Source organism: Leucoraja erinacea, chromosome 4 (assembly GCF_028641065.1).
Source record: "Leucoraja erinacea ecotype New England chromosome 4, Leri_hhj_1, whole genome shotgun sequence".
Classification (NCBI taxonomy): Eukaryota; Metazoa; Chordata; class Chondrichthyes; order Rajiformes; family Rajidae; genus Leucoraja; species Leucoraja erinaceus.
In genome coordinates this window covers 46,808,474-46,880,562 of record NC_073380.1, presented here as the reverse complement: position 1 = coordinate 46,880,562, position 72,089 = coordinate 46,808,474, and the positions used below count along the sequence as shown (strand labels likewise).

Below are 72,089 nucleotides of genomic sequence, written 5' to 3'. Positions count from 1 at the left end.
AGGCTCACTGACTTAAATACCATATAAATTGAGAAAATCTGGCATATATACTTAACGCAAACTATATCAATCAAATTGGTGCTAACATGGGCCTCTAATAGTCATGGAGTTGCAAAATGGATTACTATAATTCCGCCTGGGTTGCTTGCGTCCGGATGGCATGAACGTTGAATTCTCCCAATTTTGCTAGCCCTTGCTGTCTCCTCCCCTTCCATAACCCTCGAGCTGTCTCCTCCCATCCCCCCGGCCTTGGGCTCCTCCTCCTCCCTTTTTCCTTCCTTCTCCCCCCCACCCCCCATCAGTCTGAAGAAGGGTTTTGCCGGAAATGTCGCCTATTTCCTTCGCTCCATAGATGCTGCTGCACACGCTGAGTTTCTCCAACATTTTTGTGTACCTTCGATCTTCCAGCATCTGCAGTTCCTTCTTGAATACTATAATCCTGTGTTTTTTGGTGAACAGAACATTCCAAAGGGCTGCTTAACTATTATGTTTTAGGCTATGCCTTCTTCCTCAATGGTACAAATTAAGTTTGTGAGGCAGGAATGTACTTTGTATTTTAACAATATGTTATGCTAGGTAATCTTACAGAAATTCAGAAATGATAGTAGCAGAATTATGCCATTCAGTCCCATACTTCTACACTGCCATTCAATCAAGGTTGATCTATCTTTCCTGCCTTCTCCTCATTACTCCTGACACCATTATTAATCAAGAATCTCCACCTTAAATATATCTATGGACGTGGCCTCCACAGCCATCTGTAGCAATGGATTCCAAAAAATTCACCATCCTTAGACTAAAGAAATTGCTCCTCATCTCCTTTCTAAAGATATATCCTTTGATTCTGATGCTTTGGCTCTGGTCCGAGACGCTCCCACTCATGGAAACATCATCTCCTCATCCATTTATTCAGGCTTTTCACTATTGGGTAAGTTTCAATGATATCTCCCCTCAAACTATTCATAAAATATGGTGCAATCCAGTTCGCTAAAATTCCAATAATCCAATAAACTGAACTGGATTAGTCTATAAGCATTATGTTGATTGCCATATCGTATCCATTTGGGGCTTTTCCGACCATTTTGCTCAACGCAAATAATGTGATCGAACTAGAGGCTCAATAATTTATTATAGGAATCATAAAGTCATTCAGTGTGGAAATAGACCCTTCGGCCCAATTAGCCCACACTGCCAAAATGTCCCAGCTACATTAATCCTATCTGCCAACATTTGACAATAGACAATAGACAATAGGTGCAGGAGTATGCCATTCGACCCTTCGAGCCAGCACCGCCATTCAATGTGATCATGGCTGGTCATCCACAATCAGTATCCTGTTCCTGCTTTTCCCCCTGGACCTGATGGTCAGCATCCCAGGGTCCTCAGGGAGGTGTCTCTAGAAATATTGGACGCATTGATGATCATTTTCCAATGTTCAATAGATTCAGGATCTGTTTCAGTGGATTGGAGGATAGCTAATGTTATCCTACTTTTCAAGAAAGGAGCGAGAGAGAAAACGGGGAATTACAGACCAGTTAGCCCTGACTTCGGTGGGGAGAAAGATGATGGAGTCAATTATTAAAGAGGTAATAATGGGACATTTGGATAGCAGTAAAAGGATTAGTCCAAGTCAACATGGATTTATGAAAGGGAAATCATGCTTGACTAATCTTCTGGGATTTTTTGAGGATGTGACAAGTAAAATGGATGAAGGGGTGCCAGTGGATGTAGTGTATCTAGACTTTCAGAAAGCCTTTGAGAAGGTCCAGCACGGGAGACCGGTGACTAAAATTAGAGCACATGGTATTTGGGATAGAGTGTTGACATGGATAAAAAATTGTTTGGCAGACCAGAAGCAAAGAGTAGAAGTGAACGGGTCCTTTTCAGAATGGCAGGCAGAGGCGAGTGGAGTGCCGCAAGGCTCGGTGTTGGGGGCCCTAACTGTTTACCATATATATTAATGATTTGGAAGAGGGAATTAGGAGCAACACTAGCAAGTTTACGGATGACACAAAGCTGGGTGGCAGTATGAACTGCGAAGAGGATGTTAGGAGGTTACAGGGTGCCCTGGACAGGTTAAGTGAGTGGGCAGATGCGTGGCAGATGCAGTATAATATAGATAAATGTGAGGTTATCCACTTTGGTGGCAAAAACAAGAGGGCAGATTATTATGTCAATGGGGTTAGGTTAGGTAAGGGGGAGGTACAGCGAGACCTGGGTGTCCTTGTACACCGGTCACTGAAAGTTGGCGTGCAGGTACAGCAGGCAGTGAAGAAAGCTAATGGAATGTTGGCCTTCATAACAAGAGGATTTCAGTATAGGAGTAAAGAGGTTCTTCTGCAGTTGTATAGGGCTCTGGTGAGACCACATCTGGAGTATTGTGTACAGTGTTGGTTTCCTAATTTGAGGAAGGACATTCTTGTGATTGAGGCAGTGCAGCGTAGGTTCACGAGATTGATCCCTGGGATGGCGGGACTGTCATATGAGGAAAGATTCAAAAAACTAGGCTTGTATTCACTGGAGTTTAGAAGGATGAGGTGTTCTTATAGAAACACATAAAATCATAAAAGGACTGGAAAAGCCAGATGCAGGAAAAATGTTCACAATGTTGGGTGAGTCCAGAACCAGGGGCCACAGTCTTAGAATAAAGGGGAGGTCATTTAAGACTGAGGTGTGAAAACAGTTTTTCACCCAGAGAGTTGTGAATTTATGGAATTCCCTGCGACAGAGGGCAGTGGAGGCCAAATCACTGGATGGATTTAAGAAAGAGTTAGATAGAGCTCTAGGGGTTAGTAGAGTCAAGGGATATGGGGAGAAGGCAGGCTCGGGTTATTGATAGGGGATGATCAGCCATGATCACAATGAATGGTGGTGCTGGCTCGAACGGCCGAATGGCCTCCTCCTGCACCTATTTTCTATGTTTCTATATCCCCTGACTCCGCTATCTTTTAGAGCCCTATCTAGCTCTCTCTTGAAAGGATCCAGAGAACCGGCCTCCCACTGCACTCTGAGGCAGTGAATTCCACAGACTCACAACTCTCTGTGTGAAAAAGTGTTTCCTCATCTCCATTCTAAATAGATTCCCCCTTATTCTTACACTGTGGCTCCTGGTTCTGGACTCCCCCTATATCGGGAACATATTTCCTGCCTCTAGCATGTCCAAACCCTTAATAATCTTATATGTTTGAATAAGATACCCTCTCTTCCTTCTAAATTCCAGAGTATACAAGCCCATCCGCTCCATTCTCTCAGCATATGACAGTCCCGCCATCCCAGGAATTAACCTTGTGAGTCTATGCTGCCCTCCCTCAATAGCAAGAATGCCTTTCCTCAAATTTGGAGACCAAAACTGCACACAACACTCCAGGTGTGGTCTCACTAGGGCCCTGTACAACTGCAGAAGGACATCTTTGCTCCTATACTCAACTCCTCTTGTTATAAAGGCCAACATGCCATTCACTTTCTTCACTGGCTGCTGTACCTGTATGGTTACTTTCATTGACTGATGAACAAGGACCCCCTGATCACGTTGTACTTTCGCAGTTCCCAACTTGACACCATTTAGATAATAATCTGCCTTCCTGTTTTTGCTACCAAAGTGGATAACCTCACATTTATCCACATTAAACTGCATCTGCCATGCACCTGCCCACCCACCCAACCTGTCCAAGTCACCCTGCATTCTCATAGCATCCTCCTCACAGTTCACACTGCCATCCAGCTTTGTGTCATCTGCAAATTTGCTAATGTTACTTTGAATCCCTTCATCTAAATCATTGATGTATATTGTGAATAGCTGCAATCCCAGCACCGAGTCTTGCGGTACCCCACTAGTCACTGCCTGCCATTCTGAAAGGGACCCGTTAATCCCTACTCTTTGTTTCCTGTCTGCCAACCAATTTTCTATCCATGTCAGTACTCTACCCACAATACCATGCGCCCTAATTTTGCCCAATAATCTGCTATGTGGGACATTATCAAATGCTTACTGAAAGTTCAGGTACACTAAATCAACTGGCCCTCGCATGTCCATTTTTCTAGTTACATCCTCTAAAAATTTCAGAAGATTAGTCAAGCATGATTTCCCCTTTGTAAATCCATGCTGACAGACCGATCCTGTTACTGCTATCCAAATGTGCCGCTATTTCATCTTTTATGATTGACTCCAGCCATCTTCCCCAACACTGATGTCAGGCCTACTGGTCTATAATACCCTGTTTTCTTTCTCCCGCCTTTCTTAAAAATGGGATATTATTAGCTACCTCCCAATCCACAGGAACTGATCCTGAACCTTTAGAACCTTGAAAAATGATCACCAATGCATCCACGATTTCCAGAGCCACTTCCTTAAGTACCCTGGGATGTAGACCATCAGCCCCTGGGAATTTATCAGCTTTCAGTCCCATCAGTCTACACAACACCATTTCCTGCCTAATGTGGATTTTGTTCAGTTCATCACCCCAGATCCTCTGGCCACTAGTACATCAGGAAGATTGTTTGTGTCCCCATTAGTGAAGACGGATGCAAAGTACCGGTTCAACTCATCTGCCATTTCCTTGTTCCCCATAATAAATTCACTTTTTTCAGTCTTCAAGTATCCAAATTTGGTCTTAATTATTTTTTTTCCTCTTAATATACCTAAAGAAGCTTTCATGATCACTCCTTTATATTCTTGGCTAGCTTACCTTTGTACCTCATCTTTTCTCCCCAAATTGCCTTTTTAGTTATCTACTGTTGCTCTTTAAACATTACCCAATCGTCTTGCTTCCCGCACATCTTTGCTATGTTGTACATCTTCTCTTTTATTTTTATACTGTCCCTGACCTCCTTTGTCAGCCACCGTCGCCCCTTACTCCCCTTGGAATCTTTCTTCCTCATTGGAATGAACTGATCCTGCAACTCTCGTTGAAATACCTGCCTTTGTTGTTCCACTGTCATCATTGCTAGAGAATCTTTCCAGTCAACTTTGTCCATCATGGCTCCATAGTCACCTTTGTTCAACTGTAACATTGACACCTCTGATTTACCCTTCTCCCTCTCAAATTGTAGATTAAAACTTAACATATTATGCTCACTACCTACTAATGGCTCCTTAACCTCAAGTTCCCTTATCAAATCCAGTTCATTAAACAACACTAAATCCAGAATTCCCTTCTCCCTGGTAGGATCCAATACAAGCTGCTCTATGAATCCATCACGGAGTCGCTCCACAAACTCCCTTACTTGGGGTCCAGTACCAACCTGATTTTCCCAGTCTACCTGCATGTTGAAATCTCCCATAAAAAAACATAGCTTTACATTCACGACATGCCAATTTTAATTCTTGAATCAACTTGCACCCAATATCCAGGCTACTGTTTCGGGGTAAGCCTGGATATTGTGGCCAGTAGGTAAATCCCATTAGAAACATAGAAACATAGAAACATAGAAATTAGGTGCAGGAGTAGGCCATTCGGCCCTTCGAGCCTGCACCGCCATTCAATATGATCATGGCTGATCATCCAACTCAGTATCCTGTACCTGCCTTCTCTCCATACCCTTTGATCCCCTTAGCCACAAGGGCCACATCTAACTCCCTCTTAAATATAGCCAATTAACTGACTTCGACTACCCTCTGTGGCAGAGAGTTCCAGAGATTCACCACTCTCTGTGTGAAAAAAGTTCTTCTCATCTCGGTTTTAAAGGATTTCCCCCTTATCCTTAAGCTGTGACCCCTTGTCCTGGACTTCCCCAACATCGGGAGCAATCTTCCTACATCTAGCCTGTCCAACCCCTTAAGAATGTTGTAAGTTTCTATAAGATCTCCTCTCAATCTCCTAAATTCTAGAGAGTATAAACCAAGTCTATCCAGTCTTTCTTCATAAGACAGTCCTGACATCCCAGGAATCATTCTGGTGAACCTTCTCTGCACTCCCTCTATGGGGGCAATAATGTCCTTCCTCAGATTTGGAGACTAAAACTGTACGCAATACTCCAGGTGTGGTCTCACCAAGACCTTGTATAACTGCAGTAGAACCTCCCTGCTCCTATACTCAAATCCTTTTGCTATGAAAGCCAACATACCATTCACTTTCTTTACTGCCTGCTGCACCTGCATGCCTACCTTCAATGATCATGATCGATTCTGAAGAGTTAATCCCATCAGTGAATGGTTTATGGGCCAGGAAAACTTCATTTAAAGTAGGGATCAAAAGGTGCAGGGGGAATTCTGAAAATCCTTTTCAGAAAGGAAATATTTATGATCAGGAACTCACAGTCTGTATTGATAGCAGAAACAAAGGCATTCAAAAGGAAATTGGATAGGCATTTGATCAAAAACAATTTGCAAGTCTCTCGGGAGAGGATGAGACCCTCAGTGATTGCACTATAAAGAGTCATTTTAGGGTCAGTGTGTGCGTGTGTGCGTGTGTGCGTGCGTGCCTGCGCGCCTGCGGCGTGCGTGTGTGCGCGCGCACAGGTGGTCGCCAAGAAATTGTGTCCCCCCATATTTTGAAAGCGATTTCCGTGCCTGCACTGACTCATCTTACCCGTCATGTGTTCTCCGCATCCTGTCCTCTCCCGCTTTTTGCGTAGTCTCCCCTCCTCAGGCTCCTCGCTGAAGACTCTCGAGCGAAAGAGTCTTCCCTCAACACGGCGCTGCCCGACAGCAAACCTTGCTTATATTGGCTGATAAATTGCCCAATTTGCCACTTAACCAAATAATCAATTTTGCGAATTGAATTCCTCAGCCAATCACTGACTCACTCCTGCCTCTCCTGAACTTGAAGGAATGTGTTCTTAGCTGGTCGCGCCTGGTTTTAAACTAACCGCTCCTGATAGGGAACGCAAAGAAACCCCCAAGAGCTTAACTTGGTCCATATCCCTCCAAACCTGTCCTATCCATGTACTTGTCTAACTGTTTCTTAAATGTTGGGATAGTTCCTGCCTCAACTACCTCCTCTGGCAGCTTGTTCCATACACCCACCACCCTTTGTGTGAAAAAGTTACCCCTCAGATTCCTATTAAATCTTTTCCCACTCTAACCTATGTCCTCTGGTCCTCGATTCACCTACTCTGGGCAAGAGACTGTGCATCTAGCCAGTCTATTCCTCTCATGATCTTATATACTCTAAAAGATCACCCGTCATATTCCTGCGCACCCCATAATAGAGTCCCAGCCTACTCAACCTCTGCCTATAGCTCAGACCCTCTAGTCCTGGCAACATCCTCGTAAAATCTTCCCTGAACCCTTTTCAACATGATAGGAGCATGATAACTATTGTAATATTGATTAAATCTTGCCAAGGTTGCTCATTGCTTTTGGTACATTAAGCTTTCATTCTTTTGTTATTCCACCTGAAGAGCGATTTAATCTCAAAGACTCTGGGATTCTTGGCCAATTCTTAATGATGGACTATAAGGGTTGGTCTTTTATTATTTTAGGCGCTGGCTCTGGTGAAGACTGTACATAAACTGATTCTGTTGTCCGTCGAACACAACTGTCAAGGAAACCTATGAGTTTTCCTCTTTTCTAATCCAGAAAGAAATTAGAAAATAAATTGAAAGCAGTAGGTGAAGCCTTTCATTTAGTAGAAATGACAAAGATATTAGAGCTGGAGTAAGAAAGTAACTGATGAATAATGTTGCAAGCCTGCGCTTCATGGAGGTTTTTTTCCAAAAAGGTGGCTTGAGGGATTTTGGAAAACTTTTTAAGAAGAAGTCAGCAAAATGTAATGTGACATATTCATGGATGAAACACAGCCAAGGAAAGAAAGACTGTTGGGTGCAAAAAAGAGGAGACCAGAGAGAAATGTTTCATCTGCACAGTGGAGCTGGATATGATCACCATATCTGGAGAATGATCCTACGTCAATGAATGATGTTGGAGAAAGTCAATATTGCAATTGGGAAAGGAAGGAGTCCAAGATCCCCTCTGGAGGTAATGAGGTGCATGAGTTGGCCATTCGAGCCAGCACCGCCATTCAATTTGATCATGGCTGATCATCTAAAATCAGTACCCCGTTCCTGCTTTTTCCCCATATCCTTGATTCCTTTAGCCCTAAAATAACTCTAACTCTCTCTTGAAAACACCCAGTGAATTGGCCACCACTGCCTTTGTGCAGAGAATTCCACAGATTCATTATGCCCCGGGTGAAAAATGTAATGGTAATTAATTGGTTCAGGAAATTAAATTAAAAGGTGTGACTTGAGGAGCGGCTTTGGACGGAGCCGACGCGATCACCCATGTAGAGGCCGCTGGAAAGTTGAGTAGATCAGGAAAGGCAATATCCCACTGCAGCGGTGGTGAATGGTGTACCCCATGATCTGTTTGAAACCTGAGCAGAGGGATTTATTCACAGAGTTGCAGCAGAGAGAGGACAAGTTGGAAAGGTTTCAGAGTTTTCAGAAGCTGGAAGTGTAAGAAAGTTAGGGGTATGTTTTAGAGGAGTGTGTTGATGGTATCTTTTAAAGGAAGGGGAAGGGCATCTCTAGAGCAGCGACCAATTACTAGGTTAATTCTCAAGGGGAATGGGAAGAAAAGTTAAGATCAACAGTTCAATAGGAATGGATTCAAGCAGGATTATAGAGTTCCACTTATCTATGGGGATGGAGAGATTAGGGAAGAAATTAGAAAAATGTTCAGTGAGAGGGCAGGATAAAGCCTGGTAATAGGTTCAGTTCAGTTATCAAGGAGATGTAATAAAAATGATAATTTTAATGTAAGTAAAAGAGCAGGTCTTGAGTTCCTTAAAAATAGTTCTGAATGTTCCCCTTTGACTGGAGCAATCATTCTCAATCTTTCTACCAAGTGCTTGTAAGCAGCAAGCATCAAAGTGGACTCTAGTATAAAGTGATTACTGCAACAGATCTGATTTATCTTATCCATCCTATATTATGCTTTCAAATTTGTCACTGCTAGTCATTAGTTTAGGACTGTTCTTGACTTGCACATAGTGAACCATGGAGCCAGTAAAATTGGGTTCTGCCTCAAAATAGATCTTAAAACGACAGTAATTACATCTAATACTTCTGGGAAATTGCATGGAGATTTACAGTGTTAAAAACAATTTTATGATGGTATTTTGTAAATATACTTTGTGCTTTGTATTTTATTTTGTAGGAAATGAGAAACCTTAGAACCTTAGTTGGCTATTTAGTCCATTGAATCAGTCTGCGGTTCAATTAAATCAAATTTCACACATCTGTCTTTTGCCATATGCTTAATACCCATTAACTGACAATCAATTAAATATTTAAAATGAACATTTTACCAGGCAACAATAATCATTTGCAGCAGATCATCACAAGTTTTCACTATCCTTTGCATATAGAAACATTACCTAATATGAGAAGAATGTTTTTACGATGCCCCCTAGATTCCTTAGCCAGCAGAAATAGTTTGTCTTCATTGAGCCTGTTATTCTTATTATCTTGTAAAATTTGATCAAATCAGCCCTTAACCTAAATTTCAGGGAATACTATCCTTGTATCTTTATAATTCAACCACTGTCATTCCAATATATCCGGCCTGCATTTATACCAGTAATTCCAAATCATAAGATCATGTGATAGGAACAGAATTAGACCATTCGGCCCATCAAGCCCATTCAATCATGGCTGATCGATCTCTCCCTCCAAACCTAATTCTCCTGCCTTCTCCCCATACCCTACAATCCTACAATTGTGGCTCTCAGAAACATTTAAGCACAAGGTCTGGTTCAATACTTTATACAAATGGAGCACACATCCTGTTTCCTTCCACTTCATTCTTCTACATATAATGATCAGTATTCCATTAGCGATTTGATGGTTTTCTGCACCTCGTCATCTATGTTCTTGCATCTTCAATTATCTTTGGACCACCAATGATTCAGCTCGTGATAAATTATTGTTCTTCCATTTGACATCTTGTTTGACAATTTGTGAATTAATGGATCTTTCATGGCTGACATTTATCACTGTGCTTTCAATCATTCAATCAATTATCTTGCTTTTGAAATCCAGCTATTATCACCTTTTTGCCTTTATTTAGCTAAATAGCTTGAATACATTCTAATCCCCTTGCTCATTTAAAGCAGTGGTCCATCAAGGAAAACGTGCCTTGCTCAGATTAATCATCAAAAAATAATTTACACCATCTGTGGATTCTGAAATGGCATGTGAAGAAAGAATCTCAAAGAATCAGAAAAAAAGGGAATATTTATAACTAAGCACGATGTGCCTTTATAGTAATTCAGAGCGGCATAGGCGCGCATCGGTAGAGTCGCTGCCTTACTACTGCCTGAACCATGGGTCCCAGGTTCGATCCTGACTACGAGTGCTTGTCTATACAGAGTTTGGACGTTCTCCCAATGACCTGCATGGGTTTTCGCCAAGATCTTCGGTTTCCTCCCACACTCCAAAGTCATACAGGTTTGTAGGTTAAATGGCTTGGTATAAAAGAGTGTGTAGATAATGTTAAGTCAAGTCAAGTCAAGTTTATTTGTCACATACACATACGAGATGTGCCATGAAATGAAAAGTGGCAATGCTCGCGGACTTTGTGCAAAAGGACAAAAAAACAAACAACCAAACAAACTACAATTCATATTAAATATTGTGGGCGGAAGGAAAAAGGGAAAAAAACAGCAATTTTAAAAAAAAGCAGTAGAGTGGTACAGTGGTATAGTGGTTTATCTGCTGGGATTGTTGGTTAATGCAAACCCGGTGTTTCCAGGCTGCATCTCTCAACTAAAATAAACTAATACAGTCAACCAAAGAGCCTAACACTGGAAAAGGTTTGTGGGAAATTAGGCCAATACAGTAAAGATAATTTTACGGTCATGTTGATGGTGAGGATGTAATTAAATTAGGGCAGTGTTTAGAATGCAAGGCATTGCTAGGCAGATCAAAGATAAACATAGGGTGTTTGTAAACCACTCAGTGATAGAGAAATTGACCATAAGATCATGATAATAACACCCAGTGGGAATAATATTTGGGAATAATGAATAATAAAAAACTGTAATATCTCTGGATAGACACAAAAAACTGGAGTAACTCAGCGGGATAGGTAGCATCTCTTGAGAGAAGGAATGGATGATGTTTCGTGTCGAGACCCTTCTACAGACCCTGTCCCGCTGAGTTACTCCAGCTTTTTGCGTCTAAATTCAGTTTATGCAGTTCCTTCATACATATTAATATCTCTGGAAGTGTTTAATGGGAGAACTGGAAATGTCTTTAACTGTCTTTTCTTTTCTTCCCATAGATGCTGCCTGACCTGCTGAGTCTAAATAAATAGTATTATTGCTACAGGTTTTTTCTCAATAGCTGCTCACTAGTTGCTGAGGGACATTCAATTAATATAGACCAATTGATTATTTTTGAAGACATCATTTATCACTGCCAAATTCACTATTTAGCAGTTTTGTGAGTGGGTGTGTGAGAGAGATGCTTCCCATATACGAGGTTGTATTTCTGTTTAACTTCAGGCTGAGGCTGCAGTCTGGATTGTTATGCTTCAAGCCATGGGGAGATTTAATAACTGGTCACGTGTGGCTTCACCGACAATAGATGTTTCCAGCTTCAAGCTTAGCAACTGCTTCACGATGCTTACTAATCTTTGAACGAATGATGGGAAACCCCATTACTGCTCCTAGGAGTGGGTCCAAACTTTTCCACTGCTCCTTTGAACCAAATATACCCTATCTTATTTCCATTGTTGTTGGTAATGGGGAGATTCTCAATAAGGAAGGACATTCTTGCTATTGAGGGAGTACAGCGTAGATTCACAAGGTTAATTCCCGGGATGGCGGGACTGCCATATGCTGAGAGAATGGAGCGGCTGGACTTGTATACTCTGGAATTTAGGATGAGAGGGGTTCTTATTGAAACATGTAAGATTATTAAGGGTTTGGATACGCTAGAGGCAGGAAACATGTTCCTGATGTTGGGGGAGTCCAGAACCAGGGGCCAAAGTTTAAGAATAAGGGGTCAGTCATTTAGAACGGAGATGAGGAAACACTTTTTTCACACAGAGAGTTGTGAGTCTGTGGAATTCTCTGCCTCAGAGGGCACTGGAGGCTGGTTCTCTGGAAACTTTCAAGAGAGAGCTAGATAGAGCTCTTAATGATTCTTAAAGCAGAGTCAGGGGATATGGGGAGAAGGCAGGAACGGGGTACTGATTGTGGATGATCAGCCAATGATCACATTGAATGCCGGTGCTGGCTTGAAGGGCTGAATGGCGTACTCCGTCTATTGTCTAATAAGCTGCGTTGTATTTCAAACTGTGACCGCCCTCTGAGAATGTGATGTAGTCCGGCCATAGACTATTGGCCACTGTTTGGGCTAGCATCCTCCCTGCATCCATCCTGCTGACTCCTGTACGCATGTTGCATATTTAATTGAAATTGCTCTAAACCTCCTAAATTCTGGAGGATACAGATCGTGTCTATTTCATCTCTTCTCAAGGAGTAAAACTGACATTCATCCCTGGAATCAGACCGATGGATCATTGTTGCATTCTCTCTGTGGTTTGTGTATTTTTTAAAGTAATGAGAGCACAACTGCTTACAATGGGGGCGGCACTGTGGTGCAGCTGGTTGAACTGCTGCCACATAGTGCCAGAGTCACAAATTCGTGACTGACTTTGGATGCTGTCCATGTGGAATTTGTACATTCTTCCAGTGACTACTTGGGTTACCTCCAAGTGCTCTGGATTTCTCCCACATCTAAAATATTTGAGTGTTTGGAGGTTAATTTGCCTTTGTAAATTGCCCCTATTGTGTAAAAAGTCATAAGGTCATAAGGTCATAAGGAATGGAAGAATTAGGCCATATGGCCCATCAAGTCTACTCCGCCATTCTATCATGGCTGATCTCTCTCTCCCTCCTAACCCCGTTCCCCTGCCTTCTCCCCATTACATCTGACACCTGTACTGCTCAAGAAAAATATAGTACTAATCAATAAATTACTAATCAAGAAACAAGAAAGTGGATGCAGAAGTGGGAAACATAGAACTAGTGCGAATGGTCGCCATGGACTTGGTGGACCAAAGGGTCTATTTCCATGCTATGTTTTTCAATCAATCGATCAATAATCTAAGTGCAATATCAGCAAAGCCTGTATAATTTCAATAAGACATCTTTACACTTTCCTAGATACTTTTACACTGTATTTCATTGAAATACTATCATAACAAAGGCCAATGTAACAATTCCCTTCTTAATTGCTTATTCTCTGTAAACATGCTGTGTATCGACACCTAGATCCCCTTGAATGTCAGGATTTCTCAGTTAATCACTGCTAAAAACATTGTTAGTTTAGTTTTGTACTACAATGTGGATGCCCTCAAAATTTTTAAACATTACTTGCTATCTTTCATGTTCTCACTACTCACTTTGTTTATCTGCATCCCCTTGAACTTCCTTACATCCTCCTCCCTACTTGCAATCCCGCCTAGTTTTGTATCTTTCTGTTTGAGCCTCTTAATCCATACTTAATTGTTTCCACAGGAGTATCAGTGAAGCATCTGTTATATAAATTATATGTTGTATAGCACATTTGTTAATGATAACGGAAATATAAATGTCCCAAGTCATTGATCAGGTATGTAGGAGTTGAATTTGCCAGGTTGTTTAAACACCAGTGTTGCAGATACTATCACATAATCCATTTGCAAACTGTGACTAGTAAGCCTTTGAGATGTGTGATTAATTAGACAAACTCGCTGCGCCACAATGTAGAACAAATGACTGCTTTCTTTACTGCCACACCTAGATATTGGAAACATATCGTATTAAAGAAGAAAGGTACTAACAAAACATAGCAATAACAATACCACATCCACCCACATATGAATCAAAAGAATTATTACGATCCACTCTGTCTTTCTAAAACTGTGTTATAAAGTATCTTGTACTGTAAGTGAAGAAAGCTTCTGGTTCCACAGAGTACAGTCCCTGGTGATTTCTAGATGTGAGAACATTGGTTGCTGCATCAGCTGAAGTTGCTCAGTTTCAGCTTCAATCTTGAAATTATTCACTTTGGCTTCACTAGATGTGGATGGCAGTTTGAGTGCATTGAAGTATGATATCTTTTGCATGAGCCTTAGCTAACGATGGGATGGTAGTAATTTCAAATGGTTGTGACAATTTAAGTTGTGTGCCAACTGATGTGACTTGTAATTATATTTTACCAGGACTGTATTCCCAGGCTCTAATGGCATAGTGTGTCTTGCATTTGTTTTCATTCTGTACTTCTTGGCTTCAAAAACTACATAATGTTTGATGATTTATCACAAGAAGTACCTCTGGCTGACATGTACGCAAAGGTGCAAAATTGTAGCTGGTGCTATTTGTTTAGTTTAGAGGTACGGCATGGAAACAGGCCCTTTGGCCCATTGAGTCCATGCCGATCAACTATCACCTGTGCACTAGTTCTACATGTTCGCAGTTTTGCCTCATATATACTGGGGGCAATTACAGAAGCCAATTAACCTTCAAACCTGCATGTCTTTGGAGTGTGGGAGGAAACCGGAGCACCCGGAGAAAACCCACGTGGTCATCACAGGGAGAACATATAAACTCCATGCAGATGGATCAAACCCAGATCTCTGGCCCTATAAGGCAGCGACTCTACCACTGTGCCACTGTGCCCCTCAAATTCCTTTCATGAAGGTGGCACTTCTGTGATATTCCTTAAAAACCTCTGAAGTTCTGTCTAAATGATTTCTCTTTGGTATAAGCAGTAAGATGATTTTCTTTAGCCTTCACTCCAATCTCTCTACCTTATCGTTACCTCATGTCAGCAAGTTGTCATCTTGAACTGTGTGAAGATGAGATAATTTGAAAACATGTTGAAATCATGTACAGCGGTCCACCATCCACTCTCACTGTTTGTGGCACATCAAACAATGCAAAGACAGAAGACACAAGCTTTGCAATGGTGAAAGTAGAAATAACAGTTTCAATGACAGGGAATCTTCCAAAGTCATTGACAATCATACACTAATGATCACAAGAGCTTTTGGGTAACTCGGTCACTTGTAATTGTTCTTATCGGCTTGATTTAAGGTCATAAGGTCATAAGATCATGTGATAGGACAGAATTAGGCCATTCGGCCCATCAGGTCTACTCCGCCATTCAATTATGGCTGATCTATCTTTCCCTCCTAACCCCATTCTCCTCCTTTCTCCCCATGACCCCTGACATTTGTACTAATCAAGAATCTATCTATCTCTGCCTTAAAAATATCCATGGACAGCCTCCACAGCCTTCTGTGGCAAATAATTCTACAGATTTACCACCTTCTGACTAAAGAAATTCTTCCTCATCTTCCTAAAGGAAACTCCTTTAATTCTGAGGGTAAGACCTCTTGTCTCAGACTCTCCCACGAGTGGAAACATCCTCTCCATGTCCACTCTATCAAAGCCTTTCACTATTCTGTACATTTCAATAAGATTCTCCCTCATTCTTCTAAACTCCAGTGAGTACAGGACTAGTGCCGACAAATGCTGAAAATCAAACGATTTTGTGTTTGATGTACAAGGCATGGGAGATTTTGCATTTGACTGATTGAGCAAACCCTGAACAAGATCACCTTTCTCAAATGGGCAGACTTTCTCTCTTAACTATGCATTCTCTCTTAACAAATAGTTACTTTTTTATGATTCTAGTTTGGGCTTCTTGAGTAATGACTCCAGCATGTTCTATTATTAATGGCAATGCAATTACGTTGTTGCTCAAGGCAGATGCCATCAGGATTTGTTTCATACTTTGTGCGAATCTTCCAAAGTGAATGGAGCATCATGAAGGGGTGTATTTCCTTTACCCATTTCCACTTCTGTTGTTGGTTTGCTGATGCTCGTCCTGCTCTTCTGTAAGGTGAGTCCAAACATAGACTTAGTGATTTCACCAAACATTTATCCAATAAGGCCTGCTCAATTTCCCAGTTACTAACTATTTTCACTTCCCATTCCCAAAATGACCTTTCTGTCCTGGATTTTCTCATTTGCCAGAGTGAGACCACACACAAACTGGAGGAACAGCAGCTCACAATCTGCTTGGGTAGCTTACGGCCCAATGATATGGACATTGAATTCTTCAATTTTAGGTAACTAACCAATAACTCCCCCCTTTTCCCCGTGTCCCACCTGGCTGCACTCCCATTTCTTCTACCATCCTGCCACCCTTTCCCCTTCCCCCATGAACCCTTCCCCATACATCCCTTCCTCTGGCCTTACAATTCATGTCCCTTCTGCCTTTATCTCACAGCATTTTGTCTCCTTGTCATTTCTGGCCTTTGTCCGCACATCTGTCAATAGACCCGGCTCACCTGTATCCACCTATGATGTCTGGCTTAGCCCCACCCCACCTTTCTTCCAACTTTCTCCCTACAACAATCAGTCTGAAAAGGTTCCTGACCCGAAGCCTGACCCACATAGGTGAGTGCAGGAGACTCTGCGCTCGCCTCGTGATCGCCACATGGTGGCCACACGTTCGCTGGTGGTCTCTGGTGACTGATACGCTTTGTTGTGTTCTTTTCTTTGTGTGTAGCAGGTTGACTGGTGGTCAATGCATACAAAGAGCTGACATTGTGTTAAGAATATCACACTCATGTGAAATTGATGGGATGTCATGTTAACGGAGATTTGAATGTCATCTGTGCTGAAAATATTCCGACTTTGGTCAAAGATGCAATACTATTGTAAGGAAAAATCTTGGCCTTTCCTTGCTGAGGCAGACGAGGACAACAGAGTAGGTTGTGAAAGGTTGTTCACTTAGTACAGTGGCAGGTATATACAATATATTTTGTTCACAGATTGCAAATATTCACTTTTGTCCATTGCCAAGCACAATGAATAATAAATCAATTGTCAAAGTTATACCCTACGGTCATACAATATGGAAACAGGCCCTTTGGCCCAATGTGTCCACGCCGATCCACACGCACCCTTTACACTAGCCCCACCTGCTTGTACTTGGTCCATATTCCTCCCAACCTGTCCTATTCATGCACCTGTCCCAAAATTGATAGACTCAAAAAGCTGGAGTAACTCAGCGGGACAGGGAGCATCTATGGAGAGAAGGAATGGGTGACATTTCGGGTTGAGGCCCTTCTGCAGTCTGAAGAAAGATCTCGACCCAAAATGTCACCCATTCTTTCCCTCCAGAGCTGCTGTCTGTCCTCTGTCTAGCTTTTTGTGTCTATCTTCGGTTTAAACCAGCATCTGCAGTTCCTTCCTACACAGTAACAAGTTGTTGTTACTTTTTCCATTGGCTTTGTCACTTGCCACATCATCTGATCTGTTCTTATACCTGGGCTTGCTGAATGATGAACTTTAGCAAAAACTTGCACGGAGGATGTTCTGCTTTGTTTGAGTTCTGCCGATCTGATGATGGTAAGTTTTTTGGAATTTTTCTCTTCTTCTGATCTCAGTTCATTGTGGTGTTTTTGGCACAACTGCTCTGTGGTCTGAAAGTGCGAATAATTTTGCTATGTCATGCAGCTTGAAAAATCTGATGACCTTTATGACTTGCGATTTCAACCCTCGGTCAATATCAGCAAATTCATATATTGCAGCAAATTATCAAGTTCTGTCACCACAGGTTGAGAAACAAACAAAACAATTGATCCGCTTGTCATCTGAACTCAACTTTGTTGAGTGATGTGGACTGAATCACCTGCAGCTCAACATTTCCAAGACTGAAGAATTAGTGGTGGACTTTTGGAGGAGAGGAACACACCTGTCCCCTGTCTCCATCAATGGTATGGGTGTGCAGTTTACCAGGGAATACAAATACCTTTGAGTGTACTGGTCCAGGAACGCTGAGGCCCTGTACAAGAAGGGACAGAGACGCTGTACTTTTTGAGAAGACTCTGCTCCTTCAACATCAGCAGTAAGATGCTGCCAAAGTTCTACCAATCGGTGGTAGCCAGTGCCATCTTCTTCGCTGTTGTGTGCTGGGGCAGCAGGGCGAAGGCTGCAGATGCCAATAGGTTCAACAAACTCATCAGGAAGGCTGGCTCCGTCCTGGGGGTTGAGTTGAATTAATGGGAGGTGGTCTTGGAGGGGACGATGCTCCTCAAACTGTGTAGTATCCTGGACAATACAGCTCACCCCCTCCATGACACACTGGTCAATCTGAGGAGTACCTTCAGCAACAGACTGGTTCCACCAAGATGCAGTACAGAACCCCACAGGAGATCCTTCTTCCCTGTGGCTATCAAGCTGTACAACTCCTTCCCCTTCTGTCGTGGGTTTGACTGAGACTGACTCCACTCCCCACCAATCTTTGCACATCCCCAATCCTTTCTACTCGTCACTTTAATTTGATGTTTCATGTATTTTGTGTTTTTATGACTGTTGACAGATCAATTTCCCTCATGGGATAAATAAAGTTCTATCGTATCGTATTGAAATATGGCTGCTGATCGTGCTTATGCCATAGCTTGAAGCATTGCGTGCTTGTTTACGGATCCTCATAATATCGATAAGGTAGTAAAGATTCACTTCTCAAATTCGTACGTTTATCAAACATTTTTTGTAATGTGTAGAGCGCAAAGCGCTGGAGTACTGTAACTCAATGGATCAGGCTGCATATCTGGAGGATATAGATAGGTGACGTTTCAGGTCGGGACTCATCTTCAGAAGATTTCAGCTTTCTATTTCCATTTTCTGCAATGCATCAGCCCAGTTGCATTTATACTGCTTCTTGAAAAGTTTGGGGCAATGGTGTTAAAACCTTGAGACAAGAATCTGGAATGATATGAACCATTCCAGGAATGTATGAAATTCTGCAGGATTCCTTAGATGCTTGATATTCATCATTGTATTATCTGGACAACTGTTGGTACCACGGCAAATTTTGTAAACCTGATGGTCCTGATTCTTTCAACTGTACATCAAGCTCTACTAAATTCGTAAAGAATAGTTTTAATAACAAACTATAATTTAAAGGCACTTTAAGTCAATGCAGCACAATCTTATTGTTTTATCTGTCTTAAGTACAACTATTATCAAAGTAATCAAATTGCTGTAAATAATTTTTAGCAAACTCTCTTTCTAATTTCTCAGCCACTTCGTCTGCTTGGGTCTTTATGGAATAAGAATCTGGCCTTGGACTGCAATAGACTGATTGAATGGTAAGTTTAATTTGTAGGTTTAGCTTGTATTTGATGATTGCTGTGTTGCCTTCTTTGAGAATGTCATTAATTTTAAACAATCGAATCCCCAAATGTGTTTTTGGCATTTCTGTGGCATTTACAACAGAGTTTCAATTTTGCAAGCCATCCCTTGTCCATGGTGTCACAATGATAGCTAAGTTGAGACTTTTATCTTCAAAAAACAAATCTGAACAATGCTTATTGAGGCAGACTGAACTGCATGTGTCATGGCATCCTTCCCCACAATGCAATGGACTGCAGTGATGCTTATCTGCATTACTAATAATTTGTCATCAGTCAGGACAATGGTCATGGTATTATGGTGTTTTACACTATAGTTGCTTATAACATAGGTGCTGTATAAAATAATCTTATCAATCAGGGAGGTCGCAATATTGTGAATTAGAAACAGCGATTTTCCAATTTACAAGCTGCTGCTGTGACTCCTTGCTACTGTGAAGCCCAGCTCCACGAGAACAACTGCGTGAGAAATGACTGCCACTACATCGCTAACACTGACTCATTCTATTTGTAGTTAACGATACCATCACTCTTTCGATACCAAAGGTTTAGGATTCACCCTTTCACTGTATGAAAATGTTATATAGACGTTATTCAAGAATTTATCAATCTCCATCTTACAAATATCCATTGACTTGGCCTTCTGTGGTAATGAATTCCACAGATTCACCACCTTCTGACTAAAGAAATTCCTCCTTATCTACTTTCTAAATGCACATCCTTTCATTCTGACACTGGCATCTGGTCCGAGACTCTCCCAATAGTGGAAACAACCATTTTCTTGTTTAACCTCATTACCTAACTTTATAATTCACACCAAATTTGTAAAATTATTTGGGCTGGAAAACAAATATGGGATGTTTCGAGAGTGGCAGTGTTTCTGCTAACTAAAAAAATGAATAAGATTATATTTTATTCCCTTAATGTGTGGATTGTACACCCACATCTCATCAGTAACTGTGAAATCTATTTTCTGCTTTTTAAGTTGTTTTTGGCAAAGCCTGGACCATTGTCGGGGAATTGAGAAAAATAGATTAATAATCAATGTGTCTCATGGGGCAGTCACTCAATTCTCCAAAAATCATCTTTTCTGAAGAACTACATTTCTGACCACAAACCACAAAGCATAACGATTTTTAAATCCAATCCAGCAAAATTGCTCTTTGAAAGGGATCAAAGAATAATGTTGTCTAGAAATAACGTCTTGACAACAGGATATGATCAGTTTAAAAGGTTTAATTGGCTTTAAATGACTGAAAGCGAATGGCCAATGTTTTACTGTTAATGAAGTACAGTACACCTTCTATATAATGGACCATTTGGGGGGCAAATAATATTTGTTATTGCTGATTTATTGTCTGCCATAGCTGAGTAAATGGCCTGTCCTATTTAGGCGATTTTTTATGCGACTACAGACGACTAGGCTGTCGCCACATGGGGTGTTGCCTGTATGGTTGTGAGTAGTCTCTTCAGTGCCCAAAGAGTTGTAGCGTCTTTCTGATTGCCGCTGGAGTTTCAAAATATTCAAAACTTTTCGGCGACAGTCTGCGAGTGGGTTTGACGCCAATGAGCGTAGCTTGACTTCTACTGACGTAGGTGCTGTCTTAGGTTATCGGCAGGTGACGTTGGTTGTCGCCAGTGCTAACATTGGTGAATTCCATTGCCGTCTACCTACGTCAACCTAGTTCAACTGGCGACAGATACCGGCGTCAAGAGAAGTCAAGTAACGACAGGCATTGTCTTCAGTTGTCTTCAGTTGTCGCTGGCAGGGTCGTAGCTTGTCGCGGGTGGACGTAGGTTGACGTCGGTTGTCGTAGGTTGCCACCTGTGTCATCGTAGATTGTCGTAGGTATCGTTGTAGGTTGTGGTAGGTGTGGTCGCAGGTGGACGTCCTAAGTCGCGATGATCGGGGTCCCCGGTTGTCGGTAGATTGCCGTAGCTTGACATCGACTAGGTGGTAGGTTGTTGTAGCTCGTCGTAGACATTGTCGTGGGGGAGTCCAGTCGCCAGTTTTTCGACGACCTGCTACGACTATGACAGTCACCGGCAGTCGCCTATATAATCGCCTAAGTAGGAAGGGCCCTTAAGGGACTATCATTGTATGCCGGTTAAAGCACCAAGGGCACAAAATGCTGGAGTAATTCAGCAGCTCAGGCAGCATCTCTAGAGGTGATGTTTCAGATCGGGATCCTTCTGCAGACTATTGTTCTGGACGAGGGGCTGGGATCCAGGTGAATTGATGGCCCGGCCTGCTGGTGGCCAGGAGAGAGGCAAGGATCGGCGTAGTCACTGGCCGCAGCCTGCAGTCGGCCGGAGTGTAGGTAAGGGTCGGCGGAGTGGGTGACAGGTGCGGCCAGGAAGTGGCCGAGGAAGCTGTCTGAGTCAGCGGTGGTGGCAGTAGTCTGGCCTGGAAGCGGTAGTAGAGGCGGTGCGGGCCGGGGGTGGCACCAAACAAAACCCATTATAAAGAGGAATCCATAATACGAGCGTTTACTGTAACCACAGTAATTTTGAGTTCTGTGATTTTTCCTCTCATCCAAAAAAATTAATGATATAATCATTGTGATGATATTTGTTGTTTATTTGTTGATCTAGTTAGGTTCTTGATGGACACAATGGACTGAAGGGCTTGTTTCTGATCTGTATGACTGCTAATGGAAGGCACTATAACTTTTGGATTCCAAGGCATTTCACTGTCTAGGCCTAGACAAAGTGGACGTGGAAAGGACATTTCCAGTGATGGGGGAGTGTATGGACAGAGGGCACAGCCTCAGAATAGAAGGATGTACCTGCAAAATGGAGATGAGGAGGAAATTATTTGGACAGTGTAGTGAATCTGTGGAATTAATTGCCACAGATGGCTGTGGAGGCCAAAACATTGGGTATATTTTAAGGCAGAAATTGATAGACTCTTGGTTTGGAAGGCCATCGGGGGGGGGGGGGGGGGGGGGGGGGGGGGGGGGGGGGGGGGGGGGGGGGGGGAGGAGGGGAGGAGGGAGGGGAGGAGGGGGGAGGAGAGTTTATTGTTATATGTCACAAAAAGGAACAATGACAGAAGTGGTTGAGAGGGAAAAAAAGATCAGCCATGATTGAATGGCAATTGAATGGCAGTGTAGACTTGATGGGCTGATAGCTCTAACACTGCTCTTGTCTTATAGACTTATGGCCTTGTGAAGGCCCACTTTACTCGCCATGTCTCTGAGCATCCTCGCTCAACAGTGCACTGATTGTAGCTGACCCTTACGTAATCAGCAAATCTGCAAATCCCCAGTTCACGAACTTTCACCTCTGAATCTACTCATGTTGTAAGCAGCAAGCTAAGGTTTTATCAATTGTCAAGAATGTCAAAAGCTTGTGGTGTGAAGACTTAGCATCATCAGCTCTTTGTAAATGGTTAACTGAGATTTCACCACTTGCAAAATTACCAGCATACTAGGTCTCTAGGTCTCTGCCAATTTCCAAATGTCTTACACTGATGCTTTTCATGCATCTTAAGTAAAAATATTTAACATGCATGGCATGCACAATAGATCAATAGTCTTAGCTATTTTAGGGCTGTTTCAGTCGATAATCTCCCTTCTGGGAGAGATTGTGAATAAAAGCAGGATATTATTGAAATTATGAAACCTCCAAAGTGGACGTGCCCGGTGAATAGCAGAACGATACTTTCCCTGTGTAGACTCGGTAATACTATGTTCAAACCAGGCAGATTCACAGCATTTCAGAGAATCATTATCAATCAACTAACCTGTCTACCTTTTGTATGAATACAGTGTATCTGTACACTCTGGACGTTTGATTGTAATCATGTATCTTTATTTCGCTGACTGGAAATGTTCATAAATTCTCGGAGCATTCAGCCCATCGAATCTACTCTGCCATTTAATCATGGGAGATCTACCTTTCCCTCTCAACCCCATTCTCCTGCCTTTTCCCCATAACCTCTGACACCTTTACTAATCTAGAATCTGTCAATCTCCAACTTAAAAATATCCATTGACTTGCCCTCCATTGCCGTCTATGCAATGAATTCCACATATTTGCCACCTTCTGTCAAACAAAATTACTCCTCATTTCCTTTCAAAAGGAACGTCCTTTTATTCTGAGATTATGGCCTCTGGTTCTCGACTCTCCCACTACTGGAAATATTCACTCCATAATCACTCTATCCAGGCCTTTCATTATTCGATAAATTTCAAAGAGGTCCTTACATCCTTACAAATTCTAGCGAGCACAGGCCAAGTGCACGCATGTTAGCATGCAACAAAAATCTTTTCACTGTAGCTAGTCTTGCAACAAGATTTGTACATGAAACTGTATAAACTCCACAGAGACAGCATCCAATGTCAGAATTGTCTACTATAGTTTAGTTTAGAGATACAGCGTGGAAACAGGCCTTTGACCCACCAAGCCCATGCCGACCAGTGATCACCCCATACACTAGCACTATCCTACACACTAGGCACAATTTAAAATTTTGATCGAAGCCAATTAACCTACAAACCTATACGTCTTTGGAGTGTGGGAGGAAACAGAAGCACCGGGGGGAAAACCCACGTGGTCACGGAGGGAATGTATCAACTCCATACAGACAGCAGCATTAGTCAGGATCGAACCCAGGTCTTTGCCGCTGTATGGCAGTAACTTTACCACTGCGCCACCATGCTGCCCTATTTGAACCTGTGTCTCTGGCACTTTAAGGCATCGGCTGTATGAACTGTACCACTCTGCCACCCATTTGTGGGTTGTGAAGGTGGAAGAAGGGGAGGTGCAGAATGCTTCTGTAGTGGTCCCATAATGTTGTCAGCAAATGTGCCACCCGGTATGTGTGTGCGTAGATGACATGTCAACAACTCCCCTTTGGAAAATCATAAACGTGGTAAAAGGCTTCCACATATTTCAGCTGTCTAAGCCAACAAGGTAGTGTTTTAACATGCCAGGACATTTGAAAAGTTCTTATTAATTGTTTATTTTATCAATTTTTCAATTGTTTATTTAATTGACATTTTTTTAATATTCCAATTATTAAATAAACATATATTTGTGGGCTAATATTTAATGTCCTTGTGTGTTTCCTCCCCATTCCCACACATTAACAATCATGTGATTTCACTTTAAATTGAGTTCCAAAATGGGCTTAAGACTTTTCGTTAACCTTATCAAGGTCACATTTCCGTGGTGTGATGTTACTTCCCACCCTCTCAAAATGTATCTACCTTAGTTAATATATGCTGAATCCAAAACTTTCCTAACTTGAGAGGGTATGGCCTGCTGCACTGTCAACGTCCCCTTCAGATTTACTTGAAATTAAGGCCACCTGTGCCCTCAGATGAACAGAAAAATACCATCAGATAGCTCTACAATCATGGAGAATTAATGACGTCAAGGTCCTCGACTTGTATAAAGCCTTTCCTTCCCATTAAGCAGATTGAAATTTCATGATCACTAAACTAAATGAGTCACACGCAGTTACAGCAAAAACAGCACATTTTGCAGCTGTGTTATAAATACTACTTAATAATGGGGAGGTCAAGTATGGCAAGTCTTTTTATCTATCTGATTTTCCTAATAATTAAACTGCCATGCCTAAATTATCAAGCTCTTTGGATAATCTAGTGTCTAAACAGTGGCAAAGAACATGTGACTATTCTTGTAACCAAAACCTATAATTTCATTTTACACCCCCTGCTAATTCATACGTAAAACTCCATGTGAGAAACGACCTTCTCTGTCTGAAGGTTATGTTTATATTTGGTTACTCAACTTAGTGGTTCCAAACTTATTTTTTAAGTTTATCTATAGCAACATCATTCATTGGGTCATCAACTCCACAGCCTCCTCACAGTTTGCTATGTGGTCTGAGCTTTTATTTGACATTAGTGCATATTCCCATGTCTATTATTTTACATCATGAACATCAGATTGTTAATCAACATTCAAGAGAACTTGCTTTTGTTGAGAAACAAAACTGAAGACCTATAATTGCTATGTCAGATGGAAGTTGATGAATCAGTTGGAGGTCAGTGATATATGGAGCAGGGTGCAGGGACGGGGGTGGTCACCGTGTCCAATGGAGGTCATTTTGTTAGGGAGTGCAAGCATTGAATGCGATGAAGAAGTCATCACTTCACATGGAGTCAATTCGTGATCAGGTTGTGTGAGTGAGGTTTAGGCATCATGAGGCTTCGACTTATTATTATCACATGTACTGAGGTACAGTGAAAAGCTTAGTTTTGCATGCTATCCAAACAGATCAGATATATCATACATGGGTACAGTCAGTACAAACCCAAGAGCAAGGTGGAAAATATGATTAGGACATTTATAAATGATGCTGTACTTACTGGTAGAAAAGAGATTTAGAAGAATAGTGTGGGAAAGAACTGCAGATGCTGGTTTATATCGAAGATAGTCACAAAATGCTGGAGTTACTCAGCGGGACTGGCAGCATCTCTGAAGAGATGGAATGGGTGACATTTCAGGTTGAGACCTGTCTGAAGAAGGGTCCCGACCCGAAACATCACCTATTCCTTCTCTCCAGAGATGCTGCCTGTCCCGCTGTGTTACTCCAGCGTTTTGTGTCTATTTTAGAAGTGGAATGTTTGTATTGGACGACAGTATGCCCTTCTCTGGAAATAATTATTTCGCTGGAATTCTTTGAAGAAGTAAATAGCAGGGCAGACAAAGGAGAGTCAGTAGATGTTGTTTACTTAGATTTTCAGAAAGCCTTTGATAAGGTGCCATGCGTTAGGCTGTTTAGAAAGATAAGAGTCCATGGTATCAAAGGGCAGATACTAACATTGATAACAATTTGGCTGTATGGCAGAAGACAAAGAGTGGCAATAAAGGGGGCTTTTTCTGGTTGGCTGCCAGTGACTAGTGGAGTTCCGCAAGGGTCGGTGCTGGGGCCGCTACTCTTCTTGTTGTACGTATATCCATGATTTGGATGAGGGGATGGAAGGTTGTGTGGCAAAGTTTGCAGATTATACAAAAATAGGTGGAAGTGGAAGTAGTGTACAGAAAGCAAGGACTCTGCAGAAGGACTTGGACAGGTTGGGAGACTGGGCAGAGAAGTGACAGATGGACTATTATGTAGCAAAATGTGGAGTCATGCATTTTTGTTGAAGGAATAAAGGCATAGACTATTTTCTAAATGGGGTGCAAATCCAGAAATCAGAGGTGCAAAGGGACTTGGGAGTGCTGTTACAGGATTTCCAAAAAGTTAATCTGCAAGTCGAATCGGATTTCCAAAAAGTTAATCTGCAAGAAAGCAAACTCAATGCTAGCATTTATTTCAAGAGGGAGAATATACAAAAACAAGGATATAATGTTGAGGCTCTATAAGGCACTGATAAGGCCGTATTTGGAATATTGTGAGCAATTTTGGGCAGCATATCTGAGGAAGGATGTGCTGGCTCTGGAGAGGGTCCAGAGGAGGTTTACAAGAATGATCCCAGGAATGAGTAGGTTAACCTATGATGAGTGTTTGTCGGCACTGGGCCTGTACTCACTGGAGTTTATAAGAATGAGTGGGAAACTAATTGAAACATACAGAATAGTGAAAGGCTTGGATAGAGTGGATGTGGAGAGGATGTTTTTACTAGTGGGAGAGTCTAGGACTTGAGGTCATAGCCTCAGAATTAAAGGACATTCTTTTAGGAAGGAGATGAGGAGAAAGGGCGGAGAATCTGTGGAATTATTTGCCACGGAAGGCTGTGGAGGCTGTCAGTGGATATTTTCAAGGCAGAGATAGATAGATTCTTGATTAGTACAGGTGTTACAGGGTATGGAGAGAAGGCAGAAAAATGGGGTTAGGAGTGAGAGATAGATCAGCCATGATTGAATGACAGAGTAGACTTGATGGGCCGAATGTCCAAATTCTACTCCTATTCCTTATAACCTTATGATGAGAGTACCCACAGAGTCACCACTCTCTGGCACCATCTTTGAGTAGGTTGATGACAGAGTGTGAAGAGACAAAAGCCTGAGGTCAGAAGATCAACGGCAGAAGATTTCCGGAAGTGGCAGCGCTGGGAACGGCTGCGGCTCGCCTGCAGTCCGTTTGTCTTTTACTTTTTTGTGTTGTTTTTTTTCGTTTTGTGTAGTTATGTTTTTGGTTTTTTAGGCTGTGTTTATGTGGGGAGGGGGGTGGGGGGTGAAACGGGGGCTGCTGTCACTCCCTTCGGGGGAATACGACCTTTTTGTCGTATCCCCCTTCTTTGCCTCCGTCTACGCTGAGGCCTAGCGGAGCCGGCGACCTCGGGACTCTGGAGGCAGCTGACAGGACTCGTCCTGGACTCGCTCCCGGCCCAGCCCGGGATGGAACGGTGCTCCCGTGAGAGCGGCCTGGTGAGGGGCTGGAGTGGCCCAGCCCGAGGGAGGAACGGCACTCCCGCTGGAGTGGCCCAGCCCGAGGGAGGAACGGCACTCCCGTCGGAGTGGCCCAGCCCGAGGGAGGAACGGCACTCCCGCTGGAGTGGCCCAGCCCGAGGGTGGAACGGTACTCACGTGAGGGCGATCCGGTCCGGGGGCTGGGACGGTGCTCCGGTGGCTGGGACGACGTTCTGGCGGCGGTGTCCAGAGTCCTGGGTTCAGCCGCGGGCCGGCGGCTGCGTGTGCTGGACTGGAGGTGCGGCGGCTTCGACCACCCCGGGCCGCAGTGTTTGAACCGGCCCGTTCGCGGGGTTCGGTGAGCTGCGCGACTGTTTGTACCATCGCCTAGGGGGGAATTGCCTCAGCGCAGAGGGAGAAGAGGGAAGAGACTGCAGCCCTAAGATTTTTGCCTCCACCACAGTGAGGAGGTGTTTGGAGGACTCACTGTGGTGGATGTTAATTTGTGTTTATTGTTGTTTATTATTGTATCATTGTATGTATGACTGCAGGCACAAAATTTCGTTCAGACCGTAAGGTCTGAATGACAATAAAGGAAATTCAATTCAATTGTGGAGGAGATTAGGAGAGCAGGATGATTTTGGTTGGGGTGGTGTTTTGGTGCCATGTTGCATGGGGATTTGACGTTCAACTAAATAAATAAATGTAAAAAAAGAACTCTCTGAGTCAGGTTCACAGCACTGGACTGGAATTCCCCAAAATCATGAAGCAACAATGAGAGCAGCATTACGAAAACCTAGTTAACCAAGTGTGTCACAACCACATGAATACTTTATATGATGTGAACTAATTGCTCCTGACAATGTTCCAAGCAAGTGTGGTAGAACAAATGGCACATTGACCTTCATCAGTCAGAGTATTGAGTATAGAAGTTGGGAGGTCATGTTGCAGTTATATAAGGCATTGGTGAGGCCACATTTAGAATATTGTGTTCAGTTCTGGGCACCATGTTATAAGAAAGATGTTGTCAAGCTGGAAAGGGTACTGAGAAGATTTACGAGGATGTTACCAGGACTAGTGGGTCTGAGCTATAGGGAGAGGCTGAGTAGGCTGGGTCTTGGCGTGCAGGAGGATGAGGAGTAATCTTATAGAGATGTATAAAATCATGAGAGGATTGGATCGGGTAGATGCTCAGGGTCTCTTCCCTGAGTAAGTGAATTGAGGACCAGAGGACATAGGTTCAAGGTGAAGGAGAAAAGATTTAATAGGAATCTGGGCGGTATTTTTTTACACAAAGGGTGATGGGTGTATGGAACACGCTGCCAATGGAGGTAGTTGAGGCAGGGACTATCCAAACTTTTAAGGAACAGTTAGACAGGTGCATGGATAGGACATGTTTTGAGGGATATGGACCAAACACAGGCAGGTTGATGTGACATGTTGGTGTGAAATGTTGGCCGGTGTGGGCATGTTGAACTGAAGGGCTTGTTTCTATGATTATGACTCTAAATGACATCATAACATGTGTGTTCAATTCAGAGAACATGTCACTGGCATAAGGATAACTTGTAGCAAGAAGTGCCAATTGAGTTTGATTTTAACCAGAAATTATCAGAAACATGCTCCGTTCCAGAAAAATCAATTTTTATAATGTGGCATTGATTGAAAACAATAATGATATTGAACTTCTAGGTAACTGACTATAATTGATTTGCAAGATCTGGAATGTTTGCAAAATAACATTTTGAGGTTGTTATGGGATAGGTTAAGAACGGTCAAGAAATCAACATCATGAATTAGATTGGAGGCCTATTCCAATATCAAGCTACAGGACCAGGCAATAAATTGCCTAGTAGCAATGTTTAAAAAAGAACTGCAGATGTTGGAAAAATCAAATGTAGACAAAAATGCTGGAGAAACGCAGTGGTTGAGGCAGCATCTATGCAGCGAAGGACTAGGTGATATTTTGGGTCGACCCTTCTCCAGAAGAAGTGTCTCGACCCGAAACTTCACCTATTCCTTCGCTCTATAGATGCTGCCTCACCCGCTGAGTTACTACAGCATTATAGTCTAATAGCAGATACTTTCAGGAAGGTTCTCACCAAACTAGCGGGAGACTTTCAAAACTGTAACAATGTGTGCCCATAAAGGTGAAAGGTAAGGCCAAGCAAGCTAAAGTACATTGAGGTCTGAATAAAGTGGAAAACATAGGTAAATAGCAGGGATACAAAGCAGAAAATAAGAGGGGAAGGGGAGTGCAGGAGGTAAATAAAATAATTAGAAAACATATACAGTGGCTTGCAAAAGTATTCATACCCCTTGAACTTTTCCACATTTTGTCACGTTACACCCACAAACGTAAATGTATTTTATTGGGATTTTATGTGATAGACCAACACAAAGTGGCACATCATTGTGAAGTGGAAGGAAGTGGTTTTCAAATTACATGGTTTTCAAATTTTTTTACAAATAAAAAACTGAAAAGTGTGGCGTGCAAAAGTATTCAGCCCCCTTTACTCTGATACCCCTAAATAAAATCCAGTGCAACCAATTGCCTTCAGAAGTCATCTAATTAGTAAATAGAGTCCACTTGTGTGTAATCTAATCTCAGTATAAATATTGCTGTTCTGTGAAGGCCTCAGAGGTTTGTTAAAGAACATTAGTGAACAAACAGCATCACGAAGCCCAAGGAACGCACCAGACAGGTCAGGGATAAAGTTGTCGTAAAGTTTAAAGCAGGGTTAGGTTATAAAAAAATATCCCAAGCTTTGAACATCTCACGGAGCACTGTTCAATCCATCATCTGAAATTGGAAAGAGTATGGCACAACTGCAAACCTACCAAGACATGGCCGTCCACCTAAACTGACAGGCCGGGCAAGGAGAGCATTGATCAAAGAAGCAGCCAAGAGGCCCATGGTAACTCTGGAGGAGCTGCAGAGATCCACAGCTCAGGTGGGAGAATCTGTCCACAGGACAACTATTAGTCGTGCACTCCACAAATCGGGCCTTTATGGAAGAGTGGCAAGAAGAAAGCCATTGTTAAAAAAAAGCCATAAGAAGTCCCGTTTGCAGTTTGTCACAAGCCATGTGGGGGACACAACAAACATGTGGAGGAAGGTGCTTTGGTCAGATGAGATCAAAATTGAAGTTTTTGGCCTAAATGCAAAACGCTATGTGTGGCGGAAAACTAACACTGCACATCACCCTGAACACACCATCCCCACTGTGAAACATGGTGGTGGCAGCATCATGCTGTGGGGATATTTTTCTTCAGCAGGGACAGGGAAGCTGGTCAGAGTTGATGGGAAGATGGATGGAGCCAAATACAGGGCAATCTTGGAAGAAAACCTGTTAGAGTCTGCAAAAGACGAGACTGGGGCGGAGGTTCACCTTCCAGCAAGACAACGACCCTAAACATACAGCCAGAGCTACAATGGAATATAGAAACATAGAAACATAGAAATTAGGTGCAGGAGTAGGCCATTCGGCCCTTCGAGCCTGCACCGCCATTCAATATGATCATGGCTGATCATCCAACTCAGTAACCCGTACCTGCCTTCTCTCCATACCCCCTGATCCCCTTAGCCACAAGGGCCACATCTAACTCCCATATTCACGTGTTAGAATGGCCCAGTCAAAGTCCAGACCTAAATCCAATTGAGAATCTCTGGCAAGACTTGAAAATTGCTGTTCACAGATGCTCTCCATCCAATCTGACTGAGCTTGAGCTATTTTACAAAGAAGAATGGGCAAAAATTTCAGTCTCTAGATGTGCAAAGCTGGTAGAGACATACCCCAAAAGACTTGCAGCTGTAATTGCAGCAAAAGGTGGTTCTACAAAGTATTGACTCAGGGGGGGCTGAATACTTTTGCACGCCACACTTTTCAGTTTTTTATTTGTAAAAAAATTTGAAAACCATGTATCATTTTCCTTCCACTTCACAATTATGCACCACTTTGTGTTGGTCTATCACATAAAATCCCAATAAAATTTTGCAAGCCACTGTATATCACTGAAGGTGTATAATCCCAAAGCACTTTATGAATAGATTAATGTCAGGAGGTTAACCAGGCAAAAATCTACTTTATCTCTGCTTGCCTTACAGTGATGCCCTCCAGTGTTGGACATTACCACCCTATCAAAGGTGTCTAAATCTAGAGGTCAGTAGTTTTGGGTAAGGGGTAAGAGGTTTAGAGGAGATTTCAGGGTCCTAAGTGATGATATCAGGTGACCTGGCTGGAAGTTGTAATCTGGCACATGCTGCCTGAGTGAGTGATGGATGTACCGGTGGTAGTACTTTCACAATGTCAAAGAAATATCTAGATAAACAGTTAAATCAGTAAGGAATACATGGTTATGTAACAAGTGCTGGTAAATGGGATTAGAAAAGATATTTGATGACTTGCATGAACACGGTGGGCAAAGGGCCTGTTTCTCTAGCGTAGGAAGGAACTGCAGATTCTGGTTTACACCAAAGACGGACACAAAATGCTGGAGTAACTTAACGGGACAGCCAGCATCTCTGGAAAGAAGGAATGGGTGACGTTTCAGGTCGAGAACCTTCTTCAGACCTCGTAGCCCATTTCTTCTCTCCAGAGATGCTGCCTGTCCCGCTGAGTTACTCCAACATCTTCAGCCTGTTTCTCTACGAATCCTTGACTATTGAGATACTATGAGGTCATTAGCTTTTTAGAGGTTATTACCTCATTATTGTTACTTTTTCAAAGTAGATTTCATCATGTGTTAATGACTCATATCACAGTTCCCAACTGTAACCTTACCTCAGCACTCAGGACAAGGATATGAACCGTGCTAACATCACCTATAATTGAAAATTTCATAAGACTGGTGTTTCGCAATGAATCTCAGAAATCCACTGCATGATACTTAATAAAGGGAAAACTATTTAATCTGCTCTGACATGACATGCTTTTTATTTTCTGTTTATAAACTATGTTTACAGACCATGTATCCAAAGCTGCTTTGAAATTCTTGAAAGTAGATTCATTTGTAAAGGCAGACTGCAGTGCTGCAAAAACTGACTGGATACTGAATAAGATTTAATGCTCCAGGAGGAGTTAAATCATTTTCACACCATATTCCAGTAGTTTATAGCAGTAGCACTGCATCGTTTTTTTTGCTGGGCAACAGAATATTTTTCTGCTTGCTTCTACTTTCTAATGCCAAGATTGAACGATTGTTGGCCTAACACCAATTTTAGGTGAAAAAGATGTACAACACGAACCAAGAAAGGGTACCCACAGAAAAATATGAAAATGTTGGGAATACTCAGTAAGTCAGGCAGCATTTATGGCGGAAAAACAAAGGCGATATTTCAGGTGAGATACAGATTTCAGGCTGAAGTAACTCAGCGGGTCAGGCAGCATCTCTGGGGAAAAGGAATAGGTGACGTTTTGGGTTGAGGCCCTTCTTATTTCAGGTTGAAGGCCTTCCACTGTCACAAAACAGTATGTTTCTCCCTTCACAGATGGTGTCTGAATGGCAAAGTATTTCAAATGAATTTGGTTCTTTTGTCAGAAATCCAGTGTCTGCAGTTTTTTGAACAAACGGTGAGTTTCTATACTTTTTTCGATTTTCATATGGCATTAGAATGATCATTTTTCAGATCATTACATAAATTCATTTAAATTGCTTCTGAAACAATTTGCCCCTTAAACAATGTGTATAATAGGTTACTGAAATCAATCATTATTTGTTACCCAACAGTGTATCTCAAGTACCTCAGCATTCATGGTCCTCTCTTCCCACCAATGAGAAAAATTATATGATGCTTATAGTGCAAAGAATCAGTTTCAGTTCTACCACAATTCTGGATGGAGAATGTTCTCCAATTACCCAACATGACCCCATGCAGACACCATCCTCAGATTTATGAGGATGTTGCCAGGACTTGAAGGCCTGAACTATAGAGAGAGGGTGAACAGACTAGTTTTATTCCTTGGAGCGCAGGGCAATGAAAGGTCATCTTATAGAGGGGTACAAGGTCATGAAAGGAATAGACAGGGTAAATGCACACCAGAGTCCTTTACCAGAGTAGGGGAATCAAGAACCACACGTTTAAGGTGAGGGGGAAACATTTAAAAGGAACTTGAGGCACAACCTTTTTACAGAAAGGTGGTGGGTGTATGGAACAAGCTGGCAGAGGAGGTAGTTGATGCAGGTACAATCATAATTTAAACGCATTTGGACAGGTACTTGGATAGGATAGGTTTAGGGGGATATGGGCAAAATGTAGGCAGGTGGGACAAATGTAGATTGAGCAGTGCAAGTTGGGCCAAAGGACCTGTTTACACACTTTATGACTCTATGATAGTGGTCTGAAAGCAAAGGTGGAAATTACAGCATGCTTTTTAGCCTGGACAAGTGTCGGAAAGGCCTAGAAAATGATTATCACCTACTTTTGCCATTAAAAACATCGTCCGGCAGAAAGGGCTGCAGAATATCTCAAGACTTCAGGTGGCACCAGCTCCAGGAGACCCTGAACTGCAGGTGAATGTCACATGGAGGAAGTTCAGCGCACTGTGGGCAGAACAGCGCAGCGGTAAAATTGCTGCCTTACAGTAACAGAGATCTGGGTTCGATCCTGACTACGGGTGCTGTATGTTTAGAGTTTGTACGTTCTCCCTGTGACTGGGTAATTTTCCTCCGGGTGCTCCGGTTTCCCCCAATGGTCCAAAGATGTGCAGGTTAATTGGCATCTGTAAATTGTCCCTCTAGTGTATAGGCTGGAACTAGTGTATGGGCTGATCGATGGTTGGCGTGGACTTGCTTGGCCAAAGGGACTGTTTCCACACTGTATCTTAAAATAAAAACTAACCTAAAGGAGACTTTGTCTGCATGAAACATCTATGGTCATCTCCAAATTGTGATTCATTTGTGATGCTATTTTGCTCTGTCCAATAAAGTGTTAAACCCTCACACCAAGGTGTGTTGCAGTGACTAGGTTTGTATTTTCATCAGCGCAGCAGATTCCATGGTGATTTAATCAAAGATGATAAAGAGATTTGATTGAATGGATGGTTACCTGCGAAGATATCTAGCTGCGCTGGATTTTGTTTTAGGAATTATGTAACCATTTAACACACAAGATTGTCAACTGTGGCTGTGTACACTCAGTTTTGAAAGGTGTCACTTTGGTTTTGTGCATGCACAGGCGGTGAATGTTGACAGCATGCAGAGTAGGCAGATTACCATATTAATTGGTCTGCAGTGTTGGTTCGAAGTTGGTTCTGTCTTCACCTTTATCTTATCCTCACACAGCTAAATACAATATTAAATAGTGTTGACATCCTCATAACAACACGTTTTTCAAAGGGAAGATGAAATACCTACATTTAGCAGCTAAATTATTTTGCTGTCTGCTGATATACATATTTTTAGAAATTTTCAGTGTTTTTTTCAAGTTTCAAAAGTCCACAGGAAGTGGGCTGGCAGGTGCTGAAGTACTTTCTTATTGATTTAAAAGTTGGAATAATCTGCTTCCGGAGGTGGCCTGATCGAACCTCCCCTTAAAATTGACAACACTTGGATAGTGAATAGAGTGAGCGTAGCACATGTTAATCTATTGGAGAAGAAGGAGAAAGAGCATGAGATGGGATCTAAACGTCTCCTCCAAGAGTCTCTTAGGGAGCAATTTTCAATAATTGGAATCTTATTTCATGGAAAAGGTTGGGAATGAAACATAGTAAATGTTGCTACCACTCTAACAACTTCAAAGCAAAGTTAGGTCCATAATGCCTGTGGCTTTTGATATTAATGCACAAAGGTGATTTCAAGTAGTAAGAGATGTTAGTTTATGATTTGAGTGCTTTACTACATGGTGGGCTCTCTACTCTCAGCAAAACAGATACATCTCATAATTTTCTTGCCCGACAACAAACAGATGAAGCAAGCTCAACGCTTCAATGATTCTTTGTTGTCACGGTGTGCACAGTGAAATTCTTTTGCCCAAGCCACAAATACACAGTTGTCATATTTTGACTCCGTTTACAAAGAAAAAGACCAAAGTCCAAAATCCAAGTCATCCACTATAACAGCCCCGTAACCCATCGTCCCTCTCCTCACCTGATTGCCTCTGTCTCGGAGGACACCTCCTGCGTCACCCTACTACCGGCCCATTCCACGCATCCGTCATCGCTAATGGCTCCCACCTCCTCGACTCCCCTGTCTCTGCGGCTGCCGAGCTTCCCCCAGTAGGTCGAGGCCGGCCGGGTCTCCGTTCTCTGCGGCAGCCGATCCCATCATCATTTTCGGCCGGACACCGTTTTTTCGTGGCAGCTGTCGGGTCCGCTCTTGTACGCCTCCACGGCGCCTCACAGGAGTTTCGACAAGGGCTTCCATGAATTTCAGGCTTCCACATGATGCAGACTACCATTGACAGTGCACAAACTGTCTTCCATGTTATTCATGTTAACTCTGCCATTTTCCTGAACGTAAATAGATCTCGCTCTTCCCATTTGGGTCACAAACAGTGCATCATTTAATTGAATACCTATTACCTGCCACAGTTCCTTTATTCAGCAGTTATCTTCTGAGCCAACTGCAATTCGATCTGGCAGAGCAAGTCACGGATACACACACAAAAGCACATGCACATACAAACACACGCACATACACACACACACACTCATGCACATACACACACACACTCATGCACATACACACACACACACACACACACACACACACACACACACACACACACACACACACACACACACATACACACTCACATACACACACTCACTCACTCATAAATAGAAATAAACAACGTGTGAACATCAGTTTACATCCTCATAATCATTGTAATGGAATGAAGATCATGGATAAACCAGCTGAATATGACTGAACAGAGACACTGCCTGAGGAGTTACTGCAGTGAAATCTTGGTGTTGAGGCGAACGGCCTTCTATAACCTTTCTTTGGGTGAGGTAGGGCTGCAGGCAAAGTAGAGATTTCAGCCTGAAGAAGGGTCCCAACCTAATACGTTATCTGACCAGTCCTTCCACAGATTTTATCTAACCCGCCGAGTTCCTCCAGACCTTTGGTTTTTCCTCAAGATTCCAGCACCTGCAGTTTCTTGTGTCTGCAAAGAGTTTTCTTCCGCATTCTATTGTCTTTCACATTCCCAGGACTCATTTGACATCACAACCAGTCAATTACTATCTTTCCTCAAAAACAATCACTCGCACTTTACATCCATCTTTAGACCAAGGCTGCAGTGAGACGTTTAAATTAAGCCCATGGACTTAAAACACAGGTAAAAGCTTATACAGTTAATCAAAGAACATAGAACAGTACAGCACAGGAAAAGGTTCTTCGACCAAGCTGCACTTTTCCTTCCTTAACTCGTGGAGACCACCACTAGTTACAGAGACCCACCCTATGATGTGAGCAACAAAATGGGGGAGGATTAAATAAAAGATCTCCTTCACTGCTACTCAATGTCAAACTGCACGATAACCAATCAAGTTTCTAAGTCAAACAGAACTACATTAATAATTTTCACAGCATGTTCTCACTAATAGATCATAGATCAGTTCAGGAACAGGCCCTTCGGCCCACAATGTCTGTGCTGACCATGATGCCAAGTTAAACCAATCTCCTCAGCCTGCATGTGATCTGTATCCATCCATTCCCTTTTTATCCATGAGCTTATGTAAAAGCTTCTTAAGTGCCACAGTTGTAAGAAAAAGATAAACTGGTAGGAAATTTCATTTTACTTTTACGAAGATTGAAGCTGGACAAAAACAAAATAGTATGTGGAGGATGAAACATGGTTGTGAATCCTACCTGTTTGATGGTGTAACGGGAATATTCAGTAGGAACTAGGAATGGGAAGCTATTCCTGCATTTCTATTGCTATTGCACATTCTCATTTTGACTTCATTCCCCCAATGAAATAAAATAAACTGAAGTGACATGGAGTAAAGCTGTTGCTCAAAGTAGCTTGAAACTGATCCAAAATCAGTGCAAACCTCAGAAGGAGATTAATTTTAATATAGAATGATATAAAATGAGCCAGATGATTAATGGCACAGCAGCCATATCGCACGGAAATACATTAAATTCATCCAAGATATCATTTTTATTGACTTATTGCAGATTTCATTTCATCCTCAGCATAAAAATGGTTGCCTGTTTAGCAAGAACATTGAGAGCAATGTTCTATTGATTTGGAAATAGCATCTTGGCAAACTCATTTAAAACATTGCAGCCAATATTATAGTGTCCCATTGCATCAGGAGTTCAAACATTATAGATCCCAAGTTCATCATTTTACAGCTGCTTCTTGTGCAAACTGCATTCCTTAACATATGTCCCATTTTAAGGTTTTAATCATGTGCAACGTTTCTACTTTCTCATTGACTGTGAAATGATGCAGCTCCCATCTACATTTAGCGGGAAAGATTAAGTGAATTACTTTTGACTCTGATATGTACACAACATTAAAGCATTATATTTAAATAGAACAGCTCAATCAGCGTATTGACATCACATTACAATATCTGCTTCTGTACGATCCACTTATCAATTTTAACTATTTGACCAGTGCACCACTGTTATTTGGAAGTAAATCTTTATAGCTTCTGCATAGAATTGTTGTAATAAATTAAAGCAAAATGGTATGATATTTGTAATTATATAATTGAAGCGATGACAATATTTCAGTAACCAAGTAACAATGTGATTATCTAAGATTTTGAATTGAACATTTCTGCCACGTCTGTTACTTTCAATGGAGTATTCAGGTCAGGTCGGGGGGAGCTCCCCCCATCATGTGAACCATGTAATTCCGTGCTACCTGCTCCAGGGTCGGATAGTCGGCGACTAAACCATCTCCCCCATCTGATTTGCCAGGTGAGGAAGGGGCTGTGGACCCCCAGCAGGACCAAAAACAAGACCTGTCAAAGGGCGGATGAGGTTCTAGCGAGCCAACGGTCATCCACACTTCAGGAGAAGTTGCGATCACTGTAGTACAAAGCATTGTAAGGAAAGATGATAAAGCACACGCACCAAAATCCTATACTTCCAGCTGCGGAAGTCTGCAGGAACTGGAGGACAGAGATGTGTGGTGCATCCGTCACCGTTCCCGTCGGAAACCAACACCACTGCGTGGCTAATGTTTCCAACGATGCTGAATGATGAATGAATTTCCTGCACTCGAAATGTTTAGGAATTAGAATGGTAAGATTAAACGAGAACTTACCAGTTTGAAGTTTGATCTTTATTTTATGAGGAGTTATGTTGAGGGACTACGTGAAGAAGGCCCGTCCAGGCGCACGTGCATCAATCTTCAAAGCAGCGGTGTGAAATCACAGATGATATATACCGAAGGATAATAGTAAGCTACATGATACAAACTTAACTTACCTTTGATCTTTATTAGGGTGGGAGCGGAGGGCACATAGTCCCTCAACGTAACTCCTCATAAAATAAAGATCAAACTTCAAACTGGTAAGTTCGCATTTAATCTTACTATTTTACTTCGGAGTCACGTGAGTGACTATGTGAAGATTTTAAAGCTTCTGTGATTTCATGCCGTAGATTCAATTCCGGCGTATCACTGCATTTTGATTGACTCTATGTGAAAGACAGTCAATAACATGCAACCATAACATTTGTTTAATCAGTTAATGGTTTATTTTATGGTAAACATTATGTGTCCCATTTTAATCACTGGGAACATTTAATACTGAATCCAAAACAGTACCACCAAATACACCAGGGTCTGCAATCTCTTTGTGGTAATACTTGTCAAAACATCCTTTCATTTGCCCATCCTGCGGCCGCGAGGATATGGTCTATTGGAACGTCAAAATCCTTGGCCGCTGAAGTTGCCACGGTGGAATGAGATTTAAATTTGTCAGGTTCAATTCCTGAATCCAATAGCACCTTCTTCAGCCATCTTGAAATTGTTTGTGTTGACACTTTTTTGTGTGTTTTTTTATGGATGATAAATAATGCGGATTCTAAACCTCTAAGGTGCTTGGTGGTCTCAATGTAGTGTTTCAAATATGTAACTACACATAGTCTTTGATCTGTAGTATATGCTGAAAAAAACAATTTACACCCCGAGACTCCTGGTCTGCTCTGTTTTAGCAAGTCATAGACATAGAATGTGATTTCCTCTGTTGTCATTCCCATTCTGTCTACCCGTAATTTGTGTAGTGTTTGTACTCTTTGGGCTGAGGCTAAAGGCTCATGACTACTTTCATAGTGGTTTTGTCTAAAGACACATTTTAGATGGGACTCCAATCTCTAAGTAGCGTGAGTACATCCCTCGCATTCCAGATTTGCGTATATCTCCGTCTCGGAGGTTTAGCATTAAAGATGCCCTTCATGTATCTACAAATCAAGGGGTGTGATCCTAGAACCTGTTGTTCAGATGCTCTCGATAAATATGCAGAGACGGCAATTCTTGCAGTGTTGATCGCACTATAACTTAAATTAGCATTAAAATGTAATGTTGACAAGAATTCTACAACATCTGAAGTGTCTGCAGTGTTGTAAGAAATGTTTTGTGTTGCACAAAACTGCTCCCATTTCTTAATGTAAGAAATGTACTGCTTCTGGGTACTATCCCTCCCGGATCCTGTAATTACATCAATAGTGCGATCTGATAGTCTTCTTCAGACATATGGCCTTGTTAGAATCTGCAAATCAACAAATCAATACGATCATGTAAAGGATGAAAATCACCAGTTACAGGGTGCACGAGTAGGTTTTCTTGTCTTGAGATATGCATTATAGGTTCTGTCATCATTTTTAACACTAGTGGATACCATGGTTGTGTGAGCCAATATGGGACCACCTACAATCCTGAAGCATTATCTTGTTTGATCTTCTGTAGACATCTACTGATAAGACAAAAGGGAGGAAATGCATATAAAAACATTCCACCCCAATTTAACGAGAATGCATCTACCCCTGTTGCACCTGGGTCTGGTTCCCACGAAACATATTGAGGTAACTGGTGGTTCAATCTGGATGCAAACAAGTCAATTTCTGGTTTTCCAAATTTTTGCACAATGTTATGGAAAATGTCACAATTTAACATCCATTCTGTATTGTCATTAAATTTCCGTGACCTAGTGTCTGCAATTATACTGAATTTACCTGGTAGGTAAATTGCAGAAAGCCAAATGTCTCTCATAATGCACCAGTGCCAAATCATGTTTGCTAATCTGTCACATGCTTCTGACTTGATTCCACCCATATGATGGACATATGCTACTGCCGTAGTGTTGTCAATCTGAACCTGTACATGCAAATTTTGTACCTTGCGGCAAAGGGCTTTAAGCCCATGAAATACACTTAGTAATTCAAGATAATTAATGCCATGTGTCTCGAGCAAAGGTTCTTCCTCTGCATTCCATCTACCTCCACAGCTCGAGATGGTATCAGCAGCTCCCCGACCTAGTGCACTTGCATCAGTTTGTAGGATGATAACTGGTGATTCAACTAGAATTTTTTCAATTAGTTTGCCAAGTAGGCTTGACACTTGACTGAATGATGGTTGTTTGTCTGAAATTAGTTTGTTACAACCTTCAATTAGCTGCAGCTTTTTGTCCTTGGATAAGGTCACTATCAAGTGCTCTGAATTAATAGTGAACACCAAGTAATCAATTATTTTGTTGGGTGTCAGTCTAGATTTATCTGGATGGATAAGAAAGCCCAAATTTTGAAATGTTAGTTTGACTTTTAAAACTGATGCTGTCGTTGTGGCTTCAGTGTCTCCCACAATTAAAATGGCATCCAAATAAGCCAATATCAAATGGCCTTGGGCTCTTAACAATGCTAAAATTGGGTTTAGCAGTTTTGTAAACAATCTAGGGGCTGAGGTTAAACATTTAGGCAATGTTTTGAATTGCCACAATTGATTCATGCAGACAAATTTCAAATATCTACAATCTTTAACATGCACAACTACAGAGTAATATGCATCTTGGAGATCTATGCTTGCCATATAGCATTCTGTTGAAATTAAATGCAAAGCATTAGTAAATGTCTCAATTTTGAATAGTTTATACTGTACAAAAGGTTTGAGACTTGTAAGGTATAAAATGATTCTACAGCCACCATCCTTTTTTGGTCTAGAAAAAATACTAGATATGAACTGGTGGTTTTGATAAATTGTTTTCTTAATTACCCCTTTTTTACTCAATATGTCAAATTCTACTTGAATGATTCTATTATCTTCTTTAGAGAAAGAATGTATACGTCTTGGGATATGTTGAGTAGGAGGATTTTCATTTTGGTAGAATTCAATTCCAAACCCCATTATACTGCACAGTATATAAGCATCAGATGTTATTTGTTGCCATTATTTTAGGAAGAATTGTAACCTTCCCCCAATTTGTGAATAGGAAACATCTGATATGTTTCTATCAGATCCAGAACCACCTACCTCAGGGTTTGCTGGTGTCACTTTTTGTACCTTGCCCATGTCCTCTACATCCTGGGGTCATGCGCCAATAGCGTGTATGCAGGTACGAGCAACTTGTTCCTTCGCCAGCTCCAGCCACCCTTCGGTATGGATATTGCCTTCAAACTGTTCTGCCAAACATCGGTGGTTTCATCATACCGATCGTTTTTGATTCTTCGTTTAGAACTTTCAGTTTTTTGGCAAGATCTTCTCCAAAGAGTAAGTATGGCAATTGTATATTAGATGGTTTACAGAGCCCTGCAAACTTAGGATGTATGTTGGGTCTTATCGCATTTTTATGAATACAGTTTATTTCAAAATGTGTATTACACATCATTCCCATAACATCCTGTTGTGACATTGTCAAATTTCCTTCTTCCAGGTCTCTGGCAAATGCCATAATGCTTGATCCCATTAATCTTAGTACCCGCTGTAACCTCATTTCTTGATCGCGTACTGCGGTTCCCATATAACTGCATACTTCACTGTTGACAGCTGGGACTCCTAGCGGAGCGCAATTCTGCGGGATTTCATATTTCATCCCATCAATCATTGGTTCTTCCAAATGATGGGAAAGCAGGTAATTTATACTTTCTGCTGTATCCTCTGGTAGAGGTTGTCCCTTGTGCCTGGGACTATAGCATTTTTGGGCCAGCCCTGGCACTTTGCGTTTTAGTGTTGGGCTCCGGTCTTCATATGATTCATTGTCAGAATCTTCTGGATATTCCTCCTCATAATGGGTTTCACCTGGCATTTCTTCATCAGGTATTTCATGCGCTGGCTCTCTGATATGCCTACGCTTCATTGACCCCCTTTGGGGTATCTCAGGCTCTTCTATAGAACCGTATTCTGGCAGCCTCTTTTGGATGCTGCTTCATACGCTGGCTCTACTGTAGACCAACGTCTGTGTTGTTTTTCAGACATTTCTGCTGCTGGCTCTGTGCTAGGCCAACATACATATTCATCATCATCATCAGGCATTTCGGTCGCTGGCTCAATTCTAGGCCAACGCTTCCCAGGACCTCTCCTGGGTGTTCCATACGCTGGCTCTCCTCTAGGCCCGCATTTTTTATACTCCTTCTGGAGTTTGCCTTTATAAATCATTTTACCCATGAGGAATTCCAATTGAGAAACTCTATCTGACATAACGCCTGGTTCAGACTCGTCCGAGTCAACTGGCCTGTTAGTTTTCTTTTTGGCCTTACACCCTGTGGGCGTTTCAACGGGGCTTTTTTCTCCCGTTTAGAAGTTGCTGGTTTTTCTACCGTCGACTTTTTAGTCGGGCGCCCGCTACTCACAGACATTTTGTCTTCTTGAGTGCTTACTGCGGTGCGCTTTCCCTTATTTCTCCCACCTTTCTCCATATAGTAAGACTTGCCTGTGTTCTCTGCACGCAGTCTCCACGGAGAAAAGCAGCCTGAAAGTGAAAGTAAAAAGTACTCACCTTCAGGTTTTCTTTCACTCACCGCTTGGAGGGCTCTGCACCTACCGCGGTCGCAGCGCAATGCGTCTGATGATATGACGCACGTGCGCCTGGACGGGCCTTCTTCACGTAGTCACTCACATGACTCCGAAGTAAAATATCAAGTGCCATCAGCTTCATATGGTATGCCCTGTTTTAAGTCAATGCACAATAATAGTTGGAGTCAATAGGCAAGACGCTGGTTGAACTGTGCATCTGTGGAGGGAAATAGACAATAAACAATAGACAATAGACAATAGGTGCAGTAGTAGGCCATTCGGCCCTTCGAGCCATGTGATCATGGCTGATCATCCAGAATCAGTACCCCGTTACTGTTTTCTCCCCATATCCCCTGACTCTGCTATCATTAAGAGCCCTATCTAGCTCTCTCTTGAAAATACCCAGAGAACCGTCGTCCACCGCCCTCTGAGGCAGAGAATTCCACAGACTCACAACTCCCTGTGAAAAAAAGTGTTTTCTCATCTCCGTTCTAAATAGCTTACCCCTTATTCTTAAACTGTGCACTTGGTTCTGGACTCCCCCAACATCGGGAACATGTTTCCTGCCTCTAGCATGTCCAACCCTTAATAATCTTATATGTTTCAATAAGATCCCCTATTAACGTTATTCCCTTTTCCTGTATCTAAACGCTGTAAATGGCTCAATTGTAATCACGTATCGTCTTTCTGCTGACTGGTCAGCACGCAACAAAAGCTTTTCACCATACCTCGGTACATGTGACAATAAACTAAACTGAGAACTGACTTGTTGAGTTCCTTCAGTTGTTTTTTTTAACCAAGATTCCAGCATCTGAAGTTTCTGGTGTCTCCACAATAATAATTTAGTTAATTATTTCTTAAACAAACCAATGCTGCTTTGCAATGCATGAACACTGAGGCCCTGGATTCCCTCTTCCCATTTATGTTATCTCTTGATAAAAAAAAAGCAAGAGTGGGTGACCAGTGAGGACAGTCATCCATTGCGTCACTTAAAGCTGCAAGAATTTATTACCTACCTCTACGCTTCATGTAATGATTGTATTTTACCATTGCCTTGAGGTTTTGTTTGTAATCTAATGTATAAAGACATTCTGTTTCCTTCCTATCATTCCCAGTCTACCCTTTTCTGCAAATGTAACAAATGTTACTTTGTTGTAATTTTGCTCCTCGGAGGCAGGTAACTGTGATTCTGCAATGGGTTTTGGATTAAATACCTCTTTTTAATTTGAGTAATTGAGTCATAAAGTGTTACAGTGTGGAAACAGGCCTTTCGGCGCAACTTGCCCACACCAGCCAACATGTTCCAGCTACACTTGGCCCGCCTGCCTGCGTTTGGCCCATATCCCTCCAAACCTTTCCTATCCATGTACCCATCTAACTTTTCTTAAACGTTGGTTTCGTCCCAGCCTCAAGTACCTCCTCTGGTAGCTTGTTCCATACTACCACCACCCTTTGTGTGAAAATGTTACCCCTAAGATTCCTATTAAATCTTTTCACCTTCACCTTGAACCTATGTCCTCTCATTCTCAATTCCCCTACTCTGGGCAAGAGTAGGGCAATCATCCTCTCATGATTTGATATACAATATTACCATTGACTAATATTGCTCCCTGTTCAAATGAAAAACAATTACCATAATTGGCAAGAAAATGGAAGAAGGTACAGAGATAAAGAGTTTTGGGGGTGAAGTTTGGGTGAGAGTTTGGTTATGTCTGTGTTTATCATTGGTGTTGAATCATTTACATGGTTTCTGACTTTGTAAGTAATTAATTTTCTTTTCAACCATTCATTATCTCTGGAATATTCAGACAGAAAAAACCCATAAGGAACTGTAATTTTTTGAGATAATTGTCTTCCAATAAACAGCCATAAGTGTGCACAACACATTGCAAAGTGCACATGGGGTTAGTTTGGAACATTCACACTTTCTGTGAGCTGATTATGGTTGGATTAATGTAAATAATTCCTCAGTTATTAAGCACTAATCCTAGTTAATATTTTCCTTCGTGTTTAGGTAACCTCCCGGGATGTGATACTTGGTTAATGTTTTGAGAAAACCTCGGCTACAAGTGAAATGGAATCATTTATGAATTCTTGCAAACTTGCAAACCTCGGCTGCAAGTGAAATGGAGTCATTTATGAACAACACATCTCACTTGTGGATCACAAATCATAGACTGGAAACTCATGCTTGCACAAACTGAACGGGTTGGTAACTTAATTGGCCACCATATGTCGCTTCTAGTGTGAAGGTGAGTGGTAGAATCTAGGATTAGTCATTGTCATTGTAAATTATCATTGTGGACTTTGTGGGTCAGAAGGCCTCTTCCCACGCTGTATCTCTTTCTAACCTTATGACTCCAAGCAGCAGACATGCGAAGAGTGTCTCTGTAAATGGAGTATTCTGAGCAAAATATTTTGTGAATGTACTCTGATTGATTCATGAGAAATTAAGATTAAGAGGGGAATCTTAATTTTAATTGATTCATTTAGTGGAGCATGTATCATGAGTTTGGAAAGGAAATGCAAAAATATATGCAGTGTAATTCACTTGAGAAACAGGTAAAAGACAGGTGAAGAGTGAGTAGTGGGATGGCAATCATGGTGAGATAAGGAAAAATGCCAATTTTCCAAAATTTCCAGCAATCAGTCTATCCATTTGTACATTGAAACTGTAATCTGCCCCTATTTGTGAAAGAAGAAATGGAACCAATGATAATATTTAAAGAGTGTTGGACATGTAGGTGCATAAGAATGAGTTCGACAGATGTGAGCCAAATACAGGCAAATTGGACTAGCTCAGGTTAGGAGATTATCGGCATGGACAGGTCGGGCTGAGTGACCTGTTTCTGCACTCTATGACTCTATGGCTATATGTTTGAAATGACTCAATCCGCAATATTTAATATAATTCAGATGAGTACCGGAAAATCAACCTATATGATCATGAACGATCAATGTTAAAATGTAGATGTAAATGCCGAGAAATCAGCTGAATTAATCAATAGTTATTTTTATTTTTAAAAACTCATTATGGAGTAAAATGTTGCAATTTTATAGTGGTAAAACACATAACATAAAATATGTGGAAATCAAATATTTTTGATATTAGCTGTTCATACAGACTGAACTAGATGAAAAAATTGGCAATCCTATATGCACTAACACAAAGATTTCCATCTCTTCCAATATCTCCCAATCTCGCCATCGCCTCATTATCTTTGTCTTAAGTAGCTTTTAATCAAACAGTTGCAATTTTTGGATTTGATTGGGACTTTAGATAGGACAGATAGAGTGTTTAGAATGTTCAATGAATCCTATATAAAGTCCCAATTGCTTATCCTTCATCAATTCCTCATGGTTCCACACAAACTACTGGCCCCATCTCACACCCAAATAATTGTCTTAAATTTACTGTCCCTGTTTACATCGCCCACCAACCCCAAGGTCTCTGGTCTGTATTTGAAACTTATGGTGTGTACGAATCATTCTCAACAGATTCTCCACACATTCTATGGAATCTACATATCCTTCTTAAATTACGGTGGCCAGAAATGGATGAAATGCTCCACTTATGGTCTAATCAGTGTTTTCTGCCATTGCATCACTTACTTACTTACTTACTTTTATTACAGACGTAAGGCCCAGATAAAAGCAAAACATTGCATAGAATAAATTGCAATCAAAAGCACGATAAACTACATACTAAAGCACAGTAAATTACTTACAAAAGCACAATACATGATTTAAGATCAGGAATAAAAAAATTAGTGTCCTACAACGAGCCAATTATACCAATGTCTTCACAGCTGGGATTGGTAGCGTGTAGTGCTAAACTTTATGTTTGTTGAGGCCAAGATAATTTCATTTTCAGAGTCTTTAATCTGGCAAATAAATTTATACATAAGATTTCTTAAGAAAGTTTATAAAGTATTGACTCCTGCAACCACAAACATTTCACTTGCATTACACAATCTCAGTCTCTTAAGTAATATTCTTAAGTAAAGTTCAATATAACCTTTGTTTCTGTATTCTGAGTGTCTATTTTTTAGATCAGTAAACCATTTTCCAGAAGATCAGGAAACCATTTTCCTTTCTAACCTGTCTCTCAACTTGCCCAGTCTCCTTCAAATATTTATATGGACAGATCCCACTTTTCTTGCATACTATTTAGTATTGGGTCGTGTTGCCTGTTTGGCGTCTCTTTATTGCTATTGAAAAAAACAATTCAATTCATCCCTTTCTCTATCTGTTTTTTGTTGCACACTCTGCCAGTAAACTCTCACCATAACCAAGTCAGTAATGAATATTAAATAAACAATGATCACTGGGCAACATCATTCTTTACCTTCTGCCGAAATGGAAAATAATGACGCAGTAGCGCAGCTGGTAGAGCTGCTGTTTCACAGTGCCAGAGACCCAGGTTCAATCCTCATCTCAGGTGCTGTCTGTGTGGATTTTACGCATCCACTCTGTGACCATATGAGTTTCCTCCAAGTGCTCCAGTTTCCTCCCACATCCCAAAGAAGTAGAGGTTTGTCCCTAGCATGTAGTCAACAGATGCAAAAGTGGGATGACATAGAACCAGAGTGAATGGGTGAATGGTGCGCCAAAGAACCTGTTTCCATGCTGTATCATTCAATTATTCAATCAAGTAGGCAGTAGGCATGAAGAGCATCTGTTTTTCAGATCATTTACCTCTCGTCAGAAATGGAAGAGTGAGAACATGTGTGTGTTTCAGGCTGCAGAGAGGGGGAGTGCGGAGATTACAGAGAGAATCTCCGTGATAGGATGCTGTCCAAAGTTGTCGAGGTAATCATCATTTCAACGTCCAACATTAGATGCAGCAAAGAAAGGAAAAGCAAAAATATAAAATGACAAATTGAAACAGATATAACCAGCAAAACTTGTGGAGAGAAAGAAAAATCTGATTACATGACATTGTTGAATTCAATCAGTTTCTTCTTTCTGTCCTTAAGCCAATTTCCATTCCTGCCACCCTTTTATTCCATCAGCTTCAATTTGTTTGACCAGTTTTTCAAAGGTCCATATAGATTCTATTTACTGCCTTCCTTTCACCAAACCCATCAAAAAGTTCAGTTTCATTTTTCATACGTTTTCTGTCTTTAACAACGTTGAGTTGAAACATAAAAGAAAGAAACATAGAAAAATAGGTGCAGGAGTAGGCCATTCGGCCCTTCGAGCCAGCTCTGCCATTCAATACGATCATGGCTGATCATCTAAAATCAGTGCACTGTTCGTGCTTTTTTCCCCATATCCCTTGATTCTTTTAGCCCTGAGCTAAATCTAACCCTCTCTTAAAAACATCCAGTGAATTGGCCTCCACAGCTTTCTGTGGCAGAGAATTCCACAGATTCTCAACACTCTGGGTGAAGACTGCAGAAACTAAATTTCGTTTGAACTTCATGTGAGGTTCAAATGACAAATAAACGGTATTGTATTAATGTATTGTATTTTTCATCATCTCAGTTCTAAATAGCCTACCCCTTATTCTTAAACTGTGGCCCCTGGTTCTGGACTCCCCCCAACATCGGGAACATGTTTCTTGCATCTAACATGTCCAATCCCTTAATAATTGTATATGTTCTATAAGATCCCTTCTCATCCTTCTGAATTCCTATGAATACAAGCCCAGTCGACCCATTCTTTCATCATATGTCAGTCCAGCCATCCCGGGAATTAACCTAGTGAACCTACGCTGCACTCCTTCAATAGCAATAATGTCTTTCCTCAAATTAGGAGCTACATCTCTGAATAAAGATTTGAAAATTTCTCTTTTAAGGGGCCTTCTCTCCTATTTCTACTTTCTACTTTTTCTTTTTTTTATATATACACACTTCATGTTTTTTCTATTCTCTACCATCTATTTTTCCTCTTTTTCCCCTTTCTATTGTTTTATTTTTCTTGTCTTGCTTACTTCCTTCTCAAAACATAAAAGTAGAGGTTGTACATAGAATGGATTACGGCATGACATAGTTGGCACCTAAAATTAGGTTCCACTGCACTGTTTTGTACTGTATTAACTTCTAATTAAAAAAAATAATTAAAAAATAAAAAAAATAATTAAAAAATTAATACAAAAAAATATATAATTTAAAAAAAAGGAGACCAAAATTTGACACAATACTCCAGGTGAAGTCTGACCAGGGCCCTGTACAACCGCAGTATGATTAATCTATCCTAAACTCAAATCCTCTCGCAATGAAGGCCAACATGCCATCAGCTTTCTTCACTTCCTGCTGTATCTGCATGCTTACTTTCAGTGACTGATGTACAAGCACACCCAAGCCTCATTGCACCTCCCCTTTTCCTAATCTGGCACCATTCAGATAATAATCTGCCTTCCTGTTCTTGCCACCAAAGTGTATAACCTCACATTTGTCCACATTATACTGCATCTGCCATGCATCTGCCACTCACCCAACCTATCCAAGTCACCCTGCAGCCTCATCGCAGCAGTTCACACTGCCACTCAGCTTTGTATCATCCGCATATTTGGAGATGTCTTGGAGATTACTTCTTTTGAAGATTGACACAAAAAGCTGGAGTAACTCAGCGGGTCAGGCAGCATCTCTAGAGAAAATGAATAGGTGACATTTCGGGTCGAGACCCTTCTTCAGATTGACTGTGGCCATGGAAGAAATGGAGAGCTTTAAGGCCTTCCTGGTGGGGGGTGGAGGTGTAGAGTGACTGAATGTCCAAATGACTGACTTTATTTTATTAAAGGTTTCAAAGGTCAAAGGTTTCAAAGGTCTTTTATTGTCACGTGTACCAATTAAGGTACAGTGAATTACTATACAGTCATACTAAAAAAAGCAACAAGACACACAACAACATAAAAGTTAACATAAACATCCACCACAGTGGATTCCCCACATTTAAAACTGTGATGGAAGGCAATAAAGTCCAATCTTCTTCCCCTTTATTCTCCCGCGGTAGGGGTGATCGAAGCTCCCGCGTCTGGGCAGTCTAAACTCCTGCAGCTTGGAGCGCCCGAAGTCGGTCTCTAACCAGAGACCGCGAGCTCCATGATGTTTACGTCCACAGGCTTCCGTGATTGGAGCTCCTGAAGTTGGTCTCCAGCAAAGGCCCCCAACTCCTCAATGTTAACCACAGTGCGGACGGAGATACGATATGGGAAAAAAAATCGCATCTCCATTGAGGTAAGAGATTAAAAAAAGTTCCTCCCCCCACCCCCCACATAAAGCTAAAGAACACTAAAAACATACATTTAACGCATACTATTAAAACAACAAAGAAGGAAGTGACTGTTGGCAAGGCAGCCATTGCTGGTGCCACCAGGATATAAACTTCTTTTAAGTGTCTAATCCTTTCTTACCACTGACGTTTAACCCATAAACCTATTGACCACATCCTCACACCCAATGTTTTTAAAATAATGCTGTATGTACCATTTTCCAGTCCTTTATTACTTCACCCCGAGGTAGGGAGGTTCAGAAGAATGTGACAAACCCTTCCATGATCTCCATCAACCTTTTCCTCAGCAAACTAGCATCCATCCTAGCTGAATCAGGTGATGTCATTTTAAGCCTAGCAAGCCTTTCAAACACAAAAACCAGAAATTAATAGAAACCTGTTGGAATTGAAACAGAGTCAATGTTACTGATCAGAACCCTTTGTCAGGACAGAGATAATTCTGACCACGGGTCTCCAACCGGAAACAATGGCTCTGTTTCTCTTCCCATGGATGCAGCCTGACCTGCTGAGTATTTCTGACATTTTCTGTTTTTGTTTCATATTTCTAACGGCTGCAGGTGTTTTTTATTTCCACAGCCTTTCTAACATCTCCTCAACAATGAGTTTTTCAAGTAATCCTACTATGATTCATTTTGCTGAGTTTTTGCGGCAGCCTCTTTCATGGTTAAGACCAATACAAAGCACTCCTAATATTACAGCAATAGCCTCCACCTGTGAGCATAGATCACCTTCTCCATCCCTAATTAGCCCTGCAACTCTTCTAACTACTTGCTTACTATTTATAGGCCTTCAGGGGAATGTTGTTAACTCCAAATGCTTTTCATTTTTTCCCCATTGCCAGTCTTTTTTTTTTTTCTCTCTCTCTCCCTCTCTCCCTCTCTCTCTCCCTCTCTCCCTCTCTCTCTCTCTCCCTCTCTCTCCCTCTCTCTCTCTCTCTCCTCCCTCTCTCCCTCTCCCCCCCCCCCCCCCCCCCTCTCTCTCTCTGTCCCTTGCTTTTCTCTCTCCTTGTTATATCCAGGATTTCACTTAAATTAGTTACCTGACATCTGTCATACACCTTTTTTTTGGTTCAACAAATTCTCAAGCTTTCTCAGAGACAGAACTTTGGTTCTCCTACCTTTCCTTCTGGCCATTGCTCTGTTGTAGTTTAACTTTCTAAATTAGACTCCACTTTATTCGAGCTAGATTTCTATGAAAAGAAAATTATGTTTGACCAATCTGCTGGAGTTCTTTGAGGCCATTCAATAGGATAGTAGGAAGCAATAGATGTGATGTATTTGTATTTTCAGAAGGTTTTTAATGAAATCTCAAACAAGAGGTTGATCAACAAAGTTAGAGCGCATGGAATTGGTGGAGAATAAGTGTTTAGACAGAAAGCAAAGAGTGGGAATAAATGGATCTTGAGGTTATTAAGCTGTGAATCCTGGTATTATGTAAGGAATGGTGACTTTTGTACAATACAATACAATACAATACCTTTATTTGTCATTTGAACCTCACATGAGGTTCAAACGAAATGTAGTTCCTGCAGCCATGCAATAAAATAACCAAAACACACACCAACGCTATTCACATAAACATCCATCACAGTGGCTCTCCTCCTCACTGTGATGGAAAGCAAAGTTCTTGTCTCTCCCCTGCATTCCATTTCCCTCCCGAAGTCGAGGTCAAAGCCCCCGGCCCTATCCCCAAACACTATCTCTGTTACATTGGTGCAACCTCCTGCACCCATGCAGAACTCATGGACTTCACCACCAATTTTAATCCTGCACTCAAATTTACTTGGATCATCTCCGACACCTCCCTCCCCTTTCTTGATCTCACAGTCTCCATCACAAGAAATAGACTATTGACTGGCATCTATTACAAACCCACTGACTCCCACAACTCTCGACTACATTTCTTCTCACCCTGCTTCCTGCAAAGACACTATCCCCTACTCCACATTCCTCTGTCTAGGCCGCATCTACGCCCAAGATGAGGTGTTCCATACTAGAACATCCGAGATGTCCTCATTCTTTAGGGAATGGGGGTTCCCCTCACCCATCATAAATGAGGCCCTCACTCGTGTCTCCTCGGTACCCCGCAGCTCCGCCCTTGCTCCCTCTCCCCCTAGTCACAACAGAGACAGTCGCCCTAGTCCTTACCTTCCACCTCATCAGCCGTCGCATACAACACATAATCCTCCGAAATATCCGTCACATCCAACAAGATTCCACCACTAGCCACATTTTCCCATCTCCACCACTTTCTGCCTTCTGCAGAGACCGTTCCCCCCACAACTCCCTGGTTAACTCATCCCTTCCCAGCCAAACCATCCCCTTCCCAGGTACCTTCCCCTGCAACCGCAGAAGATGCAACACCTGTCGCTATGCCTCCTCCCTCAATTCTGTCCAGGGACACCGACAGTCCTTTAGTGGTTAGACAGAAGTTCACTTGCACCTCCTCCAACCTCATTTACGGTATCCGTTGTTCAAGATGTGGACTCTTATATATCGGCGAGACCAAACGTAGACTGGGTGATTGTTTTGCGGAACAGCTTCGCTCAGCCCATGTGAACCAACCAGATCTCCCGGCTGCTGGACACATCAATTCTCCTCCCATTCCTACACAGACCTTTCTGTCCTCAGTCGCCTCCATTGTCAGAGTGAGGCTAAATGCAAATTGGAGGAACAACATCACATATTTTGCTTGGGCAGCTTATTGAATATTGATTTCTCTCACTTCAGGTAGTCCCGGCATTCCCTCTCTCTCTATCCCTCCCCCACCCAAGTCGCAACAACTACTCATTTTCACCCTACAAATAGCCGTCCTTTATCATCATTACTTTTTTCCATATCTTTCATTCATTGTTCTTTATCTCTCCACATCTCTGTTTATATCTCTCATTTCCCTTTATCCTTAATCCGTCTGAAGAAGGGTCACCCATTCCTTCTCTCCAGAGAAGCTGCCTGTCCCGCTGAGTTAATCCAGCTTTTTGTGTTTATCTTCGGTGACTTTAGGCTTTATACTTTAGGGATACCGCTCAGAAACAAACCCTTCATTCACTAAGTCCCCGCCGACCTGTGATCACCCCCATACACTCGCACTATCCTACACACTAGGGACAATTTACAATTTTACCAAAGCCAATTAATCTACAGACCTGTACGTCTTTGGAGTGTGGGAAGAAACTGAAGTACCCTGGGAAAAACATGTGGTCACAGAGAGAACGTACAAATTCGTACAGACAACAGCCATAGTCAGGATCAAACTAGGGTCTCTGGCCTCTGGCGCTGTAAGGCAGCAACTCTACAGCTGTGCCATTGCGTTGCTTGGGCCCCAGCTAGCTATATGATAATCTATAACAACAGTTTCTCTGAGAGGACCATATGTGGTCATTCCAAGTTGATGCATAATTTTCAGCTGGCAGTATCATGAGTATGGAGGAAGCATCACGGGGATGTGGACAAGCTGCATGGGTGGGCGAGAACATGATAGATGAAATATAGTGTGGAAAAATGTGAAGTTGTCTATTTTGGTGAACATAGCAGAATATTTGTTCCATGGTGACAGATTGAGTAGTGTTGATGTTTAAAGGGTCCTGGATGTGTTCTATGATTGACAGTTGGCCTTCAACCAAATCCAACAAGACGTCCTCCCATTTCATTGCAGCAAAAGCATAATTCCCCAGAACACATTTTGGAAAACTGTATCCCTCCCCACCTGGCCCTTTATTCTGACATTATTTCAAACAATATTGGGATAGTTAAAGTCCCCTTATATGACTTCTCTAAATTTCCCAATGTGTTTTCTTCTCTATTCCCCTCTAGGTGTTTGGCATCTACAGCATACCCCAGGTCTAAATAGAGAGATGCTGTTCTTAATCTCACAAGGACATGTTCTCTCATCGACACCTTAATATATTTGTTAATCAGTATTGCTTGCCCATCTCCGTTCACCTATATTTTTTTCTGAATATTTTGCATCCTGGAATACCATTACTCGACATATGAGCATTTTGTTTTTAAAAAGCCAGTGTTTATTGCAAGGTAATTTCCTTTGAGAAAGTGACAGTGAGCCACCTGGTTGAACAGTTGTGTTCCTTTCAGTAAAAGGACTCACACAGTATAATTATATTTAAAGTTCTGGGAATTATGCCCAGTGATAATGAAGTAGTGAAATATTTTGAATTCAGGATTGCAGGTGACTTAAAAATGTTCTTGCTGCCTTTCATGTCCATGTAGAGAATAGAGATTCAGATGCTAAAATCTTGAGCAAAAGATTTGGAGGAAATCAGCAGGTCGGGCAGGATCTGCAGAGGGAATGGGCAGATTACATTTTGGGTAGGCACCCTTCTTCAGATGATGGAGTAGGGGCAAAAAAGCTGGAAAAGAGGGCAAACCCAGGCAAGTGGATACTGATGAGTTGATGATGCGTGATTGCCAGATGGGTCGTAGACTAAAGTAGGAGACAATAGACAATAGGTGCAGAAGTAGGCCATTCAGCCCTTCGAGCCAGCACCACCATTCAATGTGATCATGGCTGATCAGCTCCAATAAGTACCCCGTTCCTGCCTTCTCCCCGTATCCCCTGACTCCGCTATCTTTAAGAGCCCTATCTAGCTCTTCCACTGTTTCCACTAGTGGGAGAGGCAAAAGGGTGGCAGATAAGGAAAGAACCCTGGGAGTGAAGTGCAAAGCAGAAGGGAGCGATATGGATGTAAAAGGGGGATCGGAGAGGGAAAAGTAGGATAAAAAATGAAATGGGGTACGGAGATGGGGGGTGGGAGATAAGCCAAAGAGGGGAATAGGGTGATGGAGATGGTGAGAGAAATGATGGGGGGAGAGGGGCTAGAAAAGAAGTAGGGTAGGGGGTGGTTTTTGAAATTGGATAATTCAATGTCCGTAACATTGGGTTGCTGGCTACCCAAGCAGGGTATGAGGTGTTGTTTTTCCAGTTAGTGTGCGGTGTCACTCTGGCAATGGAGAAGGCAAAGGACAGAAAGATCGGAATGGGAATGGGAATGCCAAAGTCAAAGTAGCCTTTATTGTCATTCAGGCCTTTCAGTCTGAACAAAATTTTGTGCCTTGCATTCATACATATAATAAAAATGACAAAACACACTATAAACACAAATTTAACATCCACCACAGTGAATTCACCAGGCACCTCCTCACTGTGATGGAAGGCAAAAGTCTTTGTCTCTTCCCTCCTTGTCTCCCTCGGCGCCGAGGCGATCCAGGTTTCCGATGTCGTGACCCTGCCGGGTGAAGGTAAGTAAGTCAGTCCCGCGGCTGAATCCAAACGCCGAGAACGGGCCGGTTCAAACTCCACGGCCCGGGGCAGTCGAAGCTGCCGCCCTCCAGTCCAGCGGACGAAGCTGTTGTTGCCGGAGCTCCGAAAAACCAACCTGCAACCTGCGAGCTCCCGACAATGTCAAAATGGTTAGGAAATGGGAGCTCCAACGGGCCTTATGGGACAGGGCGGAAAGGATGTAATGCTGAGGCTCGATCAGGCACTGATCAGGCCGCATTAGAAATATTGTGAGCAATTTTGGGCACCATATCTGAGGAAGGATGTGCTGGCTCTGGAAAGGTTCCAGATGAGGTTTACAAGAATGATCTCAGGAATGAGTTAACCTATGATAAGCATTTGTCGGCACTGGGCCTGCACTGGCTGGAGTTTAGAAGAATGAGAGGGGACCTCATTGAAACATACAGAATAGTGAAAGGCTTGGATAGAGTGGATGTGGAGAGGGTGTTTCCACTAGTGGGAGAGCCTAGGACTAAAGGTCATAGCCTCAGAATTAAAGGATGTTTTTTTAGGAAGGAAATGAGGAGGAATGTCTTTAGTCAGAGGGTGGTGAATCTGTGGAATTCTTTGCCACAGAAAGCTGCAGAGGCCAAGTCAGTGGATATTTTTAAGGCAGAGATAGATTCTTGATTGGTGCAGGTGGCAGAGGTTATGGGGAGAAGGTAGGAGAATGGGGTTGGAGCGAGAGAATGATCAGCCATGATTGAATGGTGGAATAGACTTGATGGGCCGAATTTCACTCATGTCACGAATGACCTTAAATGGTGTCTTAGTTATGCTTGATATCACTGTTGTAGCGGATGCCACATGTAGGTGATATTTTGCATGCAATACACAGGAGAACATTTGTATACTTATGTTCTGACCTTTTACAACTGGAAATTGCAGCTAAGAACTGCAGTAGTTACAAATGAGCAATAAAGCAATTTAAATGGACTAGCGATCTTATGATCGACCGATAGATTCAGCAGGGAATAAAACAATATGAATTATGTGCATGTAGATAAGATTTGGCGTTGGCGTATGTTTGGTACAGACATTAAGGGCTGTTCCTGTGCTGTACTCTTCCATATTCTATGCACGGATATGGTCATCTTACATAGAAACATAAAAACATAGAAATTAGGTGCAGGAGTAGGCCATTCGGCCCTTCGAGCCTGCACTGCCATTCAATATGATCATGGCTGATCATCCAACTCAGTATCCCATACCTGCCTTCTCTCCATACCCTCTGATCCCCTTAGCCACAAGGGCCACATCTAACTCCCTCTTAAATATAGCCAATGAACTGGCCTCGACTACCCTCTGTGGCAGAGAGTTCCAGAGATTCACCACTCTCTGTGTGAAAAAAGTTCTTCTCATCTCAGTTTTAAAGGATTTCCCCCTTATCCTTAAGCTGTGACCCCTTGTCCTGGACTTCCCCAACATCGGGAACAATCTTCCTGCATCTAGCCTGTCCAACCCCTTAAGAATTTTATAAGTTTCTATAAGATCCCCTCTCAATCGCCTAAATTTTAGAGAGTATAAACCAAGTCTATCCAGTCTTTCTTCATAAGACAGTCCCGACATCCCAGGAATCAGTCTGGTGAACCTTCTCTGCACTCCCTCTATGGCAATAATGTCCTTCCTCAGATTTGGAGACCAAATCTGTACGCAATATTCCAGGTGTGGTCTCACCAAGACCCTGTACAACTGCAGTAGAACCTCCCTGCTCCTATACTCAAATCCTTTTGCTATGAAAGCTAACATACCATTTGCTTTCTTCACTGCCTGCTGCACCTGCATGCCTACTTTCAATGACTGGTGTACCATGACACCCAGGTCTCGCTGCATCTCCCCTTTTCCTAGTCGGCCACCATTTAGATAATAGTCTGCTTTCCTATTTTTGCCACCAAAATGGATAACCTCACATTTATCCACATTATACTACATCTGCCAAAAAATTTGCCCACTCACCCAGCCTATCCAAGTCACCTTGCAGTCTCCTAGCATCCTCCTCACAGCTAACACTGCCCCCCAGCTTAGTGTCATCCGCAAACTTGGAGATATTGCCTTCAATTCCCTCATCCAGATCATTAATATATATTGTAAATAGCTGGGGTCCCAGCACTGAGCCTTGCGGTACCCCACTAGTCAATGCCTGCCATTGTGAAAAGGACCCGTTTACTCCTACTCTTTGCTTCCTGTTTGCCAGCCAGTTCTCTATCCACATCAATACTGAACCCCCAATGACATGTGCTTTAAGTTTGTATACTAATCTCTTATGTGGGACCTTGTCGAAAGCCTTCTGGAAGTCTAGATATACCACATCCACTGGTTCTCCCCTATCCACACTACTAGTTACGTCCTCGAAAAATTCTATAAGATTCGTCAGACATGATTTACCTTTTGTAAATCCATGCTGACTCTTGTTCCATTCCTGCTATCTCAATCTATATCATCGGGTGGTCAAGTGCCAACCATTCTACATATGAGATAATTTGCTGCCATCATCCTGACTGCAGTCCACATCCCACTTCTGGCAGATGTTAAACCAACACTTGGGGAACTGAGTGCCAGGATCAGCAAGCACGAACTGGCATACTCTGACATATTCCTTATCATTGTTGGCAACTTCAATTAGGCTAGCTTGACGAAGTCTTTGCTTAATTACCAAGAACACATCAACTTCCACAGCAGGGGACCTAACACACTCAGCCATTGCTATACCACATCAGGAATGCCTCCAGCTCCATTCCATGGCAGCAATTTGGAAAATCTGACCACCTATTTGCGCTTCTCCTTCCTGTGTGCAGGCAGAGACTGAAGAGATGTTCTTGGGAAGCCTAAAAGCATTTATGGAACTACTTTAAATTGGTGGACTGAGCTACAGTATGTACAAAGATTTGTGAGTGGATCCAACTTCATAAATAAATGTCTTTACACGTGTCTACCTCCAAAAACATTCAAAGTTTTCCCCCAACCAGGAGCCATGGATGAACCAGTAAGTTCGTAATCAGATGAAAGCTGGATCTATAGCTTTTAGAATGGGGTATTATTGTTGACTCTTGTTAGTAATGGCAGTGCTTGCCCACCATCGCTTCTACCAGGTAAAACCGTGTAATATGTGGCAATGATGTATCACTTCCTTATCCCTTTATGCATGATTTGAAAGAGAAATAAATTACATACATGCATGAGCTCCCACAGCTCCAAATGACTCTGTAATCTCAGTCTCTGAGGCCAACATCAGAGCATCCTTCACTTAAAGCATCCGGCCCAGGTGGTGTAATTGGCTGAAGGCCACTGCAGACCAACTGGCTGGAGCAATCAAGGTCATTTTCAACCTCTGGCTTCTGCTGTCTGAGATTGTACCACTGCCCAACAAGAGCACGGTGACCTACCTCAATGACATCCACTGTAATGAAGGTAGACAAAAATGCTGGAGAAATTCAGAGGGTGAGGCAGCATCTATGGAGTGAAGGAAAGGGCTACATTTGGGGTTGAGACTCATCTTCAGACTGTAATGAAGTGTAATGAAGTTCCACTGCAATTAATTGCTTTGAGAGGTTGGTTATTGCACGAATAAAGTCCTGCCTCAGAAATGACCTGGATCTGCTTCAATCTGCCTGTTGCCAGAACAATTGCCACACAGCTCAGCACCCTACTCTACACCCATAATCCGAATTAGTGGATCAATGCCATCCACTAATTTGCCAATAAAACCATTGTTGTTGGCTGAATCATGGATGGTGATGAGTCAGCATACAAGAGGGAGATAGAACCATTGGCTGAGTGGTGCCACAACAACGACTGTTTGCTCAACGTCAACAAAACCAAAGAACTAATCATTGATTTCAGAAGGGGGAAGTCGCGAGACCAGGCCCCAGTATTTATTGGCACTTTGAAAGAGTTAGAAGTTTCAAATACCTGGATGCTGACATCTCAGTGGGCCTGTCCATGACCCACGCAAGGATAATAATAATAATAATAAATTTTATTTATGGGCGCCTTTCAAAAGTACAGAATTTAACAAGAGTAAAAAACATATAATCGGAGTAAAATAAATAATAACGACATCACCAATACACAAATTAAAGACAGAATTCGATCCAAAGACAAAAAAAATCAAAAACACAATGTGCAGAGAGAGCAGCGGCAGCTAAACCGTGCCAGCGTATACTCTCTCTTCCGACAGCCATCTTGGACACAAACTAAAATAATCACTTACACACAAAAATCATCCCCCCTCAATGGTTACCACTGTGGGGGAAGGCACAATGTCCAGTCCCCATCCCCAGTTATCCCAAAGTCAGGCCTATTGAGGCCTCTGCTATTGCCTCTACGGAGGCCCGATGTTCCTGGCCGTTCTCGCCGGGTGCTGTTGCCCCGGCGTTGGGAGAGTCCTCTCAGCGGCTGGGCCACCTGGAACGGCCGCTTCCTTACCGGAGACCGCGGCTTCCGAAGCCGACAAGGCCGCGCCGGTTTGGAGCTCCCAGGCTCCCGATGTTGAAGTCGGCGCATGAAGGATGCAATCATGAAGACGGCACGCCAGCACTTCTACTTTCTTTGAGGTTTAAGGAGATTCAGCATGTCACCAAATACTTTAACAAATCTCTACAGACCCATTGTAGAAATTATTCTAAAAACACACAGATCTATAGATGCTGGAATCTTGAGCATAACACAAAGTGCTGGAGGAAGTCAGCAGGTCAAACAGCATCTGTGGCGGTTTGCACCAGGACCACTCTTCAAACAGGTTCAAAGAAATTATCCAGACTGGGTCTATCATGGCCTGGTACAGCAATTCTACTGCACCAAAATGCAAGAGGCTGTAGAGAGTGGTGGACTCAGTCTGATCCATCTTGGGCACAGCATCCTCAGCATCAAAAGCCTCTACATGAACTACTGTCTCAAAAAGGCAGCTTCGATCATCAAAGAGCCCCACCATCTTGGCCATGTTCCCTTCTGGCTGTTACTGTAGGGCAGGAGGTACAAACGGCTGAAGTCCAACACCACCAGGTTCAGGAACAGCTTCTTTCCTGGACCTTACGTTCTGAACCAACGTGCACATCCTAGTTCTACCTCAGCAAAGCAACACCAGGGGCTACTTGCATTACCATTGACTTGTTTTTGAATTGTCTTTCTGCACTAATGTCATGCTTTTGCACAGTTTTTTATCTTTTCACTGCTTTGTATACGTTATGTATAATTGATGTACTTTGTGTTCTCTTAGTCTACACGCCTGTGATGCTCCTGCAAGCAGCTTCTCATTGCAGATGTATCTCACCATACTTGTACATATAATAATGATCTCAAATTGACTTGACCTGACTTGCCTTCCAGTTCCACTACTAGTATTTCACATGAGCCACTTAACTTAGCAATCAATGTGTATTTGGGATGTATTTGTAAAACTGGAGCGCCACATGTGGTCAGAGAAAGAACGTGCAAAAGGGCCTGTCCCACTGCGGCAACCTAATTGGCGAGTTTAGAAGAGTTTTCCCTCGGCATACCCGCAGCGTGGTCGACACGAGGTCCTAGGAAGTCTTTGTAACTCTCCTTCATGCTCAAGAGTAGTCCTTGCATACTCGAGGCTTCAGCTAGGTTGCGGCGTATTTTTCAACATGCTGAAAAATGGCCGCGGGTAAAAAAAGTCGCCATGGAAAAAATCGATATATTTTTACTCGTAGGTTTAGTCGAGGTAGGTTGTAGTAGGTCGTAAAGCTATCGTAGGTAATCAAAGGCAATTGAAGGTAATCGAAGGTAAAGCTTGTTGAGAAAAAAAGGTAACTAAACCGACCGGTAATGTTAAATGCCCGCTAAACATAATTAAAAGTTGTCTGGCTTCTTAAAAGTGTCTCCACTCCTTCTCCCCCCCTTTTCCACCCTTCTCCCCCCTTCTCTCCCCTTCTCTCCCCCTCTCTCTCCACTTCTCTTTCCCCCCCCACCCCTCTCCACGCTCTCCAAAGGACTTACTGTAACTGAGCCAGCCGTCTTTTACCATCCTGGTCATCACGGGTGTGAATTTCATATAGCGCTCCCCTGCTTTCCCTGGCCCCCGCCTTTGCGATGTGTTTGTGTGTGTATGTGTGTGGAGACGGCCGATCCGGCTCACAGTTTCATCGCTGACGGTCGATCCAGCTTGAGGTTTTTCAGGCGAGTGCCCTCGAGCTTGCAGGTCGAAGACAGTCACTGAAAAGTCACGTTAGTGGGACAGGCTCTAACAGGGAAAAGATAGACACAGAGTGTGGAGTAACTCAGCGGGACAGGCAGCAACATCCGGAGAAAAAGGATGGGTGATATTTTGGGTCAGGACCTTTCTTCAGACATTTGAAAGGTCTCGAACCGAAACAACACCCATCCTTGAGTTACTCCAGCACTTTGTGTCTATCTTTGATATAAACCAGCATTTACAGTTCCTTTCTCCAGACAGATAGAACTGGAGATTAGGACCCAACCTGGTTTGCTGAACTCTCCCCAGAGCCCTATACAACTGCAGAAGAACCTCTTTACTCCTATACTGAAATCCTCTCGTTATGAAGGCCAACATTCCATTTACTTTCTTCACTGCCTGCTGTACCTGTAAGCCAGCTTTCAGTGACCGGTGTACAAGGATGCCCAGGTCTCGCTGCACCTCCCCTTTACCTAACCTAACCCCATTGAGATAATAATCTGCCCCCTTGTTTTTGCTGCCAAAGTGGGTAACCTCACATTTATTTATATTATATTGCATCTGCCACACATCTGCCCACTCACTCAACCTGTCCAGGTCACCCTGCAACCTCCTAACATCCTCTTCACAGTTCACACTGCCACCCAGCTTCGTGTCATCTGCAAACTTGCTACTGTTGCTCCTAATTCCCGCTTCCAAATCATTAATATATATGGTAAACAGTTGCGGCCCCAACACCGAGCCTTGCGGCACTCCACTCGCCACTGCCTGCCATTCTGAAAATGAGCAGTTCACCCCTACTCTTTGCTTCCGGTCTGCCAACCAATTTTCTATCCACGTCAACACCCTACCCCCAATACTATGAGCTTTAATTTTAGTCACCAGTCCCCCGTGCGGGACCTTATCAAAGGCTTTCTGAAAGTCTAGATACACTACATCCACTGGCACCCCTTCATCCTCTTTTCTTGTCACATCCTCAAAAAATTCCAGAAGATTAGTCAAGCATGATTTCCCTTTCATAAATCCATGTTGACTTGGACTAATCCCTTTACTGCTATCCAAATGCCCCATTATTACCTCATTAATAATTGACTCCAGCATCTTTCCCACCACCGAAGTCAGGCTAACTGGTCTGTAATTCCCCGTTTTCTCTCTCGCTCCTTTTTTGGAAAATGGGATAACATTAGCTATCCTCCAATCCACAGGAACTGATCCTGAATCTATTGAACATTGGAAAATGATCACCAATGCATCCAACATTTCTAGAGCCACCTCCCTGAGGACCCTGGGATGCAGACCATCAGGTCCATGGGATTTATCTTCCTTCAGTCCCATTAGTCTACCCAATACTATTTCTCGCCTATTGAAAATTGCTTTCAGTTCCTCTACCCTCTTAGATCCTCTGTTCTCCAGTACATCTGGGAGATTGTTTGTGTCCTCCTTAGTGAAGACAGATCTGAAGTACCTATTCAACTCTTTTGCCATTCCCTTGTTGCCCATAATAATTTCACTCGTGTCTGCCTTAAAGGGACCCACATTTGACTTTGTTACTCTTTTTCCCTTAACATATCTAAAGAAGCTTTTACTGTTCTTCTTTATATTGCTGGCCAGCTTCCCTTCATACTTCATCTTTTCAGCCCGTATTGCACGTTTTGTTTCCTTCTGTTGTCCTATGAAAGTTTCCCAATCCTCTGGCTTCTGGCTATTTGCTGTGTTATACATCTTTTCTTTTAGTTTTATTTTATCCCTAACTTCTCTTGTCAGCTACGGTTGCCTCCTACTCCCCTTAGAATCTTTCTTCCTTGTTTGGTGCATCTGCACAAGGGGACATCTGCATTGTTTCCTGCTGATATTTCATTATGCAAGAACAAAGCTGGGCATGCTACCTTTATGTACATGCCAAGTTACACCTTGATCTTCCTGATGTTTTGGATTTTTATGTACGGTCATGTCATGAAGAATGTTACTTGTTCTCTTAACTGCCGAACGTTAATCCTCTTGGTCTCAATACAATTACGGATTCTGCAGTTGGTAATTTTTTTTTGTCACTTGATGTGCATCATAGACTATTGGAGGTGGATTTAGTCAAGCTGCTGAAGATAACGACAGAAATACATTGACGACTGAAATCCACCCACATGGTAGAGCAGTAATGACTATATCCTTGTATATTTGCAATGTTGTTGTCAGGTTGATCCTTTGTGCTTCCAGACATGCTTTTTTTTCCAATCCTTTGCATGAAGAACCGACTCCCTTGATGTGACGGAGCATTTCGCTCTGTATTAGAACATCATTTGACAACCTGGAAGTGAACCAATTGATAACATTCAGTCTTGTATTGCCAATAATTATTTGGCTTGGTGTCACGCTTCTTTGAGACTGTCTGATAAATGTCTTGTGTTTCCTTCAGAAGATGATAAGGTTGCAGCCCTCTACTGCTATACGAAGCTTGTTGATAATAATTGTCAGATCATCACGAACATGAATCTCTAGGTGCAGTTATCTTGAAACTGAAGCTCACTTATGAATTTCTCTGCGATCATTTTTTCTGGTTGAAAAGCTTTTGAGATGTGTGGATACATATATTAACACTGGGCCTCTTTTGTCACGAAGCACAGACTGAAAGAGAGCACTAGTTCCCAGCACAAATCCTTGCTCAGGTCTATCGGGAAGGAAGTATGTTTATTTACACCAACAAGGCTCAAAAGTGGACAAATCTCAGAAAAAAAACTGCTGAAGATGCTGGAGATCTGACACAAATGGAAAGTGCTAGAAATCCTTAGAATCCTCAAGCAATAGTCAATGGTTATGGGGAGAAAGCAGCAGAATAGGGTTAGGAGGGAAAGATACACCAGTAGACAATGGGCCAAATGGCCTAAACTCCTACCACTTATGTGGACAAAGCTGTGACGTGAGAAAAAATTGTATTGTATTGTATTGTATTCAAATTTATTGTCATTGTCTCAATTTGAGACAACGAAATGAATTTCCCTTACAGGCAGTATCATTAAAAAAAATCACAAAGAAATAATAAAAATAAATAATAAATAAATAATAAAACATATTAAAAATAAAATTGAAATTGAATGCTAGCAAAACACATAAAGTCCACAACATAACAAAATCCTCAGGTGAGCACCATAGTCAAGCCTGGTTCATGTGGGGGGCCTTCCGAGCACAGATGTTCAGGCCCTCACGCCGGGCTGGTGGAACGCCGACGCCGAACCCCGACGGTGAGCAGCCTCCTCCTCAGCGGCCCAGACCTTCTGATCAGCCGCCTCCCGCTCCCGGAGTCTGCAGCTCCTGAGTCCGCAGGCCGAGCCGGGCAGAGTCGCAGGACCCCGCGTTGTATCAGCGCCGCCCGCGTGGGCCAAAACCGCAGCTCCATGGTCCAGCAGGTCCGGCAATTCTACTCCCACCCCGCGACTTAGCGCTGTCCCGCCATGCTGATGACCCGTGGCAGTGACGTTTGGGAGGCAGGTCCGGAATCGAATAACATCTCCTCACCAGAAGCGGCTGAAGATCACCCCCGCACCGTTCTTCCCCCAAAAAAACACACCAAAAAAAACACAAAAAAAACACACTTTAACATAACTAAATAAACAAAAAAACAAAAAGATACCGGGCTGTAGGTGGAGGCTGCTGGCACCAGCGCCACCGGAAGTACAATACCTCATTAACATCTCATGACGATGATCTTTAAAACTAGGAAAGTTATAAATAAAAGTTATAAACTACAATCTTTATAACTAGGAAAAGTTATGAATCAAACCTGTTTTCACTTTTAGAGGAGTGGTGGTGTGAAATAAGCTAATGTGTTTGATAGTGTGGAGATATCTAACTGGCACAAAAATCATTTGAGGAGTGAAAAAAACTAAGTTACGATTACAGGTTGATGCTCGGCTGGTTCCCTTGCCCACTGGAAAGGCTTTTTAACCAAAAGTGTGGAATTTATTGCTGAGTCCCGATAGGTATAACATGCCAAGTCTGAAGATAAAATCTATTTCTTGAGTTTATGTTGGTTTTGGAACAGTGTAACACTGCTTTGATACTGTTTTCTGCACAATTACAGAATTCAAATATTTCTTTGTTTTTACTGTAAAAATCTGCCCTACCCTCACTTTCTCTGGCTCTTCCCTTTCTTTTCTTGGCTTTTCTATATCTATCTTTCATACTATTACTAAAAGTCTCGTCTTGACCACTTCCTGTCTACGTTGTAAAAAATATTTTAGAAAAAAACGCTACCCTATATCATTACGATTTTTTTTGCCATCTTACTCACCGTCCCCCTCTCCCCCAAGGTTTTTCTGACCAGTGAAATAATAAAAAAAGTTATGAATGTTTTAAAAATCATGAGATCAGCAGATTGGTCATCTCGAATGTCAGTCACCATGATGAACCTTCTGGGGGGGGCAGGAGAATAAAGCCCCAGAGGCCGGAAGACCGTGAGTGAGAGTTGAGTCCAGAACTGTGAATCTATGCTGCTAGTGAACTGAACTGTGAGTCTGCACTGTGCTGCTTCAACTGAATTGACTGAGCTGATTGCCCACCAGGCTCGAGTGACTGAGCTGCCAGCCCACCAGGCCCGAATGCCAGAGCTGCCAGTCCACCAGGCCCGAGTGACTGAGTTGCCAGCCCAAGAATACATTTGGACCACAATGTCCATACTAGCCCTCTGGAAACCAGTCCCTTTTGCCCACAACACCCATACTAGCGCTCCAGAAAGCCCCCACCCCAACGGGTCCCACTTAGTCTAGTATTATCTAAAAGGAGAGATCAGTGAGCAATGTCTATGACAAGCCCTCCCAACTGTTTTCAGGTCTCTTCACTATTCTCTATAAACCTCACAGGACTCACGATAACAATTTCCTATACTTGACCTATGCTCCTTCTGAGTTGTACATCTATCCTGGCTACACCCCTTCCACCCTATTTCCTTTCAAGCCTCCATTACAATCTCTCACCTTCTACATTACTGCTGTAACCATTCCATAAAAACACTTTGCTGTGAGGCACTTTGCTAACTTTTCCTTAACCACAGCTTCCCCTCCGTAATTACAGGGCTCATAAACCCATCTGGCCCATTTACTGCACTTACAATCCTCTTGATGGAAATTAAGGGTTTGATCAGGAAAATGGAGCATATGTCAGGTATAGGAAATTGGTGCCAACTGAGTTCTTTAAGGTTTATATGGGATAATGCAAAGTACCTAAAGCAGTGTGAGGAACAAAGGAGGTTACATATAATGACCTGGGTCACAAGAATTAAAGAACATTCCAAAGCCCTCTATAAGTATATTCAAAGCAAGAGGACAGCTAAGGAAAAAAAGTGGTTCCTCACAGGGAACATAAGGAAAGTTTTTGTGTGGAGAAAGGGGATATATGTCTCTCCTGAATAGCTATTTTATGTCAGTATTCACCAGAGAGAAAGATGGGGAACATGGAGAGTTAGTTGATCTGCAGACTGGGAGTGTGCTCCATGTGTGTATCAGGAGGAAGGAAGTGTTAGAGATATTGACGCACATTAAAATGGACAAATTGCACAGGACCTGATGAAATCTATCCCATGGTGCAAGGGAATCAAGGGAGGAGACTGCTGCAGCTTGTACAAAGATTAATGCAACATTAGCCAGAGGTGAGATATCAGCAGACTGGAGGATAGGTAACAATGTCTCCCCATGAGACCTGCCTGGGTTGTCTCTGAGATTTTTTTTATCTCCCACACGCCTAAGACATGCTGGTTTGTAGGTTAATTGGCTTGCTATAAATGTAGACAATAGGTGCAGGAGTAGGCCAGTCGGCCTTTCGAGCCTGCACCGCCATTCAATATGATCATGGCTGATCATCCAACTCAATATCCTGTACCTGCCTTCTCTCCATACCCCCTGACACATTTAGCCACAAGGGCCACATCTAACTCCCTCTTAAATATAGCTTCGTACCTCATCTATTCTCCCCGTATTGCCTTTTTAGTTATCTTCTGTTGCTCTTTAAACATTACCCAATTCTCTGGCTCCCCGCTCATCTTTGCTATATTGTACTTCTTCTCTTTTATTTTTATACGGTCCCCGACTTCCCTTGTCAATCACAGTCGCCCCTTACTCCCCTTGGAATCTTTCTTCCTCTTTGGAATGAACTGATCCTGCACCTTCTGTATTATTCCCAGAAATACCTGCCATTGTTGTTCCACTCTGATCCTTGCTAGGGTATCTTTCCAGTCAACTTTGGCCAGCTCCTCCCTCATGGCTCATGTTCAACTGTAACACTGCATAGTCCCCTTTGTAGATTTATTATGGTCAGTACATCCTGTAACCTCAAGTTCCCTTACAAATGACCACCCCTGGTAGGCCCAATACAAGATTCCATCACCCATTCCTCCTTTTCTTGTGGTCCAGTGCAACCTGATTTTCCCGTAGTTGATTAAAGCGTACATTATTATGGTCAGTACCTCCTAAGGCCTGATGCCCATTAACCTCAAGTTCCTTAGTTCCCTACTGCTCCACATCTCCTGTTTCAGTCCCCCCCAAGGGACTGACAACATTTACCTATTTGCCCCCTGTCTGTCTTTTCGATCTCCCTTGATATTCAATTCCCAGCCCTGCCTCTGTAATTCCGTCAAAATCTATTTACACTGAGTCTCAAGGTACAGGACTTCGCATTATACAACAGAGATAACCACCCCCGACCTTACTCTGCTACCTGCATTTAAGTCTTTTGTAACTTTTCTAAAATTCTTTAACCCTAGTGTTTGTTCTAGGATAGTTTAGTTTATTGTGTGTGGCCTGCCTGATTTCCACTCCAGCTGGTCCTGGTGGTCTGACTTCCTTGGTGTCATTCAGTTTTTATTCCTGCCTACTGTATCTCTATAACCACCCTAAAACCTGCTAAACTAAACTGAGGAGGCCACTTGTGAGCCTCATGGTCAGCGGTGGGGATGCTACAGGAAACACTTCTTAGGGATAGGATTTATGACCAATGGAAAAGGCAGGGATAGATTAGGGAAGTCAGCATAGTTTGTGCATGGGAAATATTGTCTCATAAATCTGATTGAATTTTTTGAGGAGGTGACTAAGAGATCTAATGAACGTAAAACAGCAGACGAGAATGGTGGCGATCTGGTAAGTAAATTTGCTGATGACGCAGATTTGGAAGTTGTAGATAATGAGGATACCTAAGGATACAGGGGGACAGAAATTAACTGGAAAATGAGAGGAGCAGTTGCAGATGGAATTTAATCCAGGCAAGTGTAAGGTAATGCATTTTTAGTTGCCTAATACTGGCCAGGCATATACAGTAAACAGAAAATACTTTGAAGTTCAAGTTCATAGCACCCCAAATATATTGACATGGGTGGATGGGGCAGTGAAGAAGACATTTAACTTGCTTGCCTTTAGAGGCAAGTGTACCTTGTACTTTGTACCTTCCGAAGAGTCCACCAGGGACTATACTGGAAGTTAGGCAATTTTATGCTGGACATTTTTTTTAATACATTTATCAAGCCAATTAATCTACAAACCCGTACATCTTTGGAATGTGGGAGGAAACCGAAAATCTCGGAGAAAACCCACGGAGGTCACGGGGAGAACGTACAAACTCCATACAGACAGCACCCATAGTCGGCGCTGCATTTTGCTGTAAGTCAGCAACACTACCACTGTGCCACCATGACTGTATTGAGTTGGGGGTCACTGTTGCAACTGTACAAGACCTTGGTTAGGTCACAGTTGGAATATTGTGTGCAGTTCTGGTCACTGCACACAATAAGATGCAGAAATGCTTTAGTTAGAAGGAGAGATTGGATCAGCTGGGATTGTTATTACTGGAGGGCAGAAAGTTGAGGTGACACTATAAAGATTAATAAAATTAGAAGGGGCATTGACAAGGGCGAATAGCCTTTTCCCGAGGGTAGAGCAGTCTAAACCTGGAGGCTATCCACACTATCACACATGTTGTCCCTTCCTTTTCTCTGCAATTGAAAACACATTTGATTTCTGTCACTGGTTCTGCTGAAAGGGCATTGAGTGGATAAGTTAACTATTGGCACATTTCTATTTGCAGACAATCTTTCTGCACATAAAGCAGGGATGGTATAAAGGATTCACAAATGGTGAATTATTTTCCCTAAAATCCGCTGACTGATGAAAATCATCTGAGTAATGCTGCAATATGCTGCAATGTTTTATTGTGCCTCCGTATGGACTCTGTCAACGACACGTTAAAGCGGTTGATTGAAATGCAGCATTACAAATATTTTCCAGCACATGAAAAATGGCCAAGCTCCTCAATAGTTACTGCGGATGCTATTCTTACCTCTCCGCTCACAGAAGGTAATATTTTAGGTTTTGTTGAGCAGTGGCATCTCTCCAGCTGTCAGGCTGATCGCTGAGAGTCCTATTGCTAAACATATACATCACCACAGAGACCCAATCTGGCCCTTGGGTTTTGCCTGTCCACATTGCTTTAATCATCGAATCATAGAAATTGTTTGGTGGAAAGGGAAACCATTTGCCCCATTTTATCCATTCTGTCTGAGAAATAACTCTCCCACTTTATCTAACTGTCCAGCTCTTGGTCTATAATTTATAGATTATAGTACTTTATGTGTTATTATCCTGGTATTTTTTTAAATGTGGTGAAAGTTTCCACTTATACACGCTTTCAAGAGCAATTTCTGGATGTGCTCCACATTCTTAGTAAATGAAATCTCAGCCCTCTAATCCTTCTATCAATTACTTTAACTCCTTGTCCCCTCTACACTTCACAATTATATACATGTATCCTAACTTCCTAAATTTTATACATTTTTATTAAATCACCCCTCGTTTCTGCTCTAAAGGAAAGAACCGCATAGTATCTAATGTTTTCATAGACTGACATTCTCCAGTTCTTGCAATACTATTGCACTCATTTAGTAGAAACATATCCTACCTGTGATGTGATATCCAGATCAGTACACAATAATCCTTCTTTGGCTAATCTCTATTTTATATTCTGTACCTTAACCAATAAGGAAGAGAACCCCTATTCCTTTTTCACTGCCTTTTTATTTTTTTAATTTGTATTTAACATCCTTACTTATTTTACTCTCTTAAGTGCCTGTAAAATGCTTTTGGGCATCCTTTTGAGTATAGCCTTTTCTTTGACTGGATAGCACGCAAAGGATTTGAGTATAGGAGCAGGGAGGTTCTACTGCAGTTGTACAGGGTCTTGATGAGACCACACCTGGAGTATTGCGTACAGTTTTGGTCTCCTAATTTGAGGAAAGAGATTCATTCTTGCCATAGAGGGAGTACAGAGAAGGTTCACCAGCTGATTCCTGGGATGTTTTCATAGAAACTAGACATTCTCCAGTTCTTGCAATACTATATGCACTCATTTAGTACAAACATATCCTACCTGTGATGTGATATCCAGATCAGTACACAATAATCCTCCTTTGGCTAATCTCTATTTTATATTCTGTACCTTAACCAATAAGGAAGAGAACCCCTATTGCTTTTTCACTGCCTTTTATTTTTTTAATTTGTATTTCTACCTGTGGACATCCTTTCTTATTTTACTCTCTTAAGTGCCTGTAAAATGCTTTTGGGCATCCTTTTGAGTATAGCCTTTTCTTTGACTGGATAGCACGCAAAGGATTTGAGTATAGGAGCAGGGAGGTTCTAATGCAGTTGTACAGGGTCTTGATGAGACCACACCTGGAGTATTGCGTACAGTTTTGGTCTCCTAATCTGAGGAAATACACTCTTGCCATAGAAGGAGTACAGAGAAGGTTCACCAGACTGATTCCTGGGATGTCAGGACTGTCTTATGAAGAAAGACTGGATAGACTTGGTTTGTACTCGCTAGAATTTAGAAGATTGAGGGGGGATCTTATAGAAACTAACAAAATTCTTAAGGGGTTGGACAGGCTAGATGCAGGAAGATTGTTCCTGATGTTGGGGAAGTCCAGAACAAGGGGTCACAGTTTAAGGATAAGGGGGAAATCTTTTAGGACCGAGATGAGGAAA

At 42.3% G+C, this 72,089-nt stretch overlaps 1 long non-coding RNA gene across 1 annotated transcript; it reads left to right on the top strand.

Moving 5' to 3' along the window:
* The first annotated feature begins 17,783 nt into the window (after positions 1-17,783).
* On the top strand, positions 17,784-46,282 carry LOC129696346 (uncharacterized). Its single transcript, XR_008723317.1, has 3 exons — positions 17,784-19,105; positions 32,970-33,051; positions 45,406-46,282. It is a non-coding gene; the product is annotated as an uncharacterized LOC129696346 (long non-coding RNA).
* The last annotated feature ends 25,807 nt before the right edge of the window (positions 46,283-72,089 follow it).